The sequence below is a fragment of the Glycine soja genome, chromosome 9 (genome assembly GCF_004193775.1).
Source record: "Glycine soja cultivar W05 chromosome 9, ASM419377v2, whole genome shotgun sequence".
NCBI classification, from domain to species: domain Eukaryota; kingdom Viridiplantae; phylum Streptophyta; class Magnoliopsida; order Fabales; family Fabaceae; genus Glycine; species Glycine soja.
The window spans coordinates 32,093,032-32,153,979 of NC_041010.1; the positions used below are offsets into that span (position 1 = coordinate 32,093,032).

At 31.6% G+C, this 60,948-nt stretch overlaps 5 protein-coding genes and 1 long non-coding RNA gene across 11 annotated transcripts; 2 read left to right on the forward strand and 4 right to left on the reverse strand.

Moving 5' to 3' along the window:
• Window positions 1-3,894: 3,894 nt before the first annotated feature.
• On the forward strand, window positions 3,895-10,541 carry LOC114368658 (short-chain dehydrogenase TIC 32, chloroplastic-like). 2 transcript variants are annotated; one of them, XM_028325876.1, is made up of 8 exons: window positions 3,895-4,117; window positions 6,128-6,359; window positions 6,516-6,595; window positions 6,989-7,142; window positions 7,595-7,673; window positions 9,468-9,552; window positions 9,829-9,884; window positions 10,238-10,541. In XM_028325876.1, exons 1-8 carry the CDS (start codon window positions 4,003-4,005, stop codon window positions 10,394-10,396), a joined length of 960 nt encoding a protein of 319 aa, XP_028181677.1. In that variant the 5' UTR covers window positions 3,895-4,002; the 3' UTR covers window positions 10,397-10,541. The 2 variants fall into 2 exon arrangements, with proteins under 2 accessions (XP_028181677.1, XP_028181678.1); XM_028325877.1 differs by having other exon boundaries at window positions 10,308-10,541.
• A 12,483-nt stretch (window positions 10,542-23,024) lies between these two features.
• On the reverse strand, window positions 23,025-29,177 carry LOC114367534 (short-chain dehydrogenase TIC 32, chloroplastic-like). The gene is made up of 8 exons (XM_028324731.1): window positions 29,051-29,177; window positions 26,170-26,401; window positions 25,567-25,646; window positions 24,899-25,052; window positions 24,415-24,493; window positions 24,216-24,315; window positions 23,454-23,500; window positions 23,025-23,299 (listed from the first exon to the last, which is right to left on the reverse strand). The coding sequence occupies exons 1-8, from the start codon at window positions 29,136-29,138 to the stop codon at window positions 23,120-23,122; spliced, it is 960 nt and encodes a 319-aa protein (XP_028180532.1). The 5' UTR covers window positions 29,139-29,177; the 3' UTR covers window positions 23,025-23,119.
• Window positions 29,178-31,340: 2,163 nt separating this feature from the next.
• Window positions 31,341-40,633, forward strand: LOC114368706 (SKP1-like protein 21). 3 transcript variants are annotated; one of them, XR_003657392.1, is made up of 11 exons: window positions 31,341-31,548; window positions 33,468-33,864; window positions 34,895-35,116; window positions 35,357-35,548; window positions 35,623-35,733; window positions 35,871-35,949; window positions 36,734-36,834; window positions 36,997-37,178; window positions 37,673-37,803; window positions 38,224-38,368; window positions 39,730-40,633. XR_003657392.1 is itself a non-coding variant. In XM_028325940.1 (10 exons), exons 2-10 carry the CDS (start codon window positions 33,829-33,831, stop codon window positions 38,238-38,240), a joined length of 1,071 nt encoding a protein of 356 aa, XP_028181741.1. In that variant the 5' UTR covers window positions 31,341-31,548; window positions 33,468-33,828; the 3' UTR covers window positions 38,241-38,792. The 3 variants fall into 3 exon arrangements, 2 of the variants coding, with proteins under 2 accessions (XP_028181741.1, XP_028181742.1); XM_028325940.1 differs by lacking the exon at window positions 39,730-40,633 and having other exon boundaries at window positions 38,224-38,792; XM_028325941.1 differs by lacking the exons at window positions 33,468-33,864; window positions 39,730-40,633 and having other exon boundaries at window positions 38,224-38,792.
• LOC114368707 lies at window positions 39,462-40,508 on the reverse strand. The gene has a single exon (XM_028325942.1). The coding sequence runs from the start codon at window positions 40,481-40,483 to the stop codon at window positions 39,704-39,706; it is 780 nt and encodes a 259-aa protein (XP_028181743.1). The 5' UTR covers window positions 40,484-40,508; the 3' UTR covers window positions 39,462-39,703.
• A 3,954-nt stretch (window positions 40,634-44,587) lies between the features above and the next one.
• On the reverse strand, window positions 44,588-47,756 carry LOC114367171 (A-kinase anchor protein 17A-like). Of its 2 annotated transcripts, XM_028324288.1 has the most exons (4): window positions 47,701-47,756; window positions 47,271-47,475; window positions 46,822-46,907; window positions 44,588-46,221 (listed from the first exon to the last, which is right to left on the reverse strand). In XM_028324288.1, the coding sequence occupies exons 2-4, from the start codon at window positions 47,409-47,411 to the stop codon at window positions 45,933-45,935; spliced, it is 516 nt and encodes a 171-aa protein (XP_028180089.1). In that variant the 5' UTR covers window positions 47,412-47,475; window positions 47,701-47,756; the 3' UTR covers window positions 44,588-45,932. The 2 variants fall into 2 exon arrangements, with proteins under 2 accessions (XP_028180089.1, XP_028180090.1); XM_028324289.1 differs by lacking the exon at window positions 47,701-47,756 and having other exon boundaries at window positions 47,271-47,524.
• Window positions 47,757-48,105: 349 nt separating this feature from the next.
• Window positions 48,106-60,743, reverse strand: LOC114366856. 2 transcript variants are annotated; one of them, XR_003657062.1, is made up of 5 exons: window positions 59,019-60,743; window positions 58,844-58,947; window positions 53,915-53,961; window positions 48,351-48,574; window positions 48,106-48,263 (listed from the first exon to the last, which is right to left on the reverse strand). It is a non-coding gene; the product is annotated as an uncharacterized LOC114366856 (long non-coding RNA). The 2 variants fall into 2 exon arrangements; XR_003657061.1 differs by having other exon boundaries at window positions 48,351-48,534; window positions 59,019-60,742.
• Between the last annotated feature and the right edge of the window lie 205 nt (window positions 60,744-60,948).

Below are 60,948 nucleotides of genomic sequence, written 5' to 3' on the forward strand. Positions count from 1 at the left end.
TACATTATTTACTTAAACTAAACTTATCACTATAATAAACAACTAATAAAACATTTTTGTACCATTATACATTTAAGTTACCTAAATCATTTAATATTATACCATTATACCTAATTAAATCAATAATCCACAACATATATAAACCAGAAATAAAAAAAAATTATAAAACAGAAATATATATATATATATATATATATATATATATATATACCATTATAAAACAAAAAAAATTATAATCCACGATATATATCATTATACCTAATTAAACCAATAATTCATTATTAACTAACAGAAATATATATAAAACAGAAATTTAAAAAATTATAAAACAGAAATTAAAATAAATTAGTAATAATTTAACATTCCGGAACAAGATCTTCCGGAAGTTACGAAGGCCAATTCCGGAAGAAGTGCTTCCGGAAACTACTTCCGGAAGACCTTCTTCCGGAATTGGGCTTCTTAACTTCCGGAAGAAGGTCTTCCGGAAGTTACGAAGCCCAATTCCGGAAGAAGTGCTTCCGGAAGTAGTTTCCGGAAGACCTTCTTCCGGAATTGGCCTTCGTAACTTCCGGAAGACCTTCATCCGGAAGTGGTCATTCCGGACCTTCCTCCTTCTGTGCCTAAAATTTCTTCCGGATACATTTTTTACTGTTTTTCTTCTCTAAAAGCTAACCGGAAAACGAAATAAACGCGTACCTCCGACAAAATAGGAACAACAGCCACTAATAAAACTTCAAATACGGAACACGGGACCACCAAATCTTCAAATACTTCACTTCACGGGACCACCAACAAACTGCTGAAGGGACCACCACCGAAACAACAGCAAACGGAAGAAGAAACAAAGCAAACGGAAGAAGAAACAAAGCAAACGGAAGAAGAAAGAAAGAAAGCGCAGTAAAACACAGCCTGAAGAAGAAAGAAAGAAAGCGCAGTAAAACACAGCCTGAAGACGTTAATTTAAAGAAATTTACACAAGGGCAAAATCGTCATTACATACGCATTAAAAAAAAAAACTAACTTCCGGAAGAAGCTTCTTCCGGAAGACTTCCGGAAGAAGCTTCTTCCGGAAGACAATGGAATTCTTCCGGAAGAAGCTTCTTCCGGAAGTCTTCCGGATGACGTTCTTCCGGAAATTGTCTGTGAGTATTTCCGGAAGACACAAATTATTCTTCCGGAAGAAGGTTCTTCCGGAAAGTTTCCGGAAATAATTTTTCCGGAAACTTTCCGGAAGAACCTTCTTCCGGAAGATTAATTGCTGAAGGGCAGTTTCGCTACTTCACTGTTTGCTGGGTGCCCCAGCAATAATGCTGGGTGCATGTAGCAACTCCCTTAGTTCAATAGAACTAGAGAAGGCCCATTCAAATATATTATTATGATTTTGAGGTGGCTTCTAAAATTTGATTCTAGATTAAATAAACTCAAAATAGAGAAGGAAATATCATAAAAAAATACTATATTTTATACCAGCGTGTTGCACAAATCTATATATTTAATATATTTTTTTATTTTTTTAATTAAATTCTTTTGTAAGTATTTTAGTCTGTTTTACTTTTATTTCAGTAGTTTTATTTCTCTTTATATTTCTCCTTTGAATGTATTTTTGTTTCTAAGTTACATAATTGAGATGAGAAAAGTAAAAGAAATTTTACATAGAGATAAAAAAAATAGATATCAATAATATTTATTAAATTTACATTTTTATTTATAAATTTTATTATAGATATTACATCACCATTATTACTTAAAAATAAATAACTCATAATAAAATTCAAATGTCACCAAATAGGCAACAATTATAATATTAATAAAGTTATAATACCTTTGGTATATTTATTTTTTCTCATTCATATTTCCGATATGTGCTAAAAAATTATTCATATTAATTATTATATAATTTTGATAATTTTTTTCGTCATTCTTCTTATTTTTAATGTAATTTTATTTATGTAAATATATATATATATATATATATATATATATATATATATATATATTTGAAATATATTGAATACAAATATATAAATTTACAAGTAAGCCATTGATCAAAACTTAGACTTTATAATAGTCGTTGATAAGATATATAATAAGTTTACTTAAAACTTTTACAATGATCAAAATATAAGACTCTATAATAGTCATGATTAAATTTGAGCACATTTAACATGAATGAAGAATTAAATTATTTGGATAAATGTCATTTATTGTGATGATGATGATGAAGGTAACTACTTATATTTAAAATGAAATTAAAATCGTTATTGATAAATAAATTTAAAATAATTTTTTTCAAATTAACTTTTGTAATCTTATTGAGTATAATGTTATATAATATTATATCTATTCCCAGCTTTATTTTGTAGGAAATTTATATTACATAGTAAATTTTTTTTTCAAAATAATAAAAAAACGTAAATAATAATAATAATAATAATAATTTAATAACAGCAAACTAAAAGCTAGACATTAGTAGTAGTAAACATGATAAAAAAATTTATTTTAAAATAATTAAAAACTATATATTTAATAAAAATCACACTATTTCAATAACTTTTTTTAAAAAATAAATGTTTACAAATATATTAAAATACTTATTTATAAACATACACAAGTTAAGTACATGTTAACGTAATATCTATAATGTTAACATAATATCAACAATAGCAAAAACTAACGCTCAACTTTAGATAATTTTATATTATACATTCCTATTTATTATATTTATATTTAAAAAAATTATAATTTTCACATAGGTATTATTTGGGAGAAAATCATAATAAATTTCAATAGACTTGAATATTTTAAAATAAGATCTGTTTAATTAAAATATAATTAATCTTCTTACTCAATTTTAATGAAATTATATTTAATTTTTTTATTAAATATATTAAAAATTAATAATTATATATATATATATATATTTAAAAAATAATAAATAAAATATAACAAATTTATATTTTAAACAAACCCATGTGTCGCACGGGTTTAAATATAGTATTATGACATTTTATCATTTAACTTAAAAATAAAATATTTTATTTCTCTTCTATCTTATTTTTTTCAGCGGTTCTCTACTACGTATGTGGAAATTATTTTTAAGTTAAATGATAAAGTATGATATTGTTCTTGAATTAAATTTTGAAAAATAAAAGATTCAATAATGTTTTTAGTCCATTTTTTTTTTGTTGAACATTAATGCACACCAATTAGAGTGCTTCTAAAAAAACCAATTAGTATTAACATTCCCCTATATGTATATAATATTTATTTTAATTAATTTAAAATTTTTTATATAATATTTTACTGAATTTAATATTTTAATTAATATAAATTTCTTAAAATATATTTTTACTAAATTTAATATTTTAATTAATATAAAAATTATTTATATAATATATTTATTTATTTCTGTTTTCTCTTCTTACTCATTTAAACACAGACTTGTTTTTATAAAAAAAATTCTTCTTATTTCTATCTTTTTTAAATAATATATATTTAATATATTTTTGCTTTATGTCTATCTTTTTCTAATATTAGTTTATAAAATTTTAGTCAAAACAAGTAACAATTGAAATAAATAAAGGAGTATCATAGTAAGTTCTTATGTTACTCCTTTTATAAAATTCTAAAAAAATAATAACCTAATTCATTAAGAACAATAAAAAGAATTAGATTAGTTAATTTATCATGAATTTTAATTCTATTTTAAAATTATGCATGACATTAAATAATTTAAGATATAGTTATTTTAAAAAAATAATTTTTATGAATATATCTTATTTTATTAATAGTTGAATAAATATATCACCTCCAAGAAAAAAAGAGAATAATCTGACAATTAATTAGGATAAAAAAAATATTCTCTTTTATTTCATATACAAATACAAAGAACGAGACGTAATAATAAATAAATAAAATTTCTTATTAGTAACCTTTCAGCTTATTACATTTTGTTTACCGTCGTTTTCGTTCAGAGAGACAGAACAAATACGAAACGACAGCATGTGGTGGCCGTTCAGCAGAAAAGAGAAAGAGGGTTCTGGATTTTCATCTTCTTCCACTGCCGAGGAAGTTACTGAAGGAATCGATGGCACTGCCCTCACTGCTATTGTTACAGGTTAGTAATTAACTTAATTAATTGGTTTTCTTTCACTAATCGACGTTTCACATTTTCACTTTTGCACTGGTTTAGGGATTAGGTGAGGAATTCATAATGAAAGAGGAGAGAACCCGTAAAAATTAGGTTTAGGTGGGAGAGCCATAATGAACGATGATGGGAAACCTTAGAAAAAGCGGAGACCTGTGAATGCTTGATTTTTTTTTTTTCTTTTCCTCATTTTTTTAAATTTTAAAATTAATTCTAGACTAACAAAAATAGCTAGTGCCTTATACCACTCCATTATCTATTTGAGTAATCTTACTTAATTGTAATTTTTTTTAATGATGTTATTTAAATTGGTTTTATGTATGACTCATTTCGTTGGTGGTCCGGCAAATTTTCTTCGGAAATCAAATATAGTATGACTTTGAACAACCAATGGTTTGCTTGATTGTAATTTAAAAATTTTAAATAATTTCTAAAAATAAAAAAAAAATCAAACGTACTACTGCTTACTGTTGTTGTCTGATACGAACTACTACTTCTGGAATGATTTTGTACAAGAATTATTTAAATCAACGCGAACTAATTTCCGTTGTACAATATATATGTTTATTTTTTATATAATTAAAATTTATAATAAATAATTTTTTTTAATATATAAATTATGTTTTAGATTTGTAATGAATAAGTTAATTTGTAATATAAGATTATTTTTAAATATTAACACTTTCTTTCTATAAAAAATGACTGAAATTCAATTTAGGCATAAAAACAAAAGATGATAGATTTTAAGTGATAGACAGTTAAAAATAAATTAAATATGCAAATAAAGATGATAGTTTGTGATGATTAGGGGATCATTTTTTTGGCCAGTTGTGGAGTAATGTTGGAATCAAGGTTTTAAAAAACAGTTCTCGGCCCTCAAGGTTTTTAACTATCTGCAACCGCAGATGGGACTACATCGGCCGCATTTATCCGTGATTTGCTGTAATATCAACAAATACGATGACATTGTAATGTGATATTGATGTTTAAAACCTTGGTTGGAATGCATATTTAAATGAGATAAGATAACGAATATTGAAAAGGTAAACAGTCTAGGGGTCTTATTTTCCAAGCTGTAAGATAGGGATATATATCTATTTATTTGACTGTTCAACGAATTCATGGCATGTGGAATTTAAGATAAATCTACCTTTCCTACTTGCACCGACGTCTGTTAATGCCACTGGCCCACTGATAACCAAGGTAGTATTTGGCTTAGTTTTTATTTAAAATTTTAGAATATAGGAATTTTTAAAAAAGTAGTTTACTTTTTTGTTTTCATAATGAAGGAACATTAAGAAGAAAACAAGCTTTTAAAAATGTTAGCTACTTTTGTTTCCTATTTTCATTTTTTGTTTTCACTTTTTAATTATAAAACTGTCACCTTGTTTTCAATATGTTTTCTGTTTTTAAGAATTTGTACATTGAAAACAACTACTTTTTTCTTTGTTTCTTGTGCAAATCTTTCAAAACAGAAAACAAATTGAAAACAATGTGGAAGTTTTGTAATTAAAAAGTAAAAACAGAAAATGAAAGTAGGAAACAAAAGTGGAAATAAACGCCCTCTTAATTTTAGGAGCATTTTACTTTTACTATTTCATCTCTTATTTGTCACTTGTCAGCTTGTTTTGTTTATACTTTAGCTTTATCATGTCTATTTTGCATTCAGGTTATGAATTCTTTAGAGAATTAATTAAAATACGTTGTTTTAAACATGTTTAATCCTTCTTTTTAATATTTTTCTATATCATTTTACATGCAATCACCTTATATTTACTTTTTCTCAAGCATGGTTAGTATTGTTCTTATAAAACAACCTTAATTGTAACTAATTTTTCAATTCCTAAAGTTTACTTATTCTAAAAGACCTTATAAACTCAAACTTCTAGACAAACAAGAAACTCTATGAAATTTACATTTTTTTACATACATTCACATTAATTTGTGTATTTTGGTTGCTGTTGGACAATGTAATAACAGGGGCATCTAGTGGTATTGGTGCTGAGACTACCCGTGTTCTTGCTATGCGTGGTGTCCATGTAATTATGGGGGTGAAAAATATGAATGCTGCAAAAAATATAAAAGAAACAATACTTAAAGGGATTCCCTCAGCTAAAGTTGATGCTATGGAGTTAGACCTTAGTTCAATGACATCTGTTCGAAAATTTGCATCAGAGTTCATTTCTTCTAGTCTTCCACTAAACATTTTGATGTAAGAGTACAAAGGCTACATTGCCAAAAAAATTCATAGATGTGTTTGTGTTCAATACAGTTGACTGTTACTCTCTCTGCAGATAAATCTTAATTCTGTTCATTCAAGGAAACAATGGAGTAGTAATGGTTTTTGGTTTATTTGTTGCAATTTAAGAAACAATGCAGGAATTTTTGGAACCCCTTTCATGCTGTCTGAAGATAACATCGAACTACAATTTGCCACAAATCATATAGGTATGTAGAAACTATCAAATGTTCCATAACATGAAGTTTTTTGAGCTTTACATAATATTAGTCTTAGGAAAAAAAGAACGAAACATTATGGCAATGAAGTTTCCTTAGAGCGTATGAAATTTGATGTGATTTTTTCTGATCAGATGATTAAGAAAGGGATGGGGTTTCCAGGGTGTAGGGAATATGATGTGAAACTTGTGTGTGTGTGGTAGGAAGGGGTTAAAAATCTTTGATATATGAAATCTATATGTAGTCCTTCTACACTTATGACCTCAACTTATATAAGTGGGAGATAGTTTATATGAAATATCAAATAACTCTTCTAATGTTGGTTGTGGAGATGATCTTAATCCTTTTTTATTTTTTATATCTATATTTAACATATTTCAACAGGTCATTTTCTTTTAACAAATCTGTTATTGGATACTATGAAGAAAACAACACATGAAAGTAAGAAACAAGGAAGAATTGTTAATGTCTCCTCACAGGGTCATCAATTCACCTATCGGGAAGGAATCCTTTTTGATAAACTTAATGATCAATCAAGGTAAGAAGTAGCCAAAATACAAATTAAGTTAAATTATGCTGACAGATTCTTTTATATGAAAGAGGGATTTATCCAGAAACTGCAAAATCTTTGAACAATTATTGAAGAGACTTCAATTTTATAACCATTGGAAATTCAGCTCTAACATTTGTTTAGCAGTGGAAAAGATTAATATTATTGTCAATCATGAGCTTGGGATATTCATTTTTTCGTTGTTCATATGTGTGGCATTAGGTGTCACATTACTATGTAACAATTTGCTGTTACCTATCACTCATAGTGTGTCAGATTAAAGTCTATACACAAAAAAATTTAATGCACCTCGATAAAGCATATATTTTTACTCACAAACCAATGCTGCATTTAAAGTTAAGCATACAGACATTATTCCTGTAGTGTTGCGAAGGATAAGTGTTTTGTATAGTTCATTATGTTTGATTCCTTGTGTACAGTTATCAGGCATTCCGTGCATATGGACAGTCAAAGCTTGCTAACATTTTACATGCCAATGAACTTGCTAGACGTCTTAAGGTATGCTAATATTTTTTTTTTGATCGGCAAGGTTTGCTAATATTTATTGTACTGTATCCTGACTCCTGAGTAAGATGTTATTCTGGTGATAGAGTTTGGTTAATAGTATTTTTTACTACATGTGACTTGTAGTTTTCTTTTTTATTGGCAAATGTTAATTGTTAGTATAGTTAGTTTTTGTTAGTTGGTTATTGATAGCTATTATATGTTTTCATTTATTATATCACATTAATTTCTCTAAACTTTTGGTTGATTACTTAAAATGGATTGGCCTGATGTTTTGAATGTTCTCTTAGTTGTCTTTCAGGTGTCACAATTTGATTAAGAAATGGATATTTCTGAATGAATATGTCTTTTACTATGTTGAGAACTGTTTCTAAGTTTTTTTTAATGCATATTTCAGCGTTGATTCCTATATAAGCAATTCTTTCTTATTGAAACCAATTTGCATCGAATGAGTAGTGATTTGTATACAACTGTATGTCACTATGAGTGTTTTAAAACCTTCTGGACAATTTTGACCCTTAATCAGCCTTTGTTTTGGTCAAGTTGATGACACGTAACAAAAGTGGTAACAAAATTTAACCTGTTAAAAACAAGGTTGAACTGGTTAAATTTGATTTTGCATCCTTTTATTTTTATGAATAATAATTTAAAAAATTAACATCTGAATTCTATAATTCAAGACTTTTAATATAATGTAAATTATGTAATATAATCTGCTTGTTATGTTTAATTTAATATCTTACTATAACAACACCAACAACAATAACCTTATCTCACAAGTAATGTCAGCTACATGAATCACATGACCCCATTAAGTTTGGTCAAAAACTAAATTCTAAAGGATATTGTTCATCATAAGATTCTTTTTTATAATTTTCTGTCCTAATTGGTCTCCTTTCTATTCCTTTTCATTGGAATAAAATTCATGTGATCTATTCTTCTCACTGGTGCCTTCGGTGTCATCTACACAAGTCCAAACTACCCTAAGTGTATTTTTGTTATTTTCTTCTTGATAGGTGCTACCAATATCTCCTTGCATACACTCATTCCATATCTTGTCCTTTCTTGTGTGGTCTCACATCCATCTTACTATGATTTGATAATTTATTTTGTTGTTTGGAAACCAATATTTACTTAAATTTAGTTTAACAAGTGCCAATGATAATTGTGTTCCGTGGAATTGAAGTACCTTGTCAGAAGCTAGCAGGTTGCTTGTTTAGAATTTTCTTGTTTTCTAACAGTATTGTCTTCGGCACACGATAACTACACTCTTGCTAGTTGTGCAGGATATTCTGCGTCCTATCCAATATCTATTAGTTGAATTGTCCATATCTTTTGTGTAGATGACTAACTAGTTTGTAGTTGAGGTTTGTAATCAATACCAATTTGTCAGTCTTTGATCTCTGACTAACTAACCTCTTTCTAGTCCCTTTATGTTGCTAGTTATGTAGAATATGTTGCTTCACTATCTGAACTGTCCTTATCTTTTATGTAGATGGTTAACTAGTTTTTAGGAAAAGTTTGTCATTATCAGTACCAGTTAAATTTTGCCCTTCTTTGATGTTAGTTGGGTTTAGAGCCTACTACCTTTAAGGTTTATGGAAATACTTAAACTTTGTATTCCTTCTACAAACCACAATCATTAGTTATTTTTGTTTAATTTCTCATCTCTCTCTGTTTTGGTGACTTTCCTTATATGTTTAAGTAAAAATCAGCCTCTGGTTTTTCCTCATTAGTTGTCTCTAATATATATGTAATATTACTTGTTTGATGTTGCATGGTGATCAGGAAGATGGGGTAGATATTACTGCTAATTCTCTTCATCCAGGAGCCATTGCCACCAATATCCATCGTTACAATAGTGTATTGACTGGTAACTGCCGCATTGTACTATTAAAAAGAAAACAATGCTTATATGTTACATTAAATAGATAGGCTGTTCTGAATATTGAATTCAAACTCACTGAGCAGGATTAACTCTTTTAGTGTCCTTTGTAAACAATTTCACATGTTCATCTGGAGCCAGCCTTTGTAATATATAGCTTAATTGACTCACCAAATCATGTTGTCTTCAAATTTTATATGGAAGTATTTTTCCATGATGACAATTGTTTAGTTTTATGGGCATTTTTCTGTGTGGTTTATGCAGGACTACCAGGTGTAGTTAAGAAGTTGCTGAGTTATGTAGTTAAAAATGTTCAGCAGGTAAGTTAAAACCAATATGACCTAAATTTCTCCCGCTTTAAACTTCTCACTTTACACACTTCACACTTAGAGAAGCAAAATCCGAATATGGGGGTTCTGTTTAAAAGGGAATTAAAAAAATACCTGTTTATTTAAAACTAAAAAAATTGATTGTGATAAAAATTTGAGTTTTTTTAGTTCCCTTTTTAACTAATGAGAAAAATAGTTCTGTTCTTTTAAAAGAACTTAAACAATTGTTTTCATTTTTTATATATATCTTTTAATAAAAGGTATCTTTCCCCCTAAAACAAATATGCTTTCAACATGTGGTTCTTTTTTATCTTCCCTATTTGCCTTCTCCAACCTTACATCAGGGAGCAGCAACAACTTGCTATGTAGCATTGCACCCACAAGTGAGGGGAATTAGTGGTGAGTATTTTGCAGATAGTAATATTGCCAAAGCAAACTCACAAGGAAGGGACATTGATTTGGCTGAGAAACTCTGGGACTTCAGCATGAATTTGACCAAGTAGAAATGTAGAATACTTGGTGGCAATTGTCAATGCAGATAACATTCATTCTTAGTGAATGAAAAATGTTAGATGATATTAATGCTACTCTGTATTATTTTACTATTTTTAATGAGATGCCTATCTTTTAAGGATTTCAAATCTTACAATTTAGTGGTCCCTATGCAACAAATTTATACTAATATATATGTTTGGCTTTTAACAATAAACTTATTTTGAAGATTATTTTGTTTGAGGCACTGTTGAGCACTTCTCTTGATAAGCCTTCAAAATAATGATGCTCTTTACGTGTTGGGCAATTTTGCTCCCAGCACCTTCATAATTGCTTGCTGCACCTTTTTAAACTTTTGGAAAGGTTATTCTGGAATGTAAAATTACATTTTGCATCAGTATAAATAAAATAGATTTTAATTATGAGTATAAATCAATCAACAATAAGTTATTTTGTAAAGCTTTTTTTAATAAAATTATTATAAAAATTAATAGAAATACCATATATGAAGTTTGCAGTTGGATTAGTTTGCAAAACAAAGTTTAATTATTAGTGAGTATATTGTTTATTCTAAAGATTTTATTTGACATTTACTCTCAGTATGAATAAATCAATCAAAAATTATTTTTGATATGATTTTTAAAATAATTATTAAAAAAATCAGCAAATTAACATGTAATAAAAGTTTGTGATTGAAAATGTAAAAGAGCTTTAACTATCCATGCATATATCATTTATTCACACTAAATTATAAGCTTGAAATCCTTGCAAGATAAGAATCTTGATCATTAAAAATAGTAAATTAATATAGATTAACATGCAGTACTCATAACATTAATGACGTTTATTTCATTCACTAAGTTTGCTATCTGTATTTGCATGGCTAATTGTCACCAAGTATTTCTACTTGATCAAATTCATGCTGAAATCCCAAAGTTTCTTAGCCAAATCAAATTCCCTTGTTTGTGAGCTTTGCTTTGGGGATATTATTATCTACAAAATATTCGCCACTAATTCCCCTCATTTCAGGGTGCAATGCTACATAACATGTTGCTGCTCCCTACAATAAGGTAGAATAAGGTGAAAAAAATCATATGTTAAGAGCTTAAGGGAGTGAATTCAATTAGATTTAAATTTTTTTTTGAGATATTTAATCAAGATTTTTAAATAATAAAAATAAATCTTGTAACATTCAATCAAAACTATTAGGATTTTTTAAGAAATTCATTAAAGTCCGTTGATATTCAATTAAGATTTATTATTACTTAAAAAAATCTTGTAGTATTAAAAAATATATAAATTTTAATAGATTCTTTCTTAAGATGAATTTTAATGGTTTTTATGAGATTTTTTATGAGAAAATACATATTAAATAATTTTACTCAAACCCTTGACATTCTTGAGACTTTCTTTCTTTTTTCAGTAAATTGACATGTTTTTCTTTTCCTATCATACATAATTCCCTGTCTTTTTGTTGAGAGTGAAAGACATTTATAAATTTTTTTACTCTTTAGACTAATGGTCAATATGCCATAGAACGTGTGATATAAGATATTTTTCCAATTCTTTAAATTTAGGGGGCATCTTGCTATGTGTTCATATATATAAATGAATGTGAATATATATGATATAATTTGTATGCAATTATCATGATTCATGATTGAAGGAAAATGATCTTATTATGCTTATAAATATGTCAAGAGAAATTGATTTATTATGTAATAGGTTTATGATTTTTTGTATAAGATGAACTTTATTTAAAGTGTTAGGTGAATAAAATTTGTGAATTTATCAATAACTTTAAATATTTTTTTAAAAATTCACAGAATCCTTTAAATTTTTAAAAATTTATAATGTCCTCTTAAATCTTATGAATTCATATTTTGTAAATTCATTAAAATTTAAATTATATAATCCTAATCATAAAAGTCTTCTAAAAAACTCTTTAAAATAATTACATTCTTACAAAGTCTTTTAAAATTGACAAGATTTTTTTATGTCAAAATAGTCTTTTAAAATCTTAATCTAATACATCCCTCTTAATCTTTTTTAAGGAAAGGATGATTTTTTATCAAGTAATTTATATATAAAAAAATTAAAATGATAATCAATTTTGTTAACATATGAAAAAGAAAAATCTTAAACACGTTTTTTCTGAGTAATTTTTAATTGGTTGATCGTATAATTAGAAATATTTATACTACTCAAAGTATATCAAAATTAAAATCTTTTCAAATTCCCTTTTAAGATTAATTAACAAAATCCCTGACATATATAGTGGGATTTTGATCCAATTGAGAAGTATATATCATGTGAGAAAGTAAATAGGACATATTGGTTTAACTAACCTGTTGGACATTTTTAAGTGAAAATCCGACCAACGTAGAAACTACACCTGAAAGTACTGCATAAACCATACAAAAAAAAAATGCCCATAAAACTAAGTTAAATTACTAAGGCTACCTCTAGGTAACCATGTGAAATTGTTTTGCGAAGACGCTTAAAGAGCAAATCCTGCCCAGTAAGTCTGAATTCGATATTCAGAACATGCAGACAATCTATTTAATTTAATAGATGCATTGTTTTCTTTATAAAAAATATTCATGTCAAATATAAGTTTCTAATGCCAAAAACTATGTTGAGGAATTGGAGTTATATTGCATTGTGAATCCACTGAAACTTTTGACAATTCAAGGAAAGTGAACAAAAGTAGTATGCTTCACATAATAGAGGATTATATAGAATATTTTATTTAGTATCCAAAATGTAATTAAGTTTGTATTGTCTAAAACTACGTTGAGGAATTGGATTGCATTGTGTATCCATTGAAACCTTTAAAAGACAATTCAAGGAAAATAAACAAAAGTGAAGAGAATATTGGTGAAAAATATTGCTGGGTGAAGAGAATTAGCAGTAATATTGGTGAAAATAAACTTCATTTACCCCAAATAGTGCAATGTGGTATAATTACCTATTAATACACTGCTGTAATGAAAAATATTGGTGACAATGACTCCTGGGTGAAGAGAATTAGCAGTAATATCTGCCCCATCTTCCTGATCAACATGCAACATGAAACAAGCAATGTTACATATATCAAAGACACTAATGAGACAAGACCAGAGGACAACATCCAATTCCAACTCACACGTTCTACAACTGCCGTTATAACATGCACAACATCTATAAGAATTGATATAGGTGATATAAATTGTTGTAACTGTTCTTTTGTATTCACTTTTATTTATTCATTTTATTCTTAAATATCTTTGAATGTTTAAAATAAAAATAACAACATTCTTAAATATATTTGAATGTTTAAAATAAAAATAACAACAGTTAAATACAAATGAAGAATAAAGAAATGAAGAATCTTTAATTTGGTCACCACTTTTATCTAGTCAATTTTGTTCATTTCTATACTTCTACCCAATCTTTCAACTAGAAGTTACCCAATTACAAGTGTCCACCACTTCAAATGTGAAAAATTGTACACTCTTTTTAATGCACACTATTTATAAAATAATTAATTATTGTTTCTATTTTTCTTCTTTCATTATTTCTACAATTTTGATGATGATGTGTGTGTGTGTTATTGTCATAATTTTTAAAAATATAAATCAATTAGCTTAATATTTAAATAATTAAATAATAAACTTAAAAATATATATTTAACTAAAATAATAATTGAATTTTTAATTTATTTTTCATTCATTATATTTATATATTATTTGAAACATTGAATTGAAATAAAATGAAAAACCTAATATATAATTTATTTTAAAATATATAAGTAAATTAAAATTATAAAGAATAGTGTAGTGAATTATCTGGAGATGTACCCAAACCCAATAAAATCCGATAGATATGAGAATTTGTATTAAAAGTTTAAACTGTTTCTTTTATACTGGAAGGAACAAGAAGGGTCAAACAAATCCCCAATTCACTATGTTGTCATCCCTACTACAAGTATTACAATAAATTATGAGTATACTTAAAATCCAAATTTTATCTTCTTCCAAACACCAAATAGGCAATGACGGATCTACATGGGAGGATAATGGGTCAATTTCTCACAAAGTAAATCTTTTTAGTTGATTATATTGAATAAATATTTTTTGTCTTATAAAAAAATAGATGTTGTCTTTATAAGATAATTTTTAAAAGAATAAATGTAAAAAGTTATAAAAGATAAAAGAGAGAATAAATTGATACTAATTTTATTATTTTATCTTTTTTAAATTTTACTATTTTAACTTTTTTATTATTTTTTAAATAAAATTTATATAATTTTTTGTTTGAGAAAATTAAAATTATTTTTTTACTTCCACTTGACAAAATTTATGATCCGCCATTGCAAATGGGTATCTTCTTTATAATAGTTATAAATAACTACATGTCCCATCTTTTCTGGTTTCTACCTGTTCATTCTGACACTCTTAGAGTAATGCCCAAATCATCACCAGTTGAGGGGTGTTGCTAGGTGCACCAACATTATTGCTTGTACACCCAATAATTTTTAGTAAGTCTAGAATTATCCTTGCGTCTTCTTCTTCATTTAATAACTTGTTTGTACTGTTTTTGCCATTTGTGCGTGCTTCGCTTTTTGCTCTGTTGGTTTTTCCCATTGAGTGAGGTGCCACTTGGGTGGAGGTGAAAGTGTTACTGGCCAGTGGTGATTGTTGTGGTGGTTGGTTCGATAGCAACGTCATCAGAGGTACGCGGGTTGTTGTTGCTGGTTTTCTTTCCACACAGATCAGTTGATCCATATGTTTAAATTAAACTTACGGATTACATGATCCGTATAAAATATATGGATCATGTAATCTGTAAGTTTAATTTAAACATACGGATTAACTTATCCGTATGGTTTATATAGATTTTTAAATTTGTAAAAATTGTTCAAAGTTTTAATTCTTTTTAATTATAAATATGTTAGTATGTGAATTTTTAAATAAAAGTTATTTGTTTATATGTGTATTTGAAATAATTTGTATGTAGATTGATATAGGGTTTTTGGTTTTTAATATATATGGTTATGAATTCTAGTGTTTATAAAATGGTATGCAATAAAAAATTACGTTGAGTTTTGTATGATAGTATATGTATAGTGTGGTTAAGTGTTGTATGTTAGTGATGTGGAAAATTTTGAATCTGTTATTAAGATGGACGAAGATCAATAGATGTATGACAATATAATGTCTAAAGAAGTTGATATAGATGATGAAAATGAACATGAATCTGGTGTGAATGAAGAACAACATGTTGATTGTTCGGATGCGTTCAATACTTCTCAGGTAATAATCTTCATTATTGTTATTAAATTGATAAAATGAATGTCCCTTTGGAGAGTAAAATTGTGTGGGTTGCGTTGTAGGTGTTTGCTACCCAAGATGATGTTTGGCAGTGGGCTCAATTAGTTTCTTATGAAAACGGATTTGTGGTGGTGATTATGAGGTCAGACACAAACATTGGCATGAAAGGAAGGACTTCATTTGTGTTAATTGTTTGTGAGAGGAGTGGTCGATATAGGTCTAGGAAGAAAGGTTTTGTTAGAAGAGATATTGGGAGTAGGAAATGTGGGTGTCCCTTCAAGTTTCGTGGGAAACTAGTGGTTGGAGGGTAAGGTTGGATGATGAAGTTGATGTGTGGGAGTCATAATCATGAATTGACCAAGTCATTAGTTGGACATCCATACGTTGGGTGATTGAGTAAGGATGAGAAGACAATTATTGTTGATTTGACAATGTCAATGGTGAAACCAAGAAACATTCTGCTAACGTTGAAGGAGCTCAATATCAATAATTGTACAACAATTAAACAAATATACAATGCAAGAAGTGCATACCGTTCTTCCATTAGAGGAAGTGATAGTGAAATGTAACATCTAATGAAGCTTCTTGAACAAGATTAGTATATTCATTGGCATAGATTAAAGGTTGAAGATGTGGTACGTGATATCTTTTGGTGTCACTCTGATGTAGTGAAGTTATGCAATGCATGTAATTTAGTGTTTTTGATAGATAATACCTACAAAACAAACAGGTACATACTCCCGTTACTTTACTTTGTTGGTGTAACACCGACGAGGATGACATTCTCTACTGGTTTTACATATTTGGAGGGTGAACGTATTAATAATGTGGTATGGGCTCTAGAACGGTTTTGAGGTCTTTTTCTAAGACGTGATGTCCTCCCTAGAGTTATTGTGACCGATAGAGACCTAACATTGATGAATGTAGTGAAAACTGTATTCCCTGAGTGTACTAACTTGTTGTATATTGTAACACCCTGATATATATCTACATATTATTGGTAATTATGTTTGATGTTTGATTATATTTGTTGTGTTATTTTATCAGTAATTATTTTCAAGGATGTGAGTTTAGTTATTAAAAGGGTGTTAGTAGTTAAAGCGTTAGCTTCTCAAAGAAATCTCTTGAGAAAGCTTCTCAAAGAAGCCACGAGGAAGCTTCTTGAGGAAGCCTCTTAATGAAGCTTCTCAAGGAAGCTACATGAAGCTTCCTCAGTAAAAATGCTGCCCAGCCTTCATTAACCGTTAGATCTTCTGAAAATTTGGTTTGCAGCTTCACAAGACACTTGTCCATGATCTGACTGTTGTGATCTTTGAGAAGATGTCTGGAGTGTGCATGACGTTTCCGTTCCCGAGAGCATTGCTCACTTGTGCGTTTTGAGTCTTGTAGTCCAAGTAACTTAGGAAAAACGTCATTTCTTCTCCTTTCTTTCTTCCAAAACCATTTCCAATGTTCCAAGCTCTTTCTCCATCACCCACAGCCACCATTAGCCACCACAAATTGCCGTTGTTCTCCGTTGAAACCCCACACCGAGAGGAACCCTTCAACCGAAGCGGAATCTTCCAACTTGCCTCGCGGTTTCGGTAGAGAATGAAACCCTAATCTGACCTTTCATTTTCCTTTAAGATAACCATGGTTCTATGCTTGTTCCTTGTTAGTTTCAGCTTGTCTTTGCATCTTTTATGACTTTGGAACCGTCATTGCATGTTTTACGCTTCCTTTGAAAAACCCTAGAGAAAGTGACTTTGTAAACATTATTCTTTCATGAAATGTATGTTATTTTCGTAACTTACACTGAACCCCGGTCACATTGGCATGATCGAAATTTCAAAATGATGTCCCTTTGTAAAACCCGAAATGCTCTCAGCCTTTCATGTAGTGAGGTGGGTGTTTGACCCAGAGCAATGTTCTCAGCCTTTGTTTTCAGGATTTCAAAATGATATCCCTTTGTAAAATCCGAAATTTTATTATTTTTTATCCTTTATATAATTTTATATTTTTCTACTAATTCAACATATAATTTTATCAAACACTTATGATTCAATAAGATAGTTTACTAATTTTTAGCTTTTAGCTAGTTTTGTTAACACTTAACATAAGAAGCTACTAAAAAAATTTGTGTATCAAATAGTCAAACAAATTTTCTAGGTAATAGAAAAAACTAAAAGCTAACTTAAATATTTTTCCAAATATAATTTTAGTCTTTACATCTTCATAATCACCAATTTAGTCCACAAATATACAAATGTTACAACAAATTAAACCAATCATTTATTATAAGTCTTGTATATATTATGAACTAATTTGTCAGTAAGTAATATAATTTCAGGACCACTCAACATTAAGTGTTATACTTTAAAGACAAAAATAAATTATCAGCATGTCTAATAGTTGAATTAATTTATCATAATATTTATATATTTGTAGACTAAATTAATCATTAAAAAAAATATAGAAAATAAATTGTGAACAACTACATATAGTTTAAAGGACTAAATAGGCTATTACCAAAATAAAATAACCAAGGTTTTGCCTCTTGCACTGATACATTTGTCACTTAATTTTTGCTTAATTCATTTTCTATTTTTTATTGTTGATGCAACATTTTCTAGTTAATGTAGCCATAATTTCTTATTTTCTAGTTTTTAATTTTACTTAAATTTTGAAATTTCACACAATCAATTACCCAAACCTCCTGTCACTAAACTGACTCTAGTGGATCTCAAATAAATCAACATAATTTTTTTTTATAGAAAAAACAAATCAGCTTTCTACATGTCAAAAATAAATCAATTAATTAAAAAAATATTTTTAGTCCTTCCTCACATATAATGTTAATGTCATTTTCTATTTATACTATTCATTTACCATACTAATTCATGAAAACAATGTGTTTAAGAAACAAATAGAATCAGAAGAAGATACAAGAACAAATCTACAATAACGGATGAAAAATGACGATAAAAATGAAGACATTGAAAGTTACAATTTGATACGTTTTTGGGACACATATTAATAACTTATTTAAGAAAAAATAAAATAACTTTCCATATTATTTTAATCCATTTAAAAGAACACATTCTATTTACTATGCCAGACAAAAATTAATGTCGTTAATGGGAATTTTATGAAAAAAGATAAAAATAAGTCTTCTATAAAATACTACATAGACCAAACTGAATTAAATAAACTTCAAAGACTAAGAATAAGATTTCACAAAAATATATATGAACTAAAAATATATTTTTTCATAAATTTTTTATTTGAAATTACTCTATTAGATTTATTTTCAAATATATTTTCTAATAAAAATATATATTGATGATCAATCTTATATGCATGCATGACATCATGCATACAAAAGGTTTCATCAATATTTATTTATAGGCTTAATTAAGTTTTTTATATCTAAAAAATAGGTTATTTTTAGATTATTACTTAACATTTATTTCTTTTTTCAACCAGTATTTAAGTCTTCTTCCTGTAAGTGATCACGTAACACATGGGATGTTCATCGCATCATTGTCATGTCATCATCATCTTTTCCTTTTTTTTCCTTTTCTCTCCTTTTTCCGTATGCAAGCAGAAGGTGAAAAAATGGGAGAAGGGAAAGAAGGAGAAGGGGAAGAAGATGATGACTTGAGGTGTCATTAACAAGACGCGATAATGTGATGTTTCATTTGTCATTTCATCATTTAACGGAAGAATATTAAAGACGAATAATAAAATGAAACAATATTTTTTTCAGATATTTAATTTTTAAAAAATAAATATTAAATAATAATATGAAAACGGTTTATATAAGCCTTATTTATATATATGTTCACCTTGGAGAGCACACACATGAGGAGTCCTAAAGCAAGAGAAAGACTAAAGAAACCTTGCCAAGCTAGCATTCTATTACGTGTGACCCCGATATGATAGTGGAGTATCACATCTATTTATGTTACATGTCCTCCTTTTGTAAGGGGTATGCACATAAGGTTGCTCTCACATGTGGAAGGACAGTGCTTGTTATACCCCACTCATGCTAAAAGGCTCCAGAATCTCAATTTTGGGCTTGTAGGCTTTGGTCTTTTGGGTTTTGTCATACCTCTTAGACAGTTCATAATGTTATGATTTATTAAGAGCATATGTGGTTTATAGTTACAAAATTATATTTGAAGTAAAAATAATTTTATGAACTAATTAGGATTTTTACTTTTGCGTTTATTTTATTTTTATTCAATAGATTTACATTGAAACACACGTAATAGTATTTTCAACTACAAATTGGGCCTTATATTTAGGGCTTCATAATGTAGGTAAGGTACCCTAAAAATGTAGGATTTTTCAGCCCTTGTATTTTAGGGCACCTAGACTAGTTTTGTATTAGGGGTAGTTTTGTAATTTCACATGCATCAAGTGAATATTTGATGTGTGTGTTGAAAAATAAATTTAATTGAATTGGGAGAAGCCCAATCCAATTAAATTTTAGAGGGGGAGGTGAGCATTTGTTTGCTACACCCCATTGCCACATCATATAGTCACACTTTGTGCATGTGCTTCATGTTTTACATGCCTCATGCCACCTAAGCATACTTAGTGAAGAATCTTGGACTTGATCTTGAATTTAGTGGGCTGAACCATAGCTAAAATTCACTAATCATAATTAGTGAAATTTTGGCTCCAAAGTTTGGCTCCACAAATTCAATTTCAAATTCAAGTGAAATTTGAATAGAAATTCAAATTTCCCTCCAATTTTGTGTGACACTTAAGCTATAAATAGAGGTCTTGTGTGTGCATTTTTTTCAACTTTGATCATTTGAATATTAAACTTCAAATTTCAGAGCTCTTTTAGAGCACAAAATTCCGTGCTCCTCTCTTCCTCTCCCTTCATTCATCTCCTTCTTTCTCCAAGCTCTTATCTATGGCCTCCTATGGTGGTGAGCTTCTTCTAGACTCATCTTCTCCTTGAAGTGGCGTCTCCTCTCTCTATTCCTTCTCCATTTCGCTGCCATTCATCTTCCAAGAAGCAAAGGAATCCATTGATGAAGAAGATCCTAGGCCTACAAGCTCAAATGGAGCTTACACCAGTAGTATAATTTCAGGACCACTCAACATTAAGTGTTATATTTTAAAGACAAAAATAAATTATCAGTATGTCTAATAGTTGAATTAATTTATCATAATATTTATACATTTTTAGACTAAATTAATCATTAAAAAAATATAGAAAATAAATTGTGAACAACTACATATAGTTTAAAGGACTAAATAGGCTATTACCAAAATAAAATAACCAAGGTTTTGCCTCTTGCACTGATACATCTGTCACTTAATTCCTGCTTAATTCATTTTCTATTTTTTATTGTTGATGCAACATTTTCTAGTTAATGTAGCCATAATTTCTTATTTTCTAGTTTTAAATTTTACTTAAATTGTGAAATTTCACACAATTAATTACCCAAACCTCCTGTCACTAAACTGACTCTAGTGGATCTCAAATAAATCAACATAATTTTTTTTATAGAAAAAACAAATCAGCTTTCTACATGTCAAAAATAAATCAATTAATTAAAAAATATTTTTAGTCCTTCCTCACATATAATGTTAATGTCATTTTCTATTTATACTATTCATTTATCATACTAATTCATGAAAACAATGTGTTTAAGAAACAAATAAAATCAGAAGAAGATACAAGAACAAATCTACAATAACGGATGAAAAATGACGATAAAAATGAAGACATTGAAAGTTACACTTTGATATGTTTTTGGGACACATATTAATAACTTATTTAAGAAAAAATAAAATAACTTTCCATATTATTTTAATCCATTTAAAAAAACACATTCTATTTACCATGTCAAACAAAAATTAACGTTGTTTATGGGAATTTTATGAAAAAAAAGACTAAAAATAAGTCTTCTATAAAATACTACATAGACCAAATTGAATTAAATAAACTTCAAAGACTAAAAATAAGATTTCACAAAAATATATATGAACTAAAAATATATTTTTCCTAAATTTTTTATTTAAGATTACTCTATTAGATTTATTTTCAAATATATTTTCTAATAAAAATATATATTGATGATCAATCTTATATGCATGCATGACATCATGCATACAAGAGGTTTCATCAATATTTATTTATAGGCTTAATTAAGTTTTTTATATCTAAAAAATAGGTTATTTTTAGATTATTACTTAACATTTATTTCTTTTTTCAACCAGTATTTAAGTCTTCTTCCTGTAAGTGATCACGTGACACATGGGATGTTCATCGCACATCATTGTCATGTCATCATCATCTTTTTCTTTTTTTTTTTCCTTTTCTCTCCTTTTTCCGTATGCAAGCAGAAGGTGAAAAAATGGAAGAAGGGAAAGAAGGAGAAGGGGAAGAAGATGATGACTTGAGGTGTCAGTAACAAGACGCGATAACGTGATGTTTCATTTGTCATTTCATCATTTAACGGAAGAATATTAAAGACGAATAATAAAATGAAACAATATTTTTTTAGATATTTAATTTTAAAAAAATAAATATTAAATAATAATATGAAAACGGTTTATATAAGTCTTATTTATATATATGTTCACCTTGGAGAGCACACACATGAGGAGTATCACATCTATTTATGTTACATGTCCTCCTTTTGCAAGGGGTATGCACATAAGGTTGCTCTCACATGTGGAAGGACAGTGCTTGTTATACCCCACCCATGCTAAAAGGCTCCAGAATCTCAATTTTGGGCTTGTAGGCTTTGGTCTTTTGGGTTTTGTCATACCTCTTAGACAGTTCACAATGTTATGATTTATTAAGAGCATATGTGGTTTATAGTTACAAAATTATATTTGAAGTAAAAATAATTTTATGAACTAATTAGGATTTTTACTTTTGCGTTTATTTTATTTTTATTCAATAGATTTACATTGAAACACATGTAATAGTATTTTCAACTACAAATCAAACATGTATTAAATTATGATTTCAGTTATTTTTGTCAGCTGAATCATTCCCCAATACTCAACCTTTACTTTGTGTATCTTAATCGGCCTACTTAATCACAATTCAAACATTAGAAAATTGGGAGCTTGTTATGGTTAATCTGCCTAGCCAGCTACAAACCCTCAAACTCTAAGGTTGAAAAGTGTGAACGTTATCAACAAGTTTTTTATTTATTTATAAATATTAATTATTAATTTTCGTTAGTAGAAGAGATTCAACTTATAACCTTTTTCCTTTCCTTCTATCTTAATCACTCAACTAATTTTATATCTCTCCGCATTTTCCTAAGTCTAAATAAATAGAAACACTATATGCTAGTAGAGGGGCATATAATGCAAAGGATGGAATTTCATTAAGAACTATAAATGTCACAAAAGTTATTTTTTAGTCGCTAAGGAAGTATATGCCATCTGCATTCTTCAGATTTGCTCATGGGTATTGTAATCAATTGTTTTCATGCTGAAATCCCAAAGTTTCTTAGCCAAATTAGTGTCCTTTGCCAGTGAACTCGCTTTAGCCAGATTATTATCTGAAAAATACTCGCCGCTTATTCCCCTCACTTGTGGGTGCAACGCTACATAGCATGTTGTTGCTGCTCCCTACAATGAGATTGAAGGAAAGAATGGAAGATTACAAGAATCCTAAATTAAATATTGAATTTTCAGATTCCCTTTTAGATTAACTAAATAGTAAATAAGTAATAACAATGCCCCTAACATTCATATTCAAAAGGTCAAACTGGGTTAAAAGTACCTGCTGGATATTTTTTAGCAGAAAACTCCCTAGCCTATTAATTAGATCTGCATGAATTAGACAAAAACATAAACTATACAACTCAGTAATTGTCATCATTTGCATGGAAAATATGGACCAAAGATAATTTTATCGACAAGCTATAAGTTGATGTTGCAATTAACTTCCATAAATTATAAAGGATCCTCCAAGTGAAAATGGGAAATTGTTTCAATCCAATCCTTACAAGTTTGATGTTATTCAGCATGCATGTCTAAATTCAGTATTTAAAAGGACCAACCTATTCAACATAACCATTTGTCTAATCCGGTTAGAACACCTAGAACTATGAAAGAGGAACTATATATCATTACATTCTTAACTCATGTAAGACTTGAAAAGGACAATTAAAAGAATATGGTGGATTATTCAAAATACTTTATTACCTTCGCCCATGATAAATGTTATGTAAAAAGAAAAATATCTAAAATAAGTGTAATTTTAATTTTTCAATGTAATATTTTTTTTTCATTTATAACTCAAACAATCATTTTAGATTATTATTGTTGTGTTACATCGATTATGACAAAGAAGATAATAACAATGTTAATTTCACAAAATTACTAGACGGTTTCATTTATTTATTATTATTATTTGTCTGTATAAAAAATCTAATATGACATTTATTATAGTACAAATAGAGTATTTAGTATCACAAATTTCGAGATCTGCATGATTCCTAAACCCTAAATTCATATGAATGATGCAATACGTGGTAGTTACCAGTTGGCACAGGGCCATTAATCTCTGGTTTATAAATATTGGTGTCCATAATAGCTCCTGGATGAAGAGAATTTGCAGTAATATTATCTATCCCATCTTCCTGACCATGATGTAATGATTAATATTAGATATATCAGACACATCTTCCTGAACATAATAGCATATTAATCATTTTACAATACAATAAATATCAACATACTTTAAGAAGTCTTGTAAGTTCGTTGGCATGTAAAATGTTGGCAAGCTTTGATTGCCCATATGCATGCCACTTCTGGTAACTATACAAAAAAAAAGCAAAATTAATCAAATATCCATTATATTTTTCCTTTCCAGAGACACTATAGGAATCATGTTTGCATGCTTATCAATTCTAATTTCTACATGCAACTACATTGTTCACATAAGTCTACCAGACAATAACTATATCCCAGTGCATCAAATTCTAAATCATATTAGCGGATTTTTACATGATACCTTCTACAAGTGACAAACCACAAACGTGTTCAAAGCAAGTTAGTAATGTGACATAGCTAGGGACACAAGAACTGAACAAACAAAACGTGAGATTGATAGTAATATTTTTGTTTTTTATTTGTTCTTTAATAATTGAACAAATATCAGCTGAATTCCCAATTGTAATAAAATTGAACCTCCATAATAATATGTATTCAAGTACATCTTACCTTGATTCATCATTAATTTTATCAAAAAGAATTCCTTCAGGATATGTATATTGGTGACCGTCAGAGGAGACAATAATAATTCTTCCTTCTTTCTTGCTTTCACTTGCAGTTTTCTTCAAAGTATCCAACAAAAGATTTGTTAAAAGAAAATGACCTGTGGAAAAAGAATCAAGGTCACTTCTATTTCATTCTTCCTTGTTTGGATAAACTTAACAATTAATTTTTTTTAAAGTAAACTCAATTTAAGTTTTTTTTACAAGTTAAATTAACTTAACTATGTATGCACCTAACTTATTTTTATAAATTTTCTCATAGAAGTTGAAGTCCACGACCTCATTTAACTTATGAAAGAAGTTTGATATATATTACTTCTTTATATGTTATTCTAATAATGTTTATGGATAAGTTTATCCAAATTAAGCCTTAATGTATGTGTCAATTATTATACATAATCCTTTTTCCTTTCAAGAGACATATGCTGCAATAGACCAATTCTAACAAGCGTCTTTCATCCTTTAGTTCTTTGCTTTAGAAAGAAAACAAATCATACACTCCCAATAAACTTCTTTGTAGCATTCATTTTTTAGTTTTTCCCCCACGTTCCTCTTTTACACTAGAAAGCTATTAGAAGATTCCATGTTACCAAATATAAGACATTTCTTTCATACCTAAGTGATTTGTGGCAAATTGTAGTTCGATGTTGTCTTTGGACAGCGTGAAAGGGAATGCACTTATTCCCGCATTGTTTCTAAACAAACCAGAAAAAGATCAATTAGTATTCCTGTATCTCTTTGAATGATCAAAATTAAGGTATATACATGTATGAGGATGTGTAATAAGAGAGTTTGAAACAACATAAACTTTATTATTATATGAAATTCATGTTAGAGTCATAATGGGAGTCCTACTCTCAGTTTAGATACTCACATATAAATTTCAATTAATAAAAAAATATAAATTAAAATTAAGGAGTTATAACTTTTAGTGAGTGTTTGAAAAATAAACAATGAATCTTATATGTTGAAAATTCAATGGTGAAAATTATTACATGGTGTTGAACCACCACGTACTTATCATCCCAACTAATTTTTATATAATATATAACTCTAAGATTTCATTTTTTTTTTTAAAAAAAAAAAGAGTTTATAACATTCAATTATGTCTTGTATGAAAATTGGTTTGGACCATGGTAGTTCTGGACTAATAATTTCTAGTTAAACAAACATATGTAATTAAGAACATTAACGGTGTAACCCAAGGACTTTTCTTACATCAAGATGTTCAATGGAAGACCAGATGAAATATACTCTAATGCAAACTTTCTGACGGAAGTCATTGAGCTAAGGTCTAATTCCATGGCATCAACTTTGGCTGTGGGAATCTCTTTAAGTATTGCTTCTTTGACAGCTTTTGCAGCAATCACATCTCTCGCAGCCATAATCACATGTACACCACGCAAAGCAAGAACTCTTGCAGTCTCAGTACCAATACCATGGGTTGTTCCTGTTATTAGAATGTCAACCACCAACAAAAATATGTAATTAAGATTTAAGAGCTCGTGTATGCATGATACTACAAGCATGTAGCACTTAGCACATTAAAACATATATAGACACATTAATTCCAAGAATTACTTGTAATTTTAATTTTTTATAGATGAAGTTGTCAAACAGAATATATATATGAATTTGGTTAAAGAAATAGAAACTTCTATATAAACTTCAACATTTCAGATTTTCATTGTTCTTCTTCCAATGGCCTAGCCAAGTTTTGTGACTGTTGTTGCGGCATTAACTGGGGTCGCCAGTGTACAAGGCCCCATGTTCATATTAAAATAAAATTAAGTGTAACATATATTAACTTTTTTAAGGAAATAAATATAATTTTTCAAAATAAATGAACAAGTAATTTTTTTATCCGTATAAATTGAATATAATATACTAAAGGATTTATAATACTCATGCAGTTAAACGTCCTTAATAATGAAAGATCGAGTAATTTAAATTCGAATATTATTTTTTAGTTTAATTTTTATACTTATCTAATTATATTCCTTTTAATTTTTATTTTTCATTAAATTATCTATATCTAAAAGGTAATTAAAAAGGGTGTAGAGTAGTCTATATAGATTTCAATATCACCACATCGGATTCAAATGATGATTTGACTATAATTTATTAACTATACCAATCTATTCACAAACAAAAAATTAACTATACCAACGTATACTCAATTTTTACTATACTAAATCCGGATTCCGGATCTCATTATTTGTCATAGTTATAATTTTTTTCTCTTCTCGCCTGGGATGTATGCACATATATCTGTCAAATAATCATTATTCATTTTAACATCTTTTATATTTGTAAATCCATTTGAACATCTTGAAGGGAAGGAGAATATAATTACAATATATTGTATCACTTTTTACATAAATAGGGAAATTAAAAACAAAAAAACCTTTCGAGATACAGTTTTTTAAAAGTTTGTTGATTTTCAGAAACTACTTTTATTAACTTGTAAAACATAATAAAATTACATCTAATTAAGGAAAACAATTATTGAAGAAAAGCACGAACTGAACACGCCCTTTGGTTAGCTTGTTAGCATTAATGCTTTTGACCGTAAAAGAAAGCATTAATGCTTTTAAATACAAAAAGAAGTTAAGAACAATATTTATTAATTCGTGTCATAAAAATGATTTTTTTGAAGAGTGTGCAAGTTTTATAATATGTGTATAAGTTTTTACTATGCAATTTTAAAATATAAAAAATAATTCTTTTTTTGGAAAACAAGATATTCTTATCGTAAAAAATTATGAGACTAATTCTCCAAATATAGAGGTCATGTAAGTGGGCCTAAATACAAGTTAGTTTTTGGTTAGGAGGGGTCACAATATATATTGAAGGGAAATTTTCTTTTTTAGAGGATATTGAAGGAAAAATAAAATGTAAATACTCTAATTACTAGTATTTTTTAGGTCAAATAATTTATTTGATCCTTTATCTTTTTTTTTTTATTTTGGTCCTTAATTTTAAAAAAAATTATTTTTATTTTTTATCCTTTTAAATTGATTTAAAATGATCATTTTGTCAGTTTAAAGTTAACATTGTTAATGATATTCAAATATGGATGATTAAAAGTCGCCACAAAATGAAAAATAATAAAATCCCCTAATCCCTAAATTGTTCTACCTCCTTTCCCTCCAAGGTATAAACTTTTGGCATCTAATCCCTCCTCATCAACTTCCTCTCCTTCCAGCATCAAATTTGTCTTCATCATTTCATTCTCCAACCTTTTTCAGTTAGAACCCTTCTACACTGCAAATCTCAAGAGGGAATGAGAGAGTCACAAATTCTGTTCATTAGAGACCTGAATAGATGTGATTTTTCTTTCACCCTCATCACCATCGGGTACAAGGTCCTCCACGTCGCGCATGACACCATGATTTTCTCCTTCGATGAGATCACCAAATTCATTGATTCACGGCATCATTTACTTGAATTTCAATATGATTTATGATTTGTATGTTTAGTTATGAGATTTTCGATTCAAAAGAGGATTGAAGTTGTGAAGGATGAAACTAATTTATCAAAAATGTGTTGAGTGTTTCTTCTCATTTTTTGTTTTGTAGGAATTTTTAGTTGTTGGTATTTGAATATCATTTACTTCAAACTAATAAAAAAAATCATTTTAAATATTTTTAAATCAATACAAAATCAAAATAAATTTTTTGAAAGATAAATGACGGAAATAAATAAAAAAATCAAATAAGAGATCAAATATGTCATTTGATTTTTTTTAATGGAAATGGAACGACAATCAATACATTAATTTAGTATTATCGGTTAGAGTGTGTCACTGCATGTAAGAGATCGATTTAAGGAAAGATTGCCTTCGGGACCACTCCCATAAAGAATTTTTCTATATTTATTTCAGGCTGCGGGCTACCTACAAACAAGTCGTCTTATTTATTTATTTATTCAATTATTTATATACATAATGCTACACTGTATTTATTTTAGGCTGCAAGATAAGCCTCAAAATGCATGGATACTGATAAAAAAAAAAATCATGATGGAGAGAATGGAGACTGGAGAATTCCTAGGTTTTTTTTTCATTTTTTATTCTTTTGGAAAAAGAAAAACTCACCTGTGACAATTGCAGTTAGGCCACTCCCATTGATTCCTTGAGTAACTTCCTCTGCAGTAGAAGATGATGAAAACCCAGAAGAACCCATGACTAATTCACTCTATCTTTCTATGTCTGTGTGTTTTCTGTGAGGGTTGGTGAGAAGTGTGTGTTCTACTTAAATGTGTTAGTTGCCGTCTTATTGATTCCAAGAATTCCAATTTGGAACCCACCTCATTGGTTCAAGCGACGCTTTTTTGTCCTTCATCATTCAAAGAGTATTAAGAGTAGTGGGTGTGTCAATTGGTTGGCACAATGTTGTTTTAATTTAATTAATTATCTTAAATTTGAATTTTAAATATATAAATAATTTATAAAATAAAGTATTTTAAATATATAAGTATATTTGTACTCTGAATCAGTTGATTGAAAAATACAATTTATTATCACTTGTGTTACTATTAATATATAAAATAAAGTATGTTGTTAAGAAGAATAAAATAAGTTTTCATATTTTCTTGAATTATTTTTTATTATTTATTAAATTATTAAAAATTATGGTGGAGACTTATCAAATAAAAAGTAAAACCTATACATTTTTATAAATTTTAATCAGTAATTTTAAAAAAGTGTATTAAAAATTATGTAAGACAATCTGTTTCTAAACATTTGTCTCCATCATTCTGTTTAGGCTTAGCTTCGGCAATTTGTTAGTTTATGTATGTCCTTGTGCCACGGCCGGCTTTGTAACACACGGCCACCTGTCTGCCCCCACACCCAATACGGTCAAAGTATTATTACCTTAAAAGTTAAAAAAATAAAAAATTATAGTGTAGCTAATTAAAAGTTATGATTAATATAATTTTTAAAATAATTATTATAACAACTAACAAAAATAATGATTAATGAGTAATATATAATGTAACAGTTTTACATTAACAATATATAAACTATTTTCTTTTATTATAAAATTTAATAATTTTATCGTCCATAATTGTTTATAACTTTTTTGAAGCAATGATAATTTATAATTAATGGTAGTGTAAATAAAATTTATATTATTATTGTATTTAAATTAAATTATTATTTTTTAAATCATCTTATAGATCTATAAAAAAATATTTTATAGGATTTCACTTTATAGTTATATTATAACATTATGACTCTAACACTATACAAATTTTTTTGTATTAACGTCATAAAATTATTTTACATTATCTTTTAATTATAATTTATTATTTGAATTATTTTAAAAATTAAAAAACTTATTATACATGCAGAATTATGATTAGATAATTATATAAAATTTTTACATTTTACACAGTCAATGCATATCATATTTTTTTGTTAAGTTTTTATATTAGAAATTAGAAATAAATAAATTACAGAATAATATGCTATATCAATTAATCATTCCTCATTCTTGGTGTACTGTTTTTTCCATTTAAATATTTCACATACTAATTTTTTAATTTTTTTTATCCATAAAAAGTTAAAAGCAAAAGCAAGTATCAGAATTTACATTCAAGTAACTAAATTAGACTCTCTCAATATACTATTTGCTTAATTACTCCTATCTATTTAAAATTAGTTTTTTTTTTATCTTTATTAATGTACATTATATTTTAATATTTTATTACTATTATTTTATCTTTGTATTTTTATACATCTTGATCAATAATTAAAAATGCATTAAAATTTTATTGCTAGCCTTATAAATTTAAAATATAATATATATTTTGAAATATTTAGTTGTTATAAATTTTATTATAATATATGATTCATATATTGAAACATTTTTGTCTGTCCAACTTGAATTCAATCTCTTATAATATAACTAGCCATAAGATAATTAGCGTAAAGAGCAAGACTATCCATAAAATATATATATATATATATATATATATATATATTATAAATTTAATTATACTAATAGACGTTATCCTGTAAAATTCAGTTAAATGTAACATCGTTATTTTGTTACTACTTTTAATTTATATTTTAAAATTTGTGCTGTGGTATTGTTATTGGTTTAATTTGGTTGTGTCCAATGACTCATACTTCGGTTTGTACCTATCTGCACAGGACCAGGATTCCCTGTAATTCAGCTACATGACTGCCGGGTCCAATATTCATAATCTAACGGTCTAAATATTTTAGAACTTATGTTTTATTAACCAAAAAATATATGAAAAATAAATTAACGGTCAAGATTGTTTCTGCATTCTCTCTCCAACTGCAGGAAAAGCAAACCATCTCCATCTGAACAAGTTTCTGTGTTTCACTTACTTACCTTTCCCTTATCTACTCACGTGCGATGTCTCGTTCGGTTTGGTAGAGTCACGTGCCTACACCCAACGGCACACGAATCGGAGAAACAACAAAAACACGCACCGAGAAAACGGAAAAGCCCTAACCAGTAACAGTAACAGTTACAATCTCCGTTTTCTGTTTCTTCCATCTTCCTCTTTTTCTTAGTGCATGCCTTTCTCCATTTTCTTCTCCTCTTCTTCTTCAAGGTACCTCTGCTCTTTCTCTGTGTGTGTTCATTTCAGTGTTCTGTTTCGACGTTGAATATGAACTCTGCTGGTTAAGAGTTACGACTATAATTGCGGAGTTGAATTATCGGATGTTAGTTGTTTATAGCTGTGATTCGAGCTTTATTGTTGAGAATTTTGCATAGTTTGATAAAAATTATTTAATTTTTGGTTTCGTGTTGGTGTTGCCTATGGTAGCTTGAGCCGTTGGAATGTTTTTTTGTTTAGTTTCTTCACGCCAGGGTTAGAGGAATGGTGTGATACAATGGTTTGAATTTTCAGTTACTTCGTTAGCTTAGTTAAGTTGAGTGGCAGAGTAGTCATGACGATGAAGTTGCTGAAAATGAATGGTTTGAACTTCGAATTGTGCGAATTAGAGTGCTGAATGTGGCAGCGCTAGGTGATTGCTTGTGTGTTTGGTCATTTGATTGGGATAGTGGTTTTGGAATGTATTTTGCTGGTTTTTTTTATAAAAAAAAAATAGGGTGCATTTGATTTTTTTGGTTTTGTGTGTGTGTGTTCATTTTCTAGTGGTATATTTTCAATTAACAGTTTTGGCGACCAGTTAAGGAGTTAGTAAATATAAATCTTTTATTGGAATTTGGATATCATGGTTGGGATGCTGCGGATAGACTTTTCAATTGGAAATCTTTGTTAGAAATATTTTCATTTCAATTAACACTAAATGTTACGACTTTTTAATAAGAACTTTCTACTTTTGATTCCTTAACCATTGATCTAAAGCCAGTTAATGGCAGCAAACTGTTTTGATAATAGTTACAGAAATGGAAAATTGTTTGCATTTTATTTATGATTTTAAGAAGGAGAAGTTTAAAACAAGATTGCGTTGTTTTCGGTATTTGGTTTACAAAATCATGAAAATAATATACAAAGCAAAAATAATGTCATTTTTGTAATTACTAGAGGCAAAAATAAACCAAGCACACTCTAATTATCAATGTTTTCCTTGGGTTTTCTAGTAGTAGTATTCACTGATATACTAGTGTGTTGGTGAGGTCATAAGATATACCAGCAGTTTTTTTCTTTTAAATTCTTTTGGTATTATTTTTTGTTATTGCTTGCATGTATGGTAGAATTTAAAATACCATTGTGATCTTTATGGTAATGGAATTGAGGAAGCTGTTGCATGGTATACTCTAGAAAACAATAGACATTAAACACGTAGACTAGATACGGAGTTTCAATTTAAGGTCTGATTAAAATCATGATTAGCTTAATTACATGGACTAGACTATGTTTTCTTGATGAATAGAAAAATTTTGCCACATGGATCCCAGGGCAAGGGCTTTTGCTTCACCATTTGTTATGGAGAAACTTAGAATGGGTTTGCATTGCTTTTGTGGAAAGCAGAGTGCAAAATTTATAGTTATGAGGAAGTTTAAAATAAAAATACTTTTCTTTTTCTTTAATCACCTACACCTATTGAGTAAAATTATATGGCATTTTGAGATCAAACATCATTCCTTTATGTCAGAAAGTGGGTTATGAGTCTAACTCAACCCTACAAAACCAGCTTGTAAGGTGAGGATTGCTCCCCACTTATATAGTTTATCTCAGCACTATCTTTAGTTGATGTGGGACTTCAACATGTCCTCTTTTGCCCACGGCTACCTGTCATGTGGGACTTTCAACACACCCACTCTATCTAGGGTGACCACAGTTTAGGAGACTTTTCCAACACTTTACTATATTGACTTTAGAATCAGTTTGCCTAAGGAAATGATTGGTACACTCTGGAATTGCAGTTATTGAATATTGAATAATATTGCATTCTCAATTGTTGATTTATGAATATAGTCAATAAATATTTCTCAATCTTGTGTTGTTCACCTCTTTGTTTCTTGATTCTCATGTTTCCATGCATGCACAAAATTTATCAGTGATAAAGAAACTGAACTGATAAAAGATTTGCAAATGCTCAACGCTGGGACCTTCTTTGGTGATGTTTAGGCTGAACATCATATGGTTTATTGCCATAGAACCTGCTGCTTTATCTTTTAGTACCGGACATGTGGAAACACTTCTCATAAGAATGCAGTTAGACCTGTTATTAGAGTCCAGACCTAACCCACCTCATGAAGAATATTTGAAGCATCTACGCTTATCTTGCAAACCAAGGTTTTTGAAGAAGTGCAAAGTTTCCTTTGTGTTGTAATTTCCTTGTTACTGAACTGGGAAAAATAGTAAACTTGTCACGCTCGTGCCAAGGACGTAGTAATTACAACCTGTGTCTGTTTTCAAATGTTTGATGCTGCTATGGCAGTTGTGAAACCTGAGGTATGGTATTATTATATTCTATCTATTTGTTTTTTCAATCCATTTAGGGTTATCTGTTGCCATGGCCTTGTGCAGATCTTGCTTTGGCCTTTTGTGTTGGTTCAATGCATAGTACACTAATGTATTTGAAATTGCATTCTCATCTCATGACAGAAGGTCTTAATGAGTAGGTATTAGGCCCTCCAAATTTTTTATTTTTTACTTCTAATTAGCACTATGTGCTGAAGTACTGACTCATGATATCACCCATTATTATTTTTCTTTCCCTTCTCCTGCTCCATCCTGCTCTCTATGTCATTAAGAATTTTATGTTCTATTCAAAATTATTTATCTTCCTTTACTATTATATGGAGATAGTTTTTTGTAGGAGACCATAAGGGATTATATTTGTTTAGTCAATCTTTTTTATGTTTTAGGCCCATATGTAGCACTTATGGGCCATTAATTTTCTCAGACAAACCATAAGGCCCATTCATATAGGGTGAGCAAATGTTGACACAAGAAGGAAAACTTCTTGTTGATGAGACTGTGCAATATTGGGAAAAAATTGCTTGTATCAGTTCTTTGAATTTGTAGATAAGATCACCTTAATGATGTTGGATTTTATTAGTATTAGATATTCTGTTACCTCTCTTTAATAGAAATGAATGTTAGTCAGGTCTAGATACAGGAATTTTATTCAGATGGTGCAACTAAACAATACGATATATCACATAAAGAAACTCATTTCCTTTTCTTCTAAAAGTATAGCTATTTTACTATAGTTTAAATGAAGAGACATATTTTTCTTCTCCAGATATAGCTTTTATAGTACTAGTTTTCCTCCTCTTTTACCTCATATTAGGAAAGCTCCCCCCTGCCTCCCAAAAAAATTCAGCAGATGCTAACAATAAATAGTCACATGCTTTCCTTTATTTGCCCGCTGAACTCTACTTCTAGATTATAATGATTAGAACATGGTGAAGTCAAGTTTATTGTTGTTGCCTGGGTAGCTAGTTTGTTGATTTCACTTTGCCTTTGCCATGCTTAGATGAAATCCTACATCTGGCTTCAAACTGTGGATGGTTCTATTCAGCAAGTAGAGGAAGAGGTAGCCATGTTTTGCCCCATGATTTGCCAGGAAGTACTTCAAACAGGCTTGGGATCTTCCAAAACTTATGCTATATCTCTTCCACAACGTGTCAATCCTGCAATGTTGGGTTTGATACTTGACTACTGTCGGTTTCACCAAGTACCAGGGCATTCTAACAAGGTCTGGAACAATCCTACTTTCATGTGATTCTTTTTACCTTAATTTTAGGGATATATATTTTTCAGTACTCATCCATTATTTGAAGACTTGGTGCTTGTTAATTTTAAAGTATATTTGATAATTTTGAAATACTACTTGATAATGTCTGGGACATCTTTAATTTTGCTTTAATCAGCTGAAATACTGGAGAGATAGAAAAATTTAGAGATTAATGAGTATTTGATTGTGCTACTATTGTAGGAGCGCAAAACTTTTGATGAGAAGTTTATTCGGATGGATACAAAGAAGTTATGTGAGTTGACATCTGCTGCTGACAGCCTCCAACTGAAGCCTTTGGTTGACCTGACCAGCCGAGCACTTGCTCGGATTATTGAAGGAAAAACTCCTGAGGAGATTCGTGAAACATTTCATTTGCCTGATGATCTCACTGAGGTGTGTGATGATAGCGAAAGTGAGCCTTTAAGTCTGCAATCATATTTCTTTATTTACATTAGGATCTTTGCCAGGAGGAGAAGCTGGAGCCTCTGAGAAACATAACTGATGATCCACGAATTCGACTTCTAAACAGATTATATGCTAGAAAGAGGAAAGAACTAAAAGAGAGGAAGAAACTGAAGGTATTTTCTACCATTTTAATTCCATTAATATTGTTGGACCTTGCATATTGAATGTTAGTATAATTCTTATTCTTATTTATGACAAACTTCTTGTCAGAGTGTATTGCGATCACACTAAAATGTTTGACGTGTTTCAGGATGTTGAGGTTGAGGAGGAACCAAAGGATGAGCGTTCAGTTGAAGATCTTCTATCATTTATTAATGGTGCAGATGGAGGCATGTCATGTCTTTCACCCTGACGTCTTTTCTAAATTTCTTTTGTCATTGCTTTTTGTTTCCGTGGGGCTATTTTATCAGATCTTTCATTTTATTTTGGGAGGGATCAGGTGCGGATAAACAATGGCAATTTGTCTTATTGTTAAAGAAAAGTAGATCACTTTTATCGCACTTTGTTCATCTCTACAATACTGCCATGTGATTTTGTTCAGCTTTGACTTTTATTGGTGCATGCTATATTTATACATCATAAATTATTTAAATCTGAAGCTGCTAATTTTAGTTTTGAAAGTTTCCATGAATATAGGATTTTTACTTCTTTACTGCTATTATTATTATTATTATTATTATTATTTTAGAATATCTAAAATTTATCCGATCATATCATTTATTCTAGCATATGTTATTGTAGAATAATGATATGATGGGATATTTTTTAGATTTTCTAACAGAATGCATTTTTGGGACAAAGACTGGTTGAGCCAAGCCAGGGCTAGACTGGGAGGATTGTGTATGGGACAAATACCAACTACTTGTCTGTTACTACTGTTATTATTGTTTTTTGTTTTGTTATTGTTTAGATGCATGGAGTTACTCTCTTATTTATGATAGATGCTAGAGCGATTATGTTGATTTCTCGTCATCGGTTATCACATAAGATTTTCTACATTTATTCAACCATATTGCTTGTAGTAAAGTTTTCTTTAGAGTATAATAATTTTAATGCACCCTATCTTGTTTTTGCTTTACATAGCTTACCTTGTAGATACATATGATTTGACAGATATAAAGGGAACTAGAGCTAATAAAAATAAAAAGAAGAATAGGAGAAGGAAAGACCATGCAAAGGATATTTCTTCAGAAAATACAAATGAAAACGATAAGGTTAGACTCTGCCACCTATTAAAAGACTTGTTGAGGATATGTTTATGACTTGTATACTCATTCTCATTGCTTAGATTACCACTACCTGCTGGTGTCAACATTATTTTCCATTTTGAACAAGAGTATTGTCTCTCTCATTGACTATCCTTTTATATATTTTAGGAATTGAATCCTCTTCCTTCTGCATATCACGATGTCAATTTTGACAATGCCTTGGAGGCCTCTGCAAGTAAACACTCGAGGACGCAAAACCTCCCTGCTATTAATTTTTCTCCAAAATTTGAATTTATTGATGGAGATGTTGACGATGATTTAGATCCTGCGATGAAAGAGGAGCTTGACAGGTTAGATACACGCTTCTCTAGTTCTTCAATTGATGAGGAATAAGTTCAAAACTATATATATATATATATATATATATATATATATATATATATATATATATATGCCTTTTGTCAAAGTAATCTTTAATTAATTAATTAATTTGTTTCTATGATTTCCTTATCTGTTCATAGAATATTTTTTCTCTCCTCACAAGTAAATTCCATGGACCCAAGAATCTTCCTGACTGGTTTAGTGCATTTTTTTTTTATTGATTCCATTCCATTAAAATTATCATTAATCAAGAGGATTCTTGCTTAATTGTATCTTGTGTTGAACGTTCTGCATTTGTCTTACATAGTAGTTCATTCATTTACTTAATTTTAGTAGACAACTTGTGGATTGGTCGTATCAAAATATAACCTATGAAAGAGGGTAACCTTGTCAGCTAATTGTTGAGTGCTTTATTTTATTGTATTCTCTTTTATCTTGCATTTATTGACTTTGTTTCTTGTAGGGAAGTGGAAGATTTTGCACGAAGATTAAATTCAGATTGGCCTGAAAGGATGCAAATTTTATCTTTGGGCCAAGACAGAAGACTAGTGCCAATTTCTATGAATAGCAATGGTTCAACGCACCTTTATACAGGTATGTCCTTTCTATCTTCTCAATATTCTTTTACAACCCTACTTGCTGACTTGTTTTCTATCAGAAGTATCTGAAAATTTTGCTCAGAGTCTGTTAGTTCTAAAGATATGATTATGTACTGAGGGCTAGACTAGCATGGTGGTATTATTGCACATGTTAATTATATTCAAGGACATGTGTTATTTCATAGGGCTTGATCATTGGGTCTGCTTTTGGTCCCTTCCCTCCCTCTCGTTTTTATTGTTTTTTATATCTGTATATCACATACTGGCAAGTTATGAATTTCAAAATGATTTTAATTAATTGGTTACTGATAATATAGAAGGGCTAGCTGGGTTTAGGGTGAGGAGTTGCAACTTAGGTTTTAATCATGAATGATTTCAAGTCTATCGTTGAGCATGTAATGTATGCTACATATAGGTTTTGATCAGAGGTAGCGCAGCACTGGCAGATAATCCAATTTCCAAGGTGAGTGGAAGTGGAAGTTAAAGTGATCTTGAAAGGATGGCAGCTTAGGGTTTGCTGTTGCCTGAATCTTGGAAGTGCAAGTCTGTGTGAACACCATGTGAGTAATATTTGTTTGTTCCTTCTAACTTATAACCAAAGTGTAGCTTTGTTTTTTAAAAATTTGAACATTTTGAATTCTGCATGGGGAGAGGGGCAAATAAAAGAGAGACAAAGAAGTGTGAGAAGAAAAGAGTAAAAAAAGAGAATCTTGGAAAGCAATTTGAGTGTTATCGACTCATCTACCTTGACCTTGTTTCCTTGTATTTATTCCAGTCTCCACTATTTTTGTCAGGTCTTTGAATTTTTTAAAATTAATTTCATTATTATTTTTGTTTATTTTTGGTGGTTAAGCTATAGATAAACTTGTATTATACATTTGTTAAAATGATATCATACAACCCCTAGTCGAGTTACATGGGGGCAGTTTCACTATAGACTTTTTCTATATTTAGACCTTATTTTTTTTTTTTATTTGTGGGAATCAAAGACAATGTCAAGAGGTTTATAACAACTCATGCACCTTTGTTCAATCAATTGAGTTAAACCCCCTAGACTTTAGATCCTATTATTTGATAGAGTCTTCCAGCAGGTGTTTATAGGATGGGGAGCACATTGATTTGCGCACTCATTATAAATTCAATACTATTATAACAGGCACGAGATGACGAGAATCATTTGGGAATTACGATCGTTGTCTCGAACTTTTATTTTGCGATTGTATGATTTTGTCACTTTAAAATACCTTAACATTTAAAAAAAAAAAATGCTTGTCGGTAAGTTTTAAATTAGTAGAGAATTGATTTTGATAAAATTAATTTAGAATCATTGAATGTTGTCAAAATGCTTGTCTAAATTAATTCTAATTATAGATTTACATTAGAACATTTATTTTTATTATGTGTGAATTTTTTAATGTTAAAAAAGAAATGGGCATTGAAGTTGGACAGATTTTGCACTGTCAACTCTACTATGAAGATTTTTAACATCAAAACAAAAGTTCCATTGCAATGAAGGTTTTTGACAAGTAAACCATTTTTATTGGCATGTTTTCATTTGATATAATGTAGAATATGAATTTTGAAGTTTGATGTATTTTTGTTTGGTCATTTTGAAATACTTTCCTCAACCTGTTTGCTTTAGTTGATGGGGGGACCTTAGTAAGCTAAAAACATAATGACAGTTCCACTTTTTCGAAATTCATACATCTCACCCATCTAGTTAATAAATAATATACATTCACTAAGTATAAATTATGTGTCTACAGTCATCCAATATCAAATACATTCACTATGTAATAATTATAGAGCTAAAACAAGTAAAACCTGTGGTTCAAGACCTTATACATCAAAATCAAATGCATGGCTATTCCAAGAGTAAGCATACAAAACTTCCTTCATCGGTCTTTGTCATTGTACTCAGACGAGTAATACAGCTTCAAAACTTTTGGAAGAAACACTGGCAACAGGAATCCAAATAGATTGAAAGACCAGTAGGCCATATTGGCCATTGCAAGTGCTCTCCCAACATGAATCCTCCAAGCAGACCCACTGTGCTCGCCATCTATCTTATAGACCTCACTCCTAAGCCAATCCACAATGGTGAAAATCCTTCTTGCATTGTAGAATGCTGGAACAAAAGCTCGAACCGGAGCCGAGAACCTTTGTGATGATGATGATGCCACTCCTTCCATGAAAACTTGGCTGGCCAAGAGAAAAACATGCGGTGCTGCTGCCTTGATCCCTTCCTTGTCACCCTCAAAAACACCCTCGAAAATGTAGGCTATTGGGATGAAAAGCCCAATGGTGGCACCGATGAGGGTATAAAGTTGGATGAGCTTGTTTTGGGGGTTGAAGACTTCTTGGGGGTCCCTTGATGGATGAAGAGAAGGGAAAGCCACCTTGGCTATGAAGTGCAGGTAAATAAGGGAGAAGAACACAAAGGCAAAGTCTTCAGGGCTTACCAAGCCACTGGCAGATAGGACAATTACCACAGCCAGGGAATTGAGCTGGTTGAAAGAGAGAATAGTACCCACTTTGTGTTGTTGTGGTGGTGTGGTGGGCTTGTTGAGATTCTTGAGTAATGATTGTTGTTGGTCTTGTTGTTCTTTGAAACTAAGTTCTTGTTCTTTTGGGAGGCTAATGTCACAGCCTGTTGGCCCAACACCACCTGACATGTTTGTGAAGCTATCGAGAATTGACAATTAATTAATAATAATTTGTCTGGATGGGTGTGTGTGTGTAGATTGAATGAAGGACTAATGCATGGGGGTGGATTTGTTTCCTTTTGGGTGTGTTTAGAATGAAATGAACAAAATCATAAGAAAGAGAAAATGAAAATATTCAGTTTTTTTTTTATTGTAGAGAAATTGATGGAATTGAGATTTATTTTTGTGGTGGTAAATGCATGTAAAGAAAGGAAGTAAAGAGGAGATTGGGAATGAAAATGTGAGATAGGTACGAGAATGAAGGCTAGAAGAAGGAAGAAAAGTTTGATGATGGAATAGGTAGTCGACAAATGGCAAGTTCATATGAGTTTAAGGTAAAAGTTGACCGATATTGTTGCAACATCTGTCCTTGTTAATTCTAAGTTTTATTACGAGAAAATATGAACATTATATATATAAGTTCTATATTAATGAAGATTTGAGTTAGATTAAATTAAACATCAAATATAGATTTAAATTTTTTATATGCAGTCCTGAAAGGCAGAAATTATTTATCCTGTTGTGTTTAAACCCATTTTGTTTTTTAATATATAGACTTTATTTTCTAACACAACATAATTTTCTTAAACTAAGTAAAAAAAGGTGTAATCAAGTTTAACCATCACAATCTACATAAATAAATACTTGAAAAAATATAAATGCTTTAATTTTTGGGTTAGCATACAATATGACCCCTAAAAATAATAGTAATTTGTATTAGTTTGATTCCTAAAGGTGTATATCTATACAACTTATTCTCAAAAGTGACTTCCTAACAAATTAACCACACACGTGTAATGTTAATTGCATATAATAAATTGTACAGATATGGCAAAACGACATTATTTCACACATCATTACATCTCTTTATGATTGTAATTGTCGAAGATTGTCGAGTATTCTAGGATTTTGAGTTCAAAAATATTTCCCTTGTGTACATGTGACGTGGTCCCTATTTGAAGGAAGGGGCTTCTTCTTATTAAATGCATAGCTTCTTATTAATTTACATTATTCAGGTGTGGTCCATGATTTTGTTGTGTTCAAGTAGCGTTATTGAGTGGTAATAGTAAGGGTTTTTCAACATTTTTTCAGGGCTCAAAATAGAACATTAAAACATAACTTTTATGGTGAATCCAAGTGGGAAGGAACTTACCAAAAAAAAAATGGACAACTCCCAAACCCTTTTATTCTTATTCTTTGTATTCAATCACTTTAACCTCTTCCCACAATTTCACTTTTTTTTATCACGGTATTGTTACAAAGTTATTCCTGCTGAAAGCAGTGATAAATCTTCATCGGAACCTTAAACGCACACAAGATGATTATTCTCCTCCCAACATGATTTATTCTATATCCAATAATCAATCAAGATTGAACCCTGAATTACTTAGTTAAGGGATACAAACCATTACCACTTATATAAACCATTATAAATACAATCTCACTATTATGTTGGGTTGATTTCATATCAAAACCATATGTGCACCATCTTATGGCAAACACCATTCGTTTCTTCATCATTTAAAAGATTTGAGAGATTTGGGAATTTACTCAAATAAGATACATTAATTAGAGGGAAAGTGGGTGGATTGGTATCAAATCCATATATACACGGATACACCTATTTTATATCAGCAAATTATATAGAAAACAATGTTATACATCTGTAATTAACATTCCACGTCAACTTTTTGGTTGCCCAAAAAGATAAATCATATAAAGAAATTCTTTATGAAAATTACATAAACTGAAGTGTCAAAATTTTAGCAAAAATAAGTATTTGGCTTTCTCTCATCTAATGTGGATAGCAAAAATATAAACGATCAAATGACTACTTCATGCTTTTTCGTCAAAATATTTTCAACAAAATAGTAATGTTACTATATGTTTAATCTTCAACCATTGACAAAATGATTAACCTCTATACTTTTGAGAGATCAATTTGTATAAACACACTCTTTCAAAGACCAAAATGACCCTACCTAACAGTGTATAGTGTCGCTGTATGGTTACACTTCAACCATTAAACAAATTGTTAACTCTACTTTTTAGAGACCAAATTGTATAAACACACTTTCAAACACCATAATAACCCTTCATTAACACTTTTAAGAGCCAAATCCTATAAATAACTCCTCAAATTTAACATCATACAAAACTAACACTTTTATGTATCACACCTAAAAATTGTGACCATTGAATTTTGCCACTTATATAATAATGCAAACTCGGTACATAATAATGCTTATATCAATCCTAACGAAAAGCCTACATAAAATAGTAAAAATAAAACAAATGTGAGGTGGCTTACTGGTTGAGGTATCCATCCTAATCCACCCTAAACCCTGGTTTTCAAAATATTTCATCTCGAGTGAATAGGCAATTTAGTCCCTGAGATTGTATCCATTTTGCATATTAGTTCCTAACTTAATATTAAATTCAAAATAGTCTCTATCTTTGCATAAGTGTTGCAAAATAGTCATTCCGTTAAATTTTAAAGTAACGCCGTTAGTGAAGTCAATTTTAGTGCCACGTGAACTATCCAACATGGCACTAAAGGATGACGTGGCATGACACATGGACATGCCTCTCAAAAGATGTCACGTCATTTGATGATAACAAAACGAGTAAATAGGCAATTTAGTCCCTGACTTTGTACCCCTGTTGCATATTAGTCCCTAATTTAATGAAAAATTCAAAATAGTCCTTAATTTAATGAAAAATTCAAAATAGTCCCTATCTTTTGCATAAGTATTGCAAAATAGCCCTTCCGTTAAATTTTAAAGTAACGTTGTTAGTGAGGTCAATTTTAGTGTCACGTCATTTGATGATGATAGAATGAGTGACTTCTTGAAATTTGATGGTTCTGAACCAATTGAGACATATATACGAAAAAGAACCCACACACACTTGCACAAATAAAAAGAACCAAAAATCCACAGCAACAACCTTATCTCTGTAGCCGTCAACACCAATGGGCGATGTATGCATAACCATTCTCTTTTCCTCTTTTTTTTTTCTTCAATTACCATCAATGTATCATTCCGGGTTTTGTTTTTTTTTTTTTTTGTGTTTTGAATAGGAAGAGAAAAAAGCAGAGGAAAACACAGTGGAGGAGAAAAAAGCAGAGGAAGAAGAAAAGAAAGAAGAAAAGAAAAAATCAGAGGAATCAAAAGATGACAAGGAATCCAAGGAGAAATCTGTGTCACCAGAAATCATGCAAAGCACAACCTTTGCAATGCATGGATACTTTAAGCATGATTTCTGGCATTTTTTAAGTTAGAGACTGTTTTGCAACACTTATGCAAAAGATATGGACTATTTTGAATTTTTCATTAAGTTAGGGACTAATATGCAATAGGGGTACAAAGTCAGGGACTAAATTGCCTATTTACTTATTTTGTTATCATCAAATGACGTGACATCTTTTAGGAGGTACATCCACGTGTCATGCCACATCATCCTTTAGTGTCAGCCACGTTGGATAGTCCACGTGGCACTAAAATTGACCTCACTAACGGCGTTACTTTAGAATTTAACGAAAGGACTATTTTGCAACACTCATGCAAAGATAGAGACTATTTTGAATTTAACATTAAGTTAGGGACTAATATGCAAAATGGGTACAATCTCAGGGACTGATATGCAAAATGGGTACAATCTCAAGGACTAAATTGCATATTCTCTCATTCCATCTCATTAAAAGACATCATATTTTTTAAGTTCTATTCTTCACACTATCTACAACAGTTCAACGCACCTGTATAACAATTCAAATCTGGTGGAGTTCAGCATTCATGCAATTATCATTTTTCATCTACACACAACAGTACTTCCAAGATAAAAAAAAAAAAGAAACATTGCATGGAGGAACCGAATAAATGCACTTAGATCTAAGAACCAAACATTCTTTACACGCTGCGCTCATCAATAGGGCAAGAAAGTGGTAAGGCTAAAAAAATAGGGATTTTCGAATTATCCCAAATAATAGAATTACTACAAGCAAAATTTAGACAATTATGACGAAAAAGAATGGAAGAAAAAATCTTGCCTAATAATGATGACCAATGCATATAAAAAAGTCAACCTGTACTGAAATTAAACAAGTTTATTACAACAAAAAAAAGCTAATAATTCAACAAGTAAAAAGAAACTAACTAGCCAAAATCCCATATGAAATCTTTCAGAGGAAGGGTGGAATGTAAAGATTTTCCGGCAAAACTTACTTTCAACATTTTGACAGAAGACCATCCTGGTAAAACTTGGACCTCTGCTAACATATAAATTTGCAACAAAGTCAAACTCTGTATATCTGTATAACTAACTACTACAATTTATTCTCTCACATTAGGTATTTGTCTTCTGTTTGGGAATATACTTTATCTTGGTCCCCTTTTCAGACTTCTTCGATCTGGGTTTGGATTTCACAACTCTGGAGGTTGCAGGCAATCTTTTATCTGCATTAGCCACAATGTTGCAACTATCCACTGCAGAAGATTGATATGCTGCTGTTTTCAAATCCCGCATCTCCTCACACCCAGGAGGTTCTGAATCGGGGCAAATAACCAATGTCACATGTTCTAACGAGATAGCTTCCTTCCATATAGTTTTGATTAGGAAAATATTAATTGAAGACCAAGCCAAGCATTTGATCACATTATCAGCAAAGGCATGAAGTGACAAAGCTTACTTTGTGCAAGGAAAGCTTTTGCAGCTTGAATGTCGAACAGTAAGCTTCCTGAATCTGCTTTACCCTCTGTATGGGAGAAATACTTTGCAAAACCAATATCACCACCATCAGCAGTAGACACCCTTAAAGAACTTGGACCTGACAAGTTTTGACCATTTCCATGAACTGCATCAACTTCTATCCCACCACTTTGAACTGGAAGTGGATCTTTAGTTTCAAGCCGGCTAACTGGCCTCCAAAGCTTGACTGTTGAGCGATTGTTGCCACCCATAGCAACATCGGTTTTCATTGGTTTATCCCGAGAAATATTCTGCTTTCCCACATTCTCGACCATGCAGTCCTTTTGAGAAGCCACCATATTACCCTCTGATTGGCTGCAATTGCTAAGATTAACAGATATAGATCCTATTAAAAATTCTTGATTCTTAATTTGGTCTGGTTTATTCTCTTGTATGGTTTTTAAAACCACCTTGTCAATTTCTATTTTAGACTTTCGAGTCCATACTTTGCTACCATTAACTATAGCAGATGCCTTTTGATCACAGCGGGTTCCATATTTCTGATTGATTTCAAGTTTTGACACTGGAGAATTCTGGTTTGTATGCAAACCATTGGCTATAGTCCATTGTGATTTTGGCAGCCCCTGTTGTCTGGCAACTGCTTGGCGTTGATGTTTCTGTCCATGTGCAGACCGTCTCTCAACATTTTGATCAGTGGCAGTTTCAGACTCTAATGAATATATCCATTTATTACTTCATTGGTGTCAGCACATTGGGAAGGTACAGGTGAAGCTGAGCTATCAGAAAATGTATTTGGATTATGAGCTTCAAAATTGTATGTATCTAAAGATGCTTCTACCAGTGATAAAGCCAAAGATGCTTCTGCTAGTAATAATGCCTTTACAGTACTGTCAATATTGCCTTTAATTTCTGCCTCAGTTTTGTGTCTTTGTTCCCTAGCTTTCTGCTCTTTTTGTCTAAGCTTCTTCTGGCGTTTCCTCTCCAAAATCTCAGCTTGTCTATAAAATTAGAAAGGATTATTAAATAATGAGTCCTATTATGCATACTTGACCGGTTTTCAAGAGTATATTTTTAGCTGCATCTCATATGATTTTTGCTAAACAGAAGCATAAAGATTAACTAAAAATAATGTGGTACAAGATTTATTTATAATAGTTCATTAGAAGTTACAAAAATCATATAAAATATAAGAAAAATAAATTGAAAATCATAGCAGAGGCATCATATGTTCATAAATTAATTTAAGCACATTGCATTATGCACGAGTTTACATAGATGAGCTAGCCAAATTTACTGAAACTATGCATGAGAGTGTAGTGCAGGTTGATTATGTCCTTAGCTTTCTTAAAACACTTATTCCTGCTGACTTATCAGGGATTTATATCTATCAAGAGGCTATCAACCCAAATAGCACTAGGTTCTTCTTCGATTTCTTAGTTGTACAGGTTTATTATGGGAATAGATCTCTTATTTCACAAAACAAAACAACCAAAAAAAATTGTTCAGACTCCATTTCAAATTTTAAATTTTAAATTTCATTAAAATAAGATGATTAAAAAAGAGACTAGACTTCTATTGTATTGCTCTCAACCAGGTACCTTTTCTGAGCAGCTTCTTCCTCCTCCTCCAATTGCTTCTGGCACCTTAGTGCTTCCGCATCCTTGTCAACAAGCCATCCCTTCAGCTAAGGGAACAAAAAACCCATTTCATCATGACTGTAACAGAAAGAACTAATTGGGGAAAGTGAGATTATTGGTTTGTTATATAATACAGATAGGGCTCGACATAATGTATTTCATGTGCAAGTCATAGTATGACCTTCTGTTCCATTGCCACCTCCAAAAATTCAAATATTATGACATAACATGAGTTGGATCCATGAGTCAATTACTGAAAGAGAAAAGACATTTGAATTGCATTGGTTTTTGGCAGCCCTTTTGATGTCGAAAAACATACCATTTGAAACCAAAAACAAAAGGAACATCACATAAAAGAAGAGGAAGGGGGAGTTATATAAACAAATTTTGAAGTTAAGAAAGACAATTACCAATTTCTGTTCTAGCAAGAAACTTGTGCTAGAAACTAGGTTTTTTGGTTCAAGACCGATTTTTCCATCCTCTCCATCAAATACATATCTTTGCATTGATTCTGCTATCCCACATAAACATGTTTTTTTCACTAGCGTCATCAAGGACACTGAACAACTCTAGGGAAGATATAGGAAAGCTGGAAGGTATAGATTGAACAATATCCTGCAAACAATTTAGACATATTGCATTAATATTCCAGCAGCACGGACACGTCCAGGGTGCTCTGGACATCCAATTGCAGCGGTGAGAACATCCTAACGTCCATGGGGGACGAAGGATCCCTGTGTCGCCTGCTCCTCAAAGGAATCTTGCACAGAAAACACAGTTGTACATGACATTCACAAAATATTGAAATATAATTCTAATGGTTAGTTGAAAATGACTTACAATCTTCTCAACGATTTCCTTTGCGGCCTCAGTTGTCATCTCCCCTGTTTTCTTCGTGCGGGCCATCTTCCACTTCACGTGGCGTCTGACCAGGGATGAAGGGTCGATGACGCCATCAACACTTCCTGATTGTGCAGCTTCCTCCAGCTTCTTGGTCTCCTCAGCCAGGAGCTTCTGCTCCAAATATTCATAACCCCCACGAGACAAAACGTGGGGGACAGTGTTCTATTTCTGGATGGCCTGTGCCTTTTTGCGCACATCCTGCAAAAATAAAACAATAATCTTTCAAATTGCTAGAATGAAGTATAACAAGTTAATGTTTTTTTAAAAACAACTTAAATGGCAAGGAACATACCTCCCAAGAAGGGTCTCTGCGAGTCTGGCAAAATTGGACCCATTTTTCCTTGCTTATGTCCTATTTCTCACAGACAGTGTCGTTCACACCGTCTTGATCGGCTGCAAGGGCTCATTTCCTCGTGAGGTTGCCTCTATCTCTCGCCCATAGTCTAAAGTAACTTCCTTTTCGTCCTACTGTCAGAAGCCTCTGGGATTTCAAATTCCGCCTGACAACATCAAATAAGGTTTATTTGTTACAATAATGTATTTTTTGGCTATTAATTAAACAACATCAAATAAGAAAAGAAAAATACCTGAATATCCTCCCAAAGCAAGTCCTTCTGAGCAGTAGGGACCTCTTTCCAGTTCTCGCAGGTGATGTCCATCTTATCACGCGCCACAATCCCCAAATATATTCTTAATTTCTTCCTTTGGGGACCATCGGCCTTATCGGTAGCAGGATCAACATGGACCACTGGTCTCTCAGCACTAGGTGATCTAGTAGACAATGATCGTAGACGTTGTTGGATCGAGTGGCCTCAGAATAATTAAGAAGGGGGGTTGAATTAATTATTCCTAAACCTTTACTAATTAAAAAATTACTCTTCTAAGGCTTTTACTAAATTGTTAAGAGAATGAGGAGTAGAAGAGAATCTTAACAGAAAGTAAAAGCGGAAATTAAATGCACAGCGAAAATTAAAAGAGTAGGGAAGAAAGAAACAAACACACAAGAGTTTTTATACTGGTTCGGCAACAACCCGTGCCTACATCCAGTCCCCAAGCAACCTGCGGTCCTTGAGATTTCTTTCAACCTTGTAAAAATCCTTTTACAAGCAAAGATCCACAAGGGATGTACCCTCCCTTGTTCTCTTTGAACCTAGTGGATGTACCCTCCACTAGAACTGATCCACAAGAGATGTACCCTCTCTTGTTTTCAGTCAAACCCAAGTAGATGTACCCTCTACTTGTACCACAAAGGATGTACCCTCTACTTGTACCACAAATGATGTACCCTCCAATGTGTTGAGACAAAGATCTCAGGCTGTTAAACCTTTGATACTTTGTGAATGAGGATACAAAAGAATTCTCAGGCGGTTAGTCCTTTGAACACTTTTGTATTAGGGAAAGGGAAGAATCAAAAGAATTCTCAGACTGTGTCGTTTTGAATTCTTTGACAAGGGAGAAGGGAGACACAAAAGAATTCAGGCGGTTAGTCCTTTGTTCTTTTGGAAAAAGGAGAAGAGAGACACAAAAAGAATTCAGGCGGTTAGTCCTTGGCGAATTCTTTTTGGCAAAGGGAGAAGGGAATGAAAAAATGAATGGCACAAGTTTTCAAGGTTTGGAAAACCAGAAAACTTCAGAAAGCTTTTGGTACAAAGAAGAAGAAGAAGTTCAAAGAGATTCAAGGCTTGTAAAGGATTGTAATGAAAAGATTGGAAAAGTATTCAAGATTGAATGAATGAAATCAATTGAAAATGCAAAAACAAAGCCTTGCTTTTATAGACTCTCCATGTCTGGTCAAGAAGACCATTCAGAAGAGTTATAACTTTTAGAAAAACTTAAAACCAATTTGAAAAAGTCAAAAAACCTTTTGAAGAGTTACATCTTTTGATTTATTCAGAAACAGTCACTGGTAATCGATTACCAAATTAGTGTAATCGATTACACAAGGCTTTTAAGTGAAAGGATGTGACTCTTCACATTTGAATTTGAATTTCAACATTCAAGGGCACTGGTAATCGATTACCAAAACATTGTAATCGATTACAGCCTTTTGAAAATAATTGGAACGTTGTAAATTCAGTTTGAAAACTTTTTCAAACTCACTTTGCTACTGGTAATTGATTACACCAATATGGTAATCGATTACCAGAGAGTAAAAACTCTTTGGTAAAGGTTTTGTCAAAAACTCATGTGCTATTCAAAGTTTTGAAAAAAAACTTTTTAATACTTATATTGATTGAGTATTTTCTTCATTCTTGAATCTTGAGTCTTGAATCTTGATCTTGATTCTTGATTCTAGGCATTCGTCTTTGAGTCTTGAATTCTTGTTGATTCTTGAACTCTTGAATTGTTCTTGATTCTCTTGAGTTGTTCTTTGATAGATATTTAAGCTTTTTGTCATCACCTTTGTCATCATCATTGTTATCATCAAAACACCTTTGAATTACCTTTGATTCACCATGAAGCTTTGCTTCTATAGACGTGAGGCTTTGCGTGTCCGCTTCACGGTAGACGGCAAAGCCGATGCGTCGGAAGGAGCAGGAGGTGGAGGAGGGGAGGCAGGTGGAGAAGCCATGATCCTTTGTGTGTGTGTGTGTGTGTGTGTGTGTGTGTGTGTGTGTGTGTGTGTGTGTGTGTGTGTGTGGTGTGTGTGTGTGTGTGTGTGTGTGTGTGCTTTCAAAAAAGGATAAATCAAAAGAGGATAAGTCATAAGTGATTTACTAGTGGTTTTTAATTGTGATTCAAAACAGGATAAGATGTAATAGTAGTGAAAATGACTAAGGAGACTTGTATGCATACAATATACATTGATAAACTATAAAAATTTCAGAATAACAGCTATCTGGTATTCACAACTCTAATTCTGTCAAGAGAGAGGAATTAAATCATTCATATTGCCTGCCTGCAACTTGGAATTCAACTGAATTGCATATCCTATTTTAAGGATAAGAGGATAAGAGTGAGGTGCTTTTTAATTGTGGTTCCGTAAGAATCAGTGGAACCTCAAAATGGCTCGATATTGGTGTTTGGAGATGATGTCAACAGCTACATAGGTGTAGGATAATCTTTGTTAGCAATTGAGGTTTTTGTTTATCTGCTTCTATATATATATAAACATTTTGTTTTGCTTTAGGCGGCCTTATTGGTTTTTCTGATTAATTGGTTTAAAGGACATGCGTATCAGACTTTGAAATCTGATCTTTTTCCTTTGTCATGCTAAAATCCAGGGTCCTATCATTTTTAATGAATTCACTCTTGTTATAAAAATAAATTAATCAATTAGGTTTGCTGTTATAGTACTGGACCATTAATTAGTCCAGAATTTAGTTTGTGCAGGAACTTCAACACCTAAGGAGTGAGCGAGACCGCATTGAGAATGAAATGCATCATTTGAACGAGTCTCTCAGGTTAGTCTACAATTTTTCAGATTAAAGAATGCAGATGAAGATACCAAGCAGAAGTTAAATTCGAAACTTGATAAACCCATTCTCATTTTCAGGTTAGGCCTTTTAGGCCCATTCTCATTTTCTCATGTCATGCATAGAAGTCTAATTAGAATTTTTGAAAGCTGAACTCTGCTACTGTGTGCTTTGTTTTGCACCCCTTCTCTTTTTTGGGGGGCATATATGGTTGTTGGTGAATAGTGATAGTAACATTTCAAGGTTAAGGGGACCAGATTGATGATATAGTTGCTGTGAAGGTCCAAACTGGAGAATCTAGCAGGCCCAAAAGGAATGAGGTAGCACCATAGAAATTGACTGATTATGTGTCTTACAAGTAGATATATTATTGAGTTGGTTCTAGAAGGAATTGGTTAGAATTCTAATAGGAAGGATGTAGATATTATTATGTATGGACAGCATAGGCAAATGGTTATATATTCTTGTAAATGCATTTTATCAATCAATGAGAATTAAGTCCATTTCTATCTAATTTGATTTCTTCTTTAGGGGGCCTATTCTATCCTCAAATTCAAAATCCATTACACATCATGGCGTTCACCCAAAATATCCATAAAAGGAAGCTTAATTAATATGTTGATGTTGTCTTTCAATTTGCATAATCAACAGTGTTGCTTCTACTCAACCCAGATGTTATGATCTGCTTGAGTATAAGTAGATCACTAAAGAAGGGGGCAAAAAAGGTCCTAGGCTCCTCCTAGCATTTTATTTTCTAGGAAATGGCAAAGAAGTATATCAAGCAATTAGGAGTAGCTTGCTTGACATATAACCTTAGAATGTAATTTTCAAGCCAATTTGGAGAAGTATATCAAGCAACTTCTCCAAATTAGGGTTTGGCAGCAATTGTTGGCAAGAACCATTGTGCACACACGATTCTTGGCACACCAGAATTTATGGCTCCAGAGTTATACGATGAAGACTACACAGAATTGGTGGACATATACTCATTTGGGATGTGTGTGTTAGAGATGGTGGCAGTAGAGATTCCTTATAGTGAATGTGACAATGTTGCTAAGATATACAAGGTGTCTTCTGGAGTTAGACATGCTGCCTTGAACAAGGTCAAAGATCCTGAGGTTAAGGCTTTCATTGAGAAGTGCCTTGCTCAGCCAAGGGCTAGGCCTTCTGCAGCTGAGCTTCTCAGAGATCCTTTCTTTGATGAGATTGTTGATGATGATGATGAAAATTATGATTGTTCTTGTTCATATCAATAAAATAATATTTCTTACAGTGTTGGTTTTTTAATTTGATTCACCTACCTTTTCAGTATACAATGTCAATTTGGGCAACCTAGAACTGTGAAAATTAAATTGTTTTTATTTTCCGTTTGGCGAGTTGTGAAATTGGATAAGATTTGGTTGATGAATATGGGGGTTACCAGGGGAGGGCTTGATTAGGGTTGGTGTCAATTTGTACATAGCAAATTTTACTGACATGTTGTGCAGCAAACATTGAATGATGATTTGATTTGGCAATATATGTTAAAAAAAGTATATTAGATGTAATCAGCAATCAATGGATGCGTGATGGAATATAAATACTATATCTTGAAAAATAAAAATAGTATTAAAGTCTCTTAAATGTATTCTTAGAAAGGAAATTTTATAAAAAAAAAGTAAAATTGTCCCATTTTAGAAGAACCTGATTCTAAAAAGGATATGGGTTAACGATTTCATCCAAGTATAAAATATAGTTTTTAAAAACTATTTGTATCTTCATCCTTCAAAATCATATCCTTTATATGTACTTTTTATTTTATCATTTTGTATTGTACAAGATTTATTAATCTTTTTATATAAGTATATTTAAATAAACTCTAAATTACTATCCTTAAAGAATGTTTGAATATCAAAAGAATATTTGAGTGATAATATTTGAACACTCTTTAATTTTAAACATTTCATTAATATTTTTCATTTTTATCTCTCACTTAGTGTCACAACATATTATATATCATACATATTTTTGTTTCTTTTTTTTTCTTTCTCTTTAGGGTTGAATTTTGGGTGTTCAAATATCTTTTTTACTTATGGAAATGGGATATTGGAAGAAATCAAAAGCAATGTGAGAATGAAAAGGGTTTTATCGTTTGATTCGAGGGCAAAGGAAAAAAGTGAAGTCAAGGATTTGAATGCAATTTAAGCATGTTTGGAGGCCAGCCTACATATAATAACTACAACAAGCAAAATGAGTTGTTCATATTTTAAAAATTGGTCCAACGGCTATTGGATTAAAGCTAAGCTTAATGATGAAGAGAAGTAGGCGTGAACTAAAGGGTATTTAGACTTGTAACGTGCAACCCCACTCATTTTTGTTTGGAAATTATTGTAGTGACCCGTTGGGTGTACCACATCTTTAAGGTATGCCAAATTGAAATCCAATGAGGGCAGGAGGGGTATTATAAACATCGTTTTCTACATCTACCAGGCACCAAATCCAATGCATGTTAAATACACTCAATACTTTGACTATCCCAACCCACTAGAATATAGATTAAAGGCAAATTGGGAAACTTGCAATATACAAATATGACTAAATTTTTCATATTTTATTATAAAACTGATGAATCATGCCTGATTTCACTCCCTCTTGAGTAAACCACCCATAAATAACAAGACAAAGTTATAAATAAATTTTGCAATAGGTCAAGATATAATTTTAAACAATCAAAAAAAAGTGTAGTTGTCACTTACTTGCTTTCGTGAGCTCTCTCTCTCCAGAAAACAATTGATGAGATCCACTTAATACAAAATGATGAAATGGCATAAGTTCCATTTTCAAAGGTTTCATCAAATATATGCATGTTTTCATTAATGCAATTAGTAAACCAATCATATATGATTGCTTTGAGTACACTCAATTTAGTAAACATTACAAAAAACAATTGTATGACTTATGTAAATGAATGTAGCAAAATCAAATATATAAATAGAAAATTACATTAGACGATGTTAATTAATTCTCCTTCATCATGATCATTACGGTTAGCATGAACGTCATCAGCTTCTTCTTCTCCGACAACGTTGGGAGTTATTTGTGTGGACAAAGAACTAACATAGGTGTCCATGTATGCATCATCATCTTCTACATTAACACCAATTGTTTTGCCCTGTAGAACCACGAACCACCTTTCATCACAAGGGTCTTGCACATAAAATACTTGTCTAGCTTGTTCTGTCATGATGAAAGGATCATTGTGGTAACCAAGTTTCTTTAGGTCTACCAACGTAAATCCTATATCATCGGTGCACACACCAGTGTTGCTGTCAACCCATTTACATTTAAAAACACATACAGTAAATTTCACATAGTTAAGCTCCCAAATTTTATCAATGAACCCAAAGTAAGGGATGGAAGCTACACAGGGATTGGCGTCATTCACACTTGCGAAGTGTTGAGATTCAGCCCTTAGGGTGACCCCGATGTTCTGCATTGTACTTTTGTCATCTTGTGCTTTTGTGTAAAATGAATACTTGTTTATGTTGTATCCTTGCCAAGTTAACATTTCTTTTAGGCCCATCTGCTAGCTTTCTTAATGTTTCTGAAGCATTCTCATCTGCAAAGATTGTATCTTTAAACCAATCACAGAAAGTCTTGTTATGTTTTTTCAACACCCAATTCTTTGACATTTTTGGTTTATTCTGTTTGACTAAAGCTTCATGCTTAAGTATGTATGGAAAAACTTCATTACTGTTGTTCAAGACATACAAGTGAGCTTGTAACAAATCTTCTACACTTGGAGTAATCACATGCAGTCCTCTTGAACCCTTACCACCCACTTTGTCATCATGCCGAGACTCAGGAAGGCCAACAGGTTTAGCCTTCTCAATGTATTCTGAACAAAATTCAATGGCTTCTTCTGCAATGTACCTCTCAACAATAGATGCTTCTGGACAATATAGATTCTTTGTATACCCTTTTAAGATCTTCATGTATCGCTCAACCGGGTAAATCCACCGTAGATAAAGAGGACCACAACATTTGATTTCTCTGACCAGATGCACAATCAAGTGAATCATGATGTCAAAGAAAGCAGGGGGAAAATACATCTCCAACTGGCACAGTATAATTGCGGCCTCATTTTCCAGCTCATCAAACTTGACAGGATCAATGACTTTGCTACATATAGCATGGAAGAAAAAGCATAGGCAAGTTATGGCTAACCTGACTTTGTTTGGCAAGATGTCTCGTATAGCCACGGCTAACAATTGTTGCATGAGCACATGACAATCGTGAGACTTTAACCCTGCAAGCTTAAGCTCCTTCAACTGCATAAGGCTCTTAATATTTGAAGAGTATCCTTGTGGAACCTTCACCCGACAAAGACACTGACAAAAACTTATCTTCTCCTTTTTGGACAAAGTATGGCAAGCTGGGGGCAAGTAAATTTTCTTCCCATCAGACCTTGGATGCAACTGTGATCGTATTCCCATATCAGCTAGATCTTGACGGGTATTCAAGCCATCCTTCATCTTGCCTTGAATGTTAAGGAGCGTCCCAATCACACTGTCACAAACATTTTTCTCCACATGCATAACATCAATACAATGTCTAACGTATAGATCAGACCAGTACGAAAGATCAAAGAAAATGGACCTCTTCTTCCATATGCAACTCTTACTTTTATCCTTCTTTTGGGTCTTTCCAAATACAGTATTCAGATGTTGAACCCACTGATATACCTGCTCACCAGTCAATGGCATCGGCGCAATGTCATGCTCTTGACTTCCATTAAAAGCTTTTTTCAGTCGTTTGTAAGGATGATTGGGTGTTAGAAAACGGTGATGCCTACTATAGACTGTTTTTCTTCCATGTTTTAGTTGTATGCAGCTTGTGTTTTCTTCACAGATGGGGCATGCATGATGACCCTTAACACTGTAACCGCTGAGATTCCCATATGCTGGAAAGTCATTAATGATACAAAAAAGCATTGCACGTATTTCAAACATCTCCTTGCAAAACGCATCAAACACTACAATCCCCTCGTCCCACAACTTTCTCAGGTCTTCAACCAACGGACTTAGATAAACATCAATGTCATTTCCTGGCTGTCTTGGGCCTGATATCATCATAGACAACATCATGTATTTTTGCTTCATGCACAACCAAAGAGGCAAATTGTAAATTACTAGCAGAACTGGCCATGAACTGTGTTGAGTGCTTAAGGTGCCATATGGATTCATTCCATCACTGGCTAGTCCAAGTCTAAGATTTTATTGCTCATTCCCGAAATTTGGGTACAAACCATCAATCTTCTTCCACTGCGAGCAATCAGCCGGATGACGGACCATTCCATCAGAAATCCTTCCAATTGCATGCCATGTAAGGTCTTTTGCGTCGTCATCGTTAGCAAAAAGACACTTAAACCTTGAAATGATTGGAAGATACCACAAAACCTTCGCTGGAGGGCCCTTCTTTGAGTTTTCATCAGAACTGCTTTCCCCTTCATCCTTCACTTTGTACCGTGAAGTCCCACAAATAGGGCCTTTGGACATTTCTTGGAATTCATGCCTGTACAGTATGCAATCATTGGGGCAAGCATGAATCTTCTGATACTCTATACCCATCGGACACAATATATTTTTTGCCTTATAGTAAGTTTTAGGCAACGTGTTTTCCTCTGGAAGCAGATTGTGCACTACCTCAAGCAGTGAGGTGAAACTTTTGTCACTCCACCCATACATGGCCTTCACATTAACCAGACTTAACACCGCAGACAACAGGGTTAAGGAAATTCTTGCACCCCGTATACAAAGGCTTCTTTGAATCACTCTGCTATCCTTCATACACAGGGGCATGTGCTTGCTGGAAAGACTCTTGTCCAAAGTCACGAATCATGTCCTCCAAGCGATTTCCCATTTCTACATCAAACGGTTCACATTGGGACCCATTCTGCATGTTTGTCACTTCACCATGCCATATCTACGTCGTGTAATTCTTCTTAATCCCATCACACAATAGATGGTCTCGTATGTCGTCCAGTAGTTGTCGTCTTCCATTCAAACAGTTGATGCAAGGACAATAATATTTTCCTTCTTCATTCGGTCGACCTCTTTCTGAAGCAAATTACAAGAACTGTTCGACGCCATCCTCATATTCAGGGCTCATGCGACTTTCATTCATCCAACTACGATCCATCTAAGCAATTCCATGCATGAAAATCTCACTTTTTTATTTATAGGTCTGGCCCTATCCCATTTAGGAAGATTGTCTTTTATGTTAGCTTCAAACGTCAAGGTTAGCATTATTTTGAAAATTTTGACTAAATTTCGACAACATTTCGCATTGGTCTCCAAGTACACGACATGACATCGGTGAAATGAATTTCCCGATAATCAAGTATGCACCCAGAGAACAACTTGAAATGCATTGAACCGAAATTTCATCAAATTAATCAAAATAATAATAACCTTAACGAATGAATCTAACATAAAAAATCAGTCTCCCTAAATTGTCCAAACGGACAATTCAAGACTAAATACAATGACTAATGCAAATTGTCCGCAAGAATCATTGCATTCAGTCTCAAATGGGAATCTAAGGTTCACTCAGCATGAACAACAGTTGTTTATATAGCTAATTACATTGATGACGTACAAGAACATACAAAATCTAAATTTCAATTACAGACAAATATCGACATCAACAATTCTTTATGTAACTAATTTCAAATTCTGGGTTTGGAGGGTGCTTATGCTTTATTATTGTAGTTGGGTATGTGACAACCAAGAAGGATTAGGTGCTGAGTACACCAGCCAACCCACTACTTACGAAACCAGTAGACCTGACCTCTTGAGTGGACCTCATGTGCTAGCAAAGGTGACTAAACTCTGCCTTTCAATTTTTAGATGAGGGTGTCTGTGTGTGTGTATCAGGAGGGTGTGTCTATTTGTGATGAGGGTGTGTGTGTTTGTCATGAGGGTGTGTGTGTGTGTATCAAGAGGGTGTGTCTATCTGTGATGAGGGTGTGTGTGTGTGTGTGTCATCAGCGTGTGTGTGTGTCTATGATGAGTGTCTATGTGTGTCATGAGGGGGTGTGTGTGATGAGTGTATGTGTGTGTATCATCAGCGTGTGTGTGTATGATGAGTGTCTGTGTGTGTCATGAGGGTGTGTGTGTGATGAGTGTATGTGTGTATCATCAGCGTGTGTGTGTGTCTGTGTGATGAGGGTGTGTGTGTGTGTCTTTGTGTTAGGTCAGGGTGTGTGTGTGTTTGTCATAAGGGTGTCTGTGTGTGTGTGTGTCATGAGGGTGTGTGTGTGTGTCAACTTAACCAGAGATTAATTAAATATAAAACAAGGGATAAATTTTATAGAGGCTGGCAATATGGTTTATAAATATGATTGCCTTCATCAAGAACTGAGAAGTAATCAATCACACTCATATTCATAGTCGTATTTGGTTATTCTTCCTTTGAGTCAGTCAATATTCACTACTATAGCTTTATAAATTTTCATATGATATGTAACACTAAGGGATTTTAATTGCCATGACTATATGCAGTTGGGCAATTATTGCCACCATACAACTTTATTTGTGGCTAAGAGATTTCAAAATCATCAGCAGAGCAAACCATACAAAGTATACATATGAATCACAGACCAAAAAGTGTAGCAAACAAACCTCACTATCTGCAAGATTACGTCAAGGAAGTCCAGCCAAGACAATGATTACGTGGCAAGAGGATATTGGCTCTAGAAGATTATCTTATATGCTATTTTGTAATTCTGTTACAATCAAATCCAAGGGCAATCAGTTAAGTTATTCAAAATGAACTGAGCTCGGTTGTAGAACTTACAAGCTGTTGGAAAATATGATGAAGGAAGCTTTAGTTCAGTTCTACAAATTCAGCTGCTGCAAAGAGATAATAAGTAAGCATTTTGACAAGAATTTATACCTACTTAGTAATATGAAGACTAGAGAAAAGAAAAATGAAAAGGGAATTCTAATGCAAACTATGAACAATGTATAGATGTCATGCCATGACTCGTAATTTATCGAACTGGGATGAAACAGTATGAATTGAAAACATGCAGCCAAGATCAAACATTGTATTAGATTAGAGAGCCAACTAAAAGAAGAAAAAGGAAATTGTTCGACAACCAAACTCACAAAAGTATGTCACAACAACAAGAAACTACACAAAACAGCACACAAATCTATCTAAAGAAGAATGATAAAAGATAAATTTAAATTGAATTATAAATAATTATGACAACATTAGCTCATGATAATACTTTGAGAAGAATTTCCAAAGGGAAATACGAGTTTAGATTTGGAAAATAAGAGTAAAAAAAATAATATTTTTAAGCAAAAATTGAAACCGAAGGAACCCTAGAGAGGTGGTGGAGAAAGCTGGACTTTTCAGGGGAACAAACACAGACCCTTTGTGTTTTGTGTTGTGTGTGTGACAGTGTATCTCTCTCTCTCTCTCTCCTCTGCTCTGTTCAGATAGATAGGAATAGGTAGAATTTAGATTAGATATGATGGGAGGGTTGGTGTAGGTGTAGGTGTAACTGTGACAAGAGAATAATGCAATGTTGTAGGTAATGTGACATGAGCAATGGGAACAAGAGAAAAAGTGTTAGATTTTAGATTGATAATAGAAAGTGCATAACAAAATAGTAAAAAAACTGAAAAATAGCATCTAAAAATGAACTGCCTATAGATTTTTGATTCTGAAAACTAATTTGTACTTTCAATTGCTTGAGCAAGTTGAATCTAAAAACAACTTTTGTTATGTAGTACTACATTGAATTTGTGTGTGTAATATGTGGAGAACATAATTGATCCCTAAACTTTAGGGATTGAAATCAGCTAACATAGGAAACAATCAACTTTAGGGGTATGAGAGTCGGAATGATTAGGCATTTTAGTAATCATTTTGCAAGAGGATCAAATGGATGCTTAGATGCATCAATTTGATGGGTTGGCAAGGGGTAGGGGGATTGAAGTAGAATGTTGGATGTTGGTATGCATGGCATGCTGTGGTCAAAGCTATTTGGATTGCTAGAAATGGTATGATTTTTAAAGATCATAATTTATAGGGTCACGAAATCCTTGAACAAATGAAGGTCAACAGGTGGAAGTGGCTAAAGCTAGGCTAAGACTAAATGATTTTTTATTCTCTCTGACTGGATGATGAATCCAGTTGAGTGTATTCGGAAAACATCTAGGTGAAGCCGTGGTACTTGTTGGAGATGGGTGTTGTTGTGCAATTTTGTGTAAATGTTGGTGTGTTTTTCTACTAGTGACAGGTGTGGAGGTTGTGGTGTGTTGTTTGTTGTTGCTGCAGAGAGTGCTTTTTCGGCTATTATGGTGGGGTTGTAGAGTTTGTCACTGTAGGAGAATGGAGGGGTGATGAAGGTTGGTGAATGGAACAATATTTTTCTTGCCTTTTCTCGTTGGAGCAAGCATTGTGATGTTGGGAGGTTGGTGTAAGGTGGAGGGTAGCTAGTAGGTTCTCCTTTGCTTGTTCATGGGATCAGTTCCTTTAAACTCTTGGTCTTGATTATTCTATCATGCAAGTTCCCTTTTTTAGTAGTTGAGGGATGAATAATTATGAAGTTATTTGGTAAAAATGACACATTGTTTAATCTAATCTTTAATAAATAAGATTTTTCATGCTGGTGAAGTGTCATTCTGTCAGACATGCATGGTGGTGAAGTGTCATTCGCCGACTGGTAGATTTTTCATGGTGGTGAAGTGTCATTCTGTCAGACATGCAT

Excerpts from the sequence above, each read along its gene's own strand:
- LOC114368658 (XM_028325876.1), top strand. The coding sequence starts at position 4,003 with ATGTGGTGGCCGTTCAGCAGAAAAGAGAAAGAGGGTTCTGGATTTTCA. Across the intron at positions 6,596-6,988 it reads ATTTGCCACAAATCATATAG|GTCATTTTCTTTTAACAAAT; the intron begins GTATGTAGAAAC and ends ATATTTCAACAG. Across the intron at positions 7,674-9,467 it reads AACTTGCTAGACGTCTTAAG|GAAGATGGGGTAGATATTAC; the intron begins GTATGCTAATAT and ends CATGGTGATCAG.
- LOC114367534 (XM_028324731.1), bottom strand. The coding sequence starts at position 29,138 with ATGGGTTCTTCTGGGTTTTCATCATCTTCTACTGCAGAGGAAGTTACT. Across the intron at positions 25,647-26,169 it reads CTTCCATTGAACATCTTGAT|AAACAATGCGGGAATAAGTG; the intron begins GTAAGAAAAGTC and ends TGGTTTGTTTAG. Across the intron at positions 23,300-23,453 it reads TGCTAAAAAATATCCAGCAG|GGAGCAGCAACAACATGCTA; the intron begins GTACTTTTAACC and ends ATCTCATTGTAG.
- LOC114368706 (XM_028325940.1), top strand. The coding sequence starts at position 33,829 with ATGTTTGATGCTGCTATGGCAGTTGTGAAACCTGAG. Across the intron at positions 33,865-34,894 it reads TGGCAGTTGTGAAACCTGAG|ATGAAATCCTACATCTGGCT; the intron begins GTATGGTATTAT and ends TGCCATGCTTAG. Across the intron at positions 35,117-35,356 it reads TACCAGGGCATTCTAACAAG|GAGCGCAAAACTTTTGATGA; the intron begins GTCTGGAACAAT and ends CTACTATTGTAG.
- LOC114368707 (XM_028325942.1), bottom strand. The coding sequence starts at position 40,483 with ATGTCAGGTGGTGTTGGGCCAACAGGCTGTGACATTAGCCTCCCAAAA.
- LOC114367171 (XM_028324288.1), bottom strand. The coding sequence starts at position 47,411 with ATGACGCTAGTGAAAAAAACATGTTTATGTGGGATAGCAGAATCAATG. Across the intron at positions 46,908-47,270 it reads TCTTGCTAGAACAGAAATTG|CTGAAGGGATGGCTTGTTGA; the intron begins GTAATTGTCTTT and ends TTGTTCCCTTAG. Across the intron at positions 46,222-46,821 it reads GAAGAAGCTGCTCAGAAAAG|ACAAGCTGAGATTTTGGAGA; the intron begins GTACCTGGTTGA and ends CTAATTTTATAG.